The 72,089-nt window shown below is 39.4% G+C and overlaps 1 protein-coding gene across 1 annotated transcript; it reads right to left on the reverse strand.

The window, feature by feature from the left end:
* Positions 1–8,836: 8,836 nt before the first annotated feature.
* On the reverse strand, positions 8,837–35,066 carry TES (testin LIM domain protein). The gene is made up of 7 exons (XM_026033231.1): positions 34,933–35,066; positions 23,876–23,961; positions 16,247–16,499; positions 14,896–15,231; positions 12,031–12,246; positions 11,395–11,553; positions 8,837–10,183 (listed from the first exon to the last, which is right to left on the reverse strand). Exons 1-7 carry the CDS (start codon positions 34,957–34,959, stop codon positions 9,992–9,994), a joined length of 1,269 nt encoding a protein of 422 aa, XP_025889016.1. The 5' UTR covers positions 34,960–35,066; the 3' UTR covers positions 8,837–9,991.
* Between the last annotated feature and the right edge of the window lie 37,023 nt (positions 35,067–72,089).

Consider the following 72,089-nt stretch of genomic DNA (forward strand, 5'->3'; position numbering starts at 1 on the left):
TCCTCTATGCTTTTTCCTCACTCACCACAGTGTCAAGTGTACAAATAAAAGGCAACATGGGGTGAAGGACAGTGAAGAAAGTTATCATAATAACATGCATCATGATGCTGARTAAGACTGCATCCCTACATAGTTTTCAGTAGAGGTTTGCATTCCCTAGCAAGATCTATTTTAATACATGAGAAAATGTCAGATACATGTAGGGCTTCTAGAAAACGGACTCTTTGGCCTTTTGTTCTTAATGAAAAAATTCTTCCCTCATGACACGTRCTGATATAAGCCCAAAAGAAACAAGTCCCTCCTAAACCTGAGAACTGGGAAGTTAAACTGGCTGCAGACTTGTATGGCAGAATACATCTACAGTCAGCCAAGTCTGATCTCTATGTCCCCTTAGATTTTCTGATAGTTGCTTTAAAGGGATCTGTATTAACAATACCAGAGATGATGGCATTGGTTTGGTACAAAAAGACCATGATTGTACAAATATGCAATACATTAATATTTCTTGTCCTCTTACTGTGAATTGGAGATTCCTGTGACGACAGTTTTCTAGATTTCACTACTCAGGTCTACTGGTACTTCATTTATGGAAGACAGCTCAAGCTCTACAAATGTAAAGGGAAGGAYATCCAACTAGCGGCTATGAGCTTCCTCAACGGCTTCTAGTTCCTGTCCTCACGCAGGAGTCTCTAGGGGACCTTCCCTCGGGACATCCTCTTGATGTTACCTCAAGTTACAGGACTGAGACTCATCTTCTTTGACACATTATAAATGTTGTCAGACTCCTTTAAGATGGGGCTCTTAAACTCCACATCTTATTCTGCACATACATCATGGCCTAGTCTGTCTATTTTTTTTTGTGAATTTGGAAGACAAAGAACTTGTTGCCTTGTTCTTTCTCTGACCACCACCAAGAMGAGTTTGGCTTCATCCTTCCTATATTCTCCCCTCAGGTATTTATACATATTGATCAGATCCCCTCTAAATCTTCTCCAGGCTAAACAGGCCCTAACTTGCTTATTCTTTCCTTATACGAGAGTGGCTTCAGTCTCTTAATCATCTTTGTCGCACTCCGCTGGACCCTTTCCAGAAGCTCCATGTCCCTGTTATACTAGGGGGCCCAGAACTGCCCCCAATACTCCAGGTGCAGCCTCACCAGAGCTGAGGAGAGGGGCAGGATCCGCTCCCTCCACCTGCTGGCAACACTCCTCCTGATACTCTTCTAAACTGCTTTTCTATCATAATCAAAGTGGGCAAAAATGCTATGCTTTTGTTTTTTTTCCCTCTACCTCTTCCACCATAAACAGTCTTACATAAAAAATGATAATTCTCCAAAGCACTCATGATAGGGAGTGCTCCCATTAGGGAGACTTGCTAAATGGAAATATATYGGTATTTTAGGGTATCAGATTTGGGGCAGGTTTGGATGCGGCACAGTCGCATCCTCCCCTGGAACACATGCTCCTTGCAAGTCTGCTAAGACTCATGTTGTATAAGCGCATGTAAGGAAAATTACACCAGTTTACATTAGGGAAAGAACTGGATTTGGGACAGCGAGTTTAACAAGCGTCAGGACAGCGCTTCTTTCCCTGGTGCTCCCCAGGTTCCACCCCACTTCTCTAAATTGCTGAACTATTTACAAATGTTTAAGAGAACCTCTGAGTTATTGGAAGAATGTTTACAGTGCCGTGCGTTTCGGACACGGCGAGATCCATGCACTGAGGGCCCAGCCCGCGGGCCGCGCGTTAGTGAAGCAGGCSCCGCTTCCACTCTCCGCTACCATACAAGGCAGCCCTGCATTCCTCCTCGCAACCTTTTATTACCTCCTAAGCTTTACAGTTCACTGCCAGATTTCTTGAACTTCATGGAATGATTACAGGCTTTATAAATGTAAACCTCTGATTCTGTTTGGCAGCTTTGTATAAGAATGCCAAAATGAAGGAAATAAAAAATATTTCAGAAAAGACAAAGACCTTTCTGATGGTAGCAGCTGGAGTTATACAATTTATGATTTGAGTAAACTTCACTTGTTAGAGAGAAGTAAGCCTGAAAATATCACTGTGATGCTGTTGTTATGCCCGTTTTACTTAGGACATTAGCTGGAGGATAGAATGCTCTAGGAATTTAGACAATGTCACACGGCATTCAGCGGAGGACTGGAATTAGACGCCAGATATTTCTGCTTTCCAGTGATAGCCTGCAGTCTACTCAACGGTGCTGACTCCTTATGTCTTTAGACAGAAAGAAAGCTGTACATAAAAAGAATTCTAAAAAGCTTATGTTAGTATCGTTATAGTAATATGATTGAATTTGAGATGGCCACATTTCTATTTGTTAGGTCTAAATAAGAAAATTTAAAATGAATATTTAATTTTGGAGGGCATTTCCCTAACTTATTAGAAGAAAAATGAAGTAATGGAATAGATGCAAGCCCACAAAAAGCTTATACATGTCATGCAGAGAATTTTCTAAATGAAAAGTGTTTGAATTCCTGGAATGAAGAGAGAGGCTGTTTGCATGCTGCCCACAATGTTCTGGCTTGCTATTTTGAAAGGTCATTAAAATGTTTTCAAAGAGCTGATGAACTGCTTGCTGATTTCATTCTTACTGATTATGCCTGATTTCTGTCTTATAATCCTACACACACTTTCAAAATTATTTTGTAAAAAAATGCCTCTCAGCTTTTTTTTTTTCTTTTTTTCTTTTTNTTTTTTTTTTTTTTTTTTCTGTTGGAATATTTATATCCAGAATCTGAAATGTGGGAAGGGATAGTGCCTTCCAATAGGACACAAAATAACCTGCATACAGGACAGGGAGTCAGTCCACCAAAACACACCAACAGGAATTGATGAATATGACAAACACTCAACATTTCCTGCCTCTTCGAGACTTACTCGTATCAGGGAGAAATGGCTGCAAACTCAGAGAGAAGGCATTTTTAGAAAGACTCTTCCTGCTGAGTTGTTTGTGGGTATGTTCTCCATGTGGAAATGTATAATGTTGTGTGTGTGTGTGTATGAGRGAGAGAGASAGAGCGAGGCAGAGAGTCTCTGCCTCCTGTAACCCCAGCCAGGCTTGGCAGAAGGATAGAGGTCTAACACATAACGATGCTCCTACAAGTTTWGTGAAACTTGTGAAACAAGTTTCATCTGTTAATGCTTCTGCTGAGGCTCAGCCTCTAGAAGATGAGAGAAAATTCTCAAGGGCACGATATAATGAATATATATATAAAATGAGTTCCCTAAGCATGGGAAATGCTTTAGTCAGAGTTTATGTCTTATTAAACAGCAGAAAAACCTYAGGCGAGAGTTTTCTTCTGTATGAATTCTCTGCTGTCTAATAAAATGCAGACATAGATAAAAGTTGTAAATGCACTTATAAGCATGCTTTCCCACATAGATTCTCTGAAGTCTAATAAGGGATAAACTCCTGCCACAGCTTAATATAATACATTTAGAATGCAAATTAGTCATAAAAGTGTAGTAAGCTAAACTTCACTGGTTCAAGTACTTGGGGAACTGTTTGTTTTCAGTCCCAGGATCCAGTTGGTCTTTTTACTGTGAGTTTTGGGTTAATTAGAGAGGCCTCAAAGGAGCATTACTGAAGGGAGAAACACCTGGTAGGTACCTTTTAGTGATATGTGAAAGCAAAAACCGCAGCAGGTCATGAGATGCAATGAATTAAATTGACCCCATTTTTGGAACAGACGTGTTTGTGACTATAACTTGGCTGGAAAAGGCCCTGAGAAACTTGATCTGGCTTTGRAGTTTGCCCTACTTTGAGCAGGACACAGGACTTAGATGACCTCCAGAGACTCCTTGAACTTAAATCCTATGATTTTATGAGCCCTCAGCCCCAGAATTCACAGTTGAAAKAAATATGATTGTTTTGCTATGACTGTGTTGCTATAAATTATCACCAGGGCAGCATATTTGCTACAAGGCTGGGATGCGTTTAGTTTGGGGGAAATGCAAATAGATATTAGTGTTCTACTTTCTTATGAATATAGAAAAAATACTTAGAATTTTCATATGCCTTCTATCATCATAGCTATATTTTACTGGTGATTTGGTTCTTCCTTATAGTTGGAAATCTCATAAAATTAAACCAGGCAACATAATTCTGTATAGATCATTATCACACAACATTTTATATTTTTTTTCAGTTCCAGATTATGCTGTTTGCCACCCTACACTGGCTTACATACCCCTCCTGATCTTATTTCCTCTTTAAAATCTTCAGAACACCTCTTTTCTCTTCCAGTCCAAACCTCCCCCTTTTGTCCTGGGTTTTGCCTTTTCTATTCACACATCTCTGTGTAACACAGACGGCATCTGCTGGATGACTGAAGAATGTCAGGGCTTTTTGTGGCTGCAGTAATTATTTTAATTTCTTAGAAAAAAAAAATCAAGACTTGCTACATATAAATAAATTATCTAGTGCAACTTATAAATAGCTAATATTTTGTTATGATGCAACATTTTTTAATGAATTGAAGTTAATAAATATATGGAGTTTAACTTAGTTGCTTCTAACCTGACAGCAAAAGTTTTCTATAACAATGCTAGGCTTGAAGCCAAAAGCGAACAATGCTTGGCTTAATCCGTAGTAGATACATCCTCTTATTTGGGTCATTTTTCACTTGTTGTGGAGGAGGACAAGGGGAAACTCTGATCCCTCACATTTTTTTGTGATTGCTCAGAGAAGGCAGCGTTGCCGCTGGGCCATTGGTTGCAGGTACTGCTGAGGTGCTCTGCAGAATGTAAAGTGAAAAACACTTGGCTCTTTTTTTCTTTCCTTTTTTCTTGTCTTTTTTTTTTTTTTTTTTTTTTAAATGATTTAAATAGTGAAGATAGCGGGGCAATCTACAATCTGAGTCTAGTCCTGGCTCAAATTGATTTGGACTTCTAGTTTCTAAAGGCTGATTTATTCATCATTTGCTAATAGAAAAGACGACATTGAAAAAAAATGAACATGTTATTTTCTCTGCTTTGACTAATGCTCCCCCTCACCTCTTTTCCTGGATTGCTGATGATCTTTAGATGATTTGTTTTCTGTCTACTGTCGACTTATAGGACCTCTTTGGTAATATATTTAATTTTATTTAGTATCATTCCTAAGACTTAACTGCTAAATTTAATTTACTTGTCTACTGATGGAGTAAAGACAGAATCTGAAGGCCCAGTGCTACAGCCCTAAAAAGCCTTTGCATTTTGAAGTGTTAATATATGGAATACCATATATGAAAGCGGTTGATTGACTTATGGTATTTGCATATACAAAAAACCCTCAGCTTTCCTATCATTAGTAGGCAACTGTTCATGATGTGGCTCAAAATTATACCACTGAACCTAGCTCTGTGTCTTCCTATTCTCTAATAAAACTGATAATGACCGAGTGACATGATTTTAAGAGCATAAGAGAAGTTAAGCTAACATTCAAATGCATACAGATACACAGACATCCTGCACCCTTGCAGGGGCAGGTGTGCTAACTGCCTGCACTGCGGCATCTCCATAACTTAATGTTTGGGATGTTCTCCCCAAACACACACAACACTGAGTCTGAGAAAGTTGGGAGGTTAACATCTGGCAGTCCTACAGAAGGTSAACATCCTTTCCCATGTTTTGTGGAGAAAACTGTAAGGGAACTTACACTCATGCTCAAGTATTGCGAACTTGCAGGAGACAGGCTCACATGCAGCCAACCTGGGTGCCTGTCAGCACTGGGATAAAATAGCAGTCCTGCAGTGTGAAATGGTGTGCTGGTCGAGCAGAACATTTTGTGCTGGCCTCTTGCATCCTTTCCATGTACAAGAGCCTTCAAATGCCTAAGTCGAACTGGCATCACCTCTGAAGCTACTTTCATGGTTGTGTAGGTGATCTCTATGTGGGCTTTCCACTGCAAGGCCTCAAGGTACAGAGCTCTGCTGTGGCAGAAAAGCAGGCCCAGGACATGAATATTCTTGCACAGACAACATCCTCAAGTTCTATTTGTTTTTGAAATCCTTTATAGGTCTTGATATATAGATATATAGATATATAGATATATAGATATATAGCTCTTGATATCATTTTCAAGAGTTAACCACCACAACAGTGACAATCCCCTACTAAGTACTTCAGGACAAGGAATACCTTCATAGTAGGTGTACATTGCTCCATCACAAAGCAGGTTCATCTCTTGTTTTCTTCCATTTGGAAAAATATGTACATGTGTCATACATGAATTCTCAAAGCCATTTGGCTGTGCTAGAATATGCAAGGGCACATATGGATTTAAGGATTAAGTATGGCTATTTGGTCTAATCCACGGGGGGAATGTAACTATCCATAGATACATGAAACCTATTAATTTTATATGCCTATACCTACACACAAACACACTTATTGCAACATACAGYATATAAGTGCTGTCTCTAAGAAGTGTTAAATCTCTCATCTAATGTAGGATTACTGTAGAATGAAWTCTATTTTAGCATCTTCAGTACGACAAAACATTTCTGCATTTTTTTTCACTTTCTTTTAAAGCTCTTCTGCATTGTTTTATTCATTGTGACTTTACAAATGTAAAAATGCCCATGCTCTTCCTAAGCCTCAACAGCACTAGTTAAACTCTGCTCAACTCACACCATAATGCTGTATTCCCATTTACATATTCATTGGTGGTTGGTATACTTAAAAAAAAAAAAAAGCACAGTAGTAACTTGAGAAGGACTTTTTCATCTAGCAGCTCATGACTGTTTTCGAGGAATTTCAAACTGCTGTCCCAAAACAATGATGACATGGCATCCATGGTAGAATAAAATCTTTGGTGAAATATATACAGATGCTGTAAGACTGATAGATAATATGGAAAAACACTGAGAAGAAAGAAAGGGTAAGCAACCATGTTCAGAGAAGAGGGGAAAAGAGCTCGCTGAACAATTTGCTGATTGCTGATCAGTGATGGCTCATGCACGCTTACGCCCTGCCCTACCTCTGTGTAATTCCTGGTGTTAGCCTGTTGCTGCACTGTATCATCCTACTTGTCCACAGGCAGTCGTCAGCAGCACACCTCRGCCCCAAAAACCTGAAACTTAACAGACTTCGCACTCTACTTGGTCTCAATACTCACATAACAGAATAAGACAAGCAAGAAGTTACATCCTGCATGTCAAGGTGGGCCTTTCCTTCTCACATGTATTGATTACAACGCTCGACAGTCAAACCCATCTTTGGTTGTGAATTTTTCTCTTTATTTATAGTACAATCACTCCAAAATGGTTGGGTTATCTGGCAAGATAAACAGAGCTGGCTTAGTGCCTCTTCAGGTTGGCTCTTCCAGTCTGCTAACTTTCTAAAAAAGGATATGAGCCGTTACAACCAAGTGCTTATAAAGTTTTCTTATCAAAGAGGAGTCACTCAGGAGCAGAACTTTACTTTCGTATTTGAGGTTCAGAATTTCATCTGCAGAGTGAGAACTAGTATTACTGAAGCATGCAAAAACCTTCTCCAATCTTAGGCTGCTATGATAAATATATGCAGAGGGTTCTCTATGATTTAAAAATTGTTATGACATTGTTTTTACTATGGTAGGGACAGAATGAAAACCTCCGCAGTACTTGTTTTGAAGCTCCAAGATGTTGACATTTTCCTTCAGCTAACATTGTAAGCATTACCTTGACAGGAACATAAATAGTTCTCGTAATGAGTACAGGAAGGAATTAAGGTCTCCTAATTATTCTCTAATTTATTGTGTAGTCACACAGCATTACCTTTGCCTCCCCTCTATCCTCTGCACCTTACACTTCAGGGCATGGCCCCGTCCTATTACTGCTGAGATATAGACTAAACTTTGTCTGTTCAGAGGCAGAATCTTTCTGCATGCAGAAAGGAGTAGGTTTCTTAGGAACAGAACTAGCAAAACTCCCAGAGGACTAATACAACACTGCTACTCCTCCTAAGTGAAGACTACAGAGTGATCTTTATTAAACAAGTTTGCACTGAATAAGCTGCAGAAGCAGATACAGGGCTATTATGAGGGGAAGGAATTACATCTAGAGCAGKGGTGCTTGTTATGGGGCGGGTGGCAGGGAGGGGAAATTGCACAACAGCTTTCCCCAGAAAGCTGCAGTTTTGAAATGGGRCAAGGACAGACTCACTCAGGACAAGCAACCCAAACACTGTGAAGTCATCCTCACAGATGACTAGGGGCCTTGCTTCCTTTCCCCCGGAGGGCAGCAATCTCGCCCCATGTCCAAGTATGGACTAAGGAACACTGGAAAAAATGGAAAGACCTCCACACAACATGGTAAGAGTCCAGCCCCATTGGCAGGAGCTGAACATGGACTGACATGTGCACTTTGAGACACCCAAGGAGGGCAGAGAAAAGGCTGTACAGGCTTCCAGAAGAGTGACCTGAATTTAGATCTGTTATACAATATTTAAGTGTCTCCTATCAGGATGTATGTTTTTAGTCTATTACCTCACCCATGTAATTCCATAACTTTCTATCTTATGTCATAAAACAGAATTTTATGTGAACAAAAGTAATTTTGCACTAAAATTGTCAATTGTATCCTTGATTTGAACAAGACCCATCACGTCACGCCCATAAACACAAAGAACCTGACACAATACGGCAAGTGCTAAGGTGCAAGAGAGCATGTGAGCATTCCCAAACTTGTGTTTGTCCTTGTGATTCCCTCTATGTTGTGCTTTCCCACCAGTGAAGAGAACTCATGAGGAACAGAATCAGGTATCAAGTGAGCAACGCTGACTTTTATTTTCAAGTGTTACAACACAGGCATTATAAAGCTTAAAAAGAGCTGAACACAACTTGCATAGTTTATTTCCTCTTTTTTCCTTTCCCTTCTGAGGTCTAAGACTCTCCATTTGTTGTTTAGCACTGAGATTGGTATGAAGTTTCACTGTAGARCTGTAATCCTTAAAGGGAACCAGAAGAAACAGTTCATTTGGTTTCACTAGYAAGCTAGAAAGCTAATACAGAGCCATCAATCCTTTTCACTCAGAAAGGGGAAGTCTTACAGGAAAGACTTTTTTAGCTTTGGTTACTTCTTGCAGAATGACATTCTCAGAAACACATAAGCTATTCTGTGCCACATCCCTCTGACAGAAAGGCACAATTTATGAGAAGAACATTCATAAAAAACCAAAAACCTGTCCTAAAAGAATAAAAATTAAATCCAGAGGCAAGTCAGTATTTCTTAATTTGGGCAAGACCTCCTCCGATAGTCCTCCTCCCCACCCCAACAAAAAAAGTAGCTTTAACCTTTATAAAATGAAAACAATATAGGAAAGAAGTTCCTATAGAAAGTTGCAAGAAAGAGTAATAAGCTAAGATTGTTTTTCTAGGTACTTCATAAGCTAGATATTAGAGCAATCACAATCCATCAGCAGCCTATGTGTCAACAATAAGCAAGCAAGAGCAAGCATTTAAAAAAAAAAAACAAAAAACACCACTTTCAGCTTTCTTCTCCCTGCCTGCTTGAGGTCTAATGAACAAAAATGCACGTGGCCACGTAGCAGTGAAGTTGGTCATTTTGTTTAAAGTGCTTGATGAAAGCAAGGAGATTATTAGAAGTGATAAGTTAATCTGTTAAAGTGTAAGAGATACATTTATCATTTTAACACACAAGAAAAAGGGAGCATATTTCACATTTTCTTATTCCATTAAGAATGCAAGACAGCACTTCAGGGTGAAGGCCTTCTTAGCTGTAAATAGTTCATAAAACAGTTTTCCTACATTTCTATGACAGGAAAACATTTTACACACAGACCCAGGAACAAAATCCCAAAGAAGAAAGTATTATTATAGCTAAGGAAGACTATGCAGTATGGTTCCTACTTATTAAAAAAAAGTCTTTGGAAAAAAATGCTGTTTAATACTTTCAAAATCTTCAAATGCCCCAGTACTATATACTTTACAGTAGAAAAGCAAAAGACTTTGGAACATGGCAATGCTTGGTTTTGGGTAGGTCTTCTTTTTCTTAAGACATCATCTTTTTCTTACATTCCACGGAACAAAAGACCATTCCTTCTATTGGCATAAACTTCTGGCCGATGAGGCACTTGCTGCAGCAGGAGCAGAGGAAGCACTCCTGCGTGGCGTGCCAGTTGAAGTTGTTGTAGGTCACACGCTGAACCTCGGGATCGATAGCATTATGGCAGCCTTGGCAAATCTGGTAAGTTGAAAGAATGAAGAGTATCAGTAAAGCACTGATAGCCTCACCACAATTAGAAAAAAAAAAAAAGCTCAAATTCTTGATTTTGAGAGAAGAGAAAGGTGTTAAGAAGCAGTGTTCTATTTAAAACTTTAACTTTGATTTTTTTTTTCCTTTTCTAAAGCAAAGTTTTCAAGCAAAATGAAAGCTAGGAGATGAAAATAATATAACACAGAAGTTAGCTGCTGCTGGAACCAGATTTCAAGTCCATTAAGGTGTGATGACTTTCTAGTGTCCAAAACTGCATACGAACTTGCCATGCTAAATAAAAGCATGGATAAGASACATTTGGAATGACAAATAAAAAAATATCTTTTGGTTCATCGGCAGGTGTAAAGCCATGGCACAGAATTGAAGTTTTTTCTAGAAAATTTAATGCAATTCACCTCATCCAGACTTTGCTGTCAAAAGATCAACTAGATCAAAACAGCTAATGAAAAGTCTTCAAAGATAATTCTTCATACCTACATGAGAATAGCATTAACTGTCTCTAGCTAACTAGAGATAACAGTTTCTCTCCATTAACTGTATAAACAGTCTAGATGCACATCAGACTGAACTCACAATAAATAACAGTTTACTTGGTAGTAGAAGACTTTCTGAATTATAGAGTTCCTAACATAAGTAGAAATTAAGAATGCTCTTAATCTCATGCTCTCCCAAAACTTACTTTATAAAATTATTAAGCTTCTAACCATGAGCTGTTTTGYTACAGCTCATGGTTAGAAATACACACAAAATAATGAAGTGCCTAGACTGCAGCTGCCACTGCTGGCTTTTAAAATACCAAATAATGAGTTTGAATCTCACTGGTCACAATTAGCTATAATTGACATTTAGCTGTGCTATTCATCATTATATCTCACTCAGTCTGCGAGACAATCCTGCTCATCACTAGAAAAATTAGATCTATTTTCAGACAATGCCTCCAACTGACACACTCACAAAGTGCGTTACAGCACTTTTTAATCAAGTTATGAAGTGATAAAGCATCTGGCTGCTTACAAGCTTTTTAGGGGGAGGGAGAAGAGGAATGACTGATTTTGCCTAAATTTCCATTCGATTTATATTTCTTGGATACTCTCACACACAGAAAAAAAGTAGAAGCTTCATGATCCATACATATACTCCCTTCTTTCACAGCACCAATGTGCCTGCAAAGCCCTTACCGCAGCGTGGTTCTTCACATAGCATGGTTTACAGACAGGCTTGTCATTCACCATTACATAGATTTCCCCAGCCAAAACACAGTCGCAGTCAAAACAGCAGAAGTGCTTCAGATGCCAGTTTTGACCTTCTGCTTGAGTATATTCATTGCTGAATATTAGCTAGGAGGAAAATGCAATAAACATCAGTTCGTGAGTTTGAATACTATTTCCTTCAACAAATATGTTTAAAGATCCCAGACAGACCCCACTTCAATTTCAATTTATTTCAGCAACACAAATGAGTGTTCATTTCACTTCTGTCTTCAAAACCTTCCAATTCATTTACTGAAAACAGCAAAGGGCAAGGACATGAGGCAGTGTTTTCTGTATTCTGCATAAGGTGTGATGTGGTAAGGCACTCCACCTAGTGTCCCTTCAGGGGGGGACAGTCTGTGCTTTACACACACATCCTTGCGTGGCGCACAAAGACCCCCAATTCCAAAACAGAACTCCCAGATTTTCCTGAATATCAATTCTAATACCCTGTAACTGCAGACTGCTCAGTCTGGTGCAGGGACATCATTCCCCAAACTGAAATACCTATTCAGCTTTCAGAATGGCAAACCTGTGCCCTAAAACAGAGGCATCTTGTCCTACCTCATCACACCCAGCACAGCGAGGCTTTTCACTGTCACAGTAGTGTCTCCCACAGTACAGGTCACCATTCTTCCAGAAGTAGATCATGTCTACGAGAAGTTCACTGCAAGTGCAGCAGACAAAGCAAGCTGGGTGCCACAGTTTGTCATAGCCGGCCCGCTCCGCGTAGACAGCGGGGTCGCCTTCTTTCATGTTCAGCTTGCAGCGATAGCAACACTGGAAAGAATTTATTACAAAATTAAGTRATTCTACAAAGAATTATATTTACTGTAATTAAGCATGATCTATGCATTTCAAAAATTCCCTTTTCCTAGACTGAAATTAAAGCACTGCTTTGCTTCTATGGTCAGATAATATGACATTATGCCACAGGACAAACTTAACTAGGCAATTCAAGATGATGCACATACTGACACAGCAGTAGCTAAATGGATTATTGCATTTTGCCMTATTTGCATTATTGAAACTATAGGCTAGTTACTATAAAAGATTCCTGGAGATCATTAAAATGCATATTTTGTCTATAAGTCTTGCATGCTTAAGAACAAGGCACTTCCATCAAAACTAACCAACTAGACTAAGACTGGAATACGTGACAAGAGAACAGCTGTGCCCTTGTAGGTCATGAGAAGATCAAGCCTTATCACCATCATCAACAAGGAAAAATTTATTACTGTTAATAATTCAAACTCACTCTGTTTAAAGCTGCATTCTAGGGCTGCTCAGTCACTTATGGCTATTATCCAATGGGCTGTGACTGACCATCTTGGGATGAGGAGAGCAGTCGTGGAAAAAGGACTAAATATTTTATGAATACACTATATTACAATAGTCCCCCCAAATTCATAGATGGTCTGCTCTATATCCTGTGAGAAAGAGCATTTTGTCATCAAGTCAAAGAATACAGGTGGCTTATGTAACTGAAATATAATTTCACCTATGGTTTAATCATCCATTTTCCATTTACTGCAGTTCAGGCATTTTGTGGACTAGGCTGAGCATTCCAGAATAGTTKTCTCCACGATCCACTCTAAAAGTTCACCCCAAATCAACAATTTTAATACATTATTTAAAAAAGTAGTCTTAGCTGTAAAGCTCACTGGTCATATTCTCACACTTGCTTCAGACTGACAGCTCCAAAATACATAAAGATACATCAAAAGGGTTGAGAAAACAGTCCATAAAACAAATAAAACTGGACGCATAAAGACTTTTTTTTTTATTAAAACTTTGACTTCTTCCTACTCCAGAACGCATACTCCCATGGCAGCTGGTGGGAAATTTTAGTAGCACTTCCCAGATCAGCACATGATGGTGCCTTTAAGTATTACTTTTAGCATCCTCAGTCTTAGAAGGCTAAAAAGGACAAAGACAATGATGTTGATGTGGTCTACTTTAAAGCACTGAGATGCAAGAAATGCCAAAGAACAGATGCTTTCAGTGAGGAAGATAAGTAATAAGAAATAATCTGTAAGACAAAGATGCAGAACTAATGGATAGGAAAAAAAAGTTAACAAGGAAAATGACTGTCCTGCCAGGGGCCTGGCAGCTCCTGAGTCTGTGGTTCTGAACTGCTTAAAAGAAAAAGGCAGAGATATTCTCAGCTATAGCCAGCAGCATCTTCAGTCCCATCGCAGAAATCACAAATAATCCTTTAAAAGAATATGCCTAACTTCTGTTTACATAATAGGGGTATGTAGAAACATAAAATGGAGTGTGAGCTTTTGAGTTGCTTGTTTTTAAACTTCTTTTGGATCGCAGAGCACAAAGGATCTGGCCTAAACTACAGCAGCCATGTTAAGCCAGGTACACGAGTTAACCAATTGCAGCAAGTGGGGACAGTCAGAGCTAAGTTTTAAGTGTTCACTTCATATGCCAGAAATAACACAGTTAAAAAAAAACACAAAAAACCCCACACGCTCAAAAACATTTACTTCAACTATAACAGCAAAAAMCAGTATCTTTACCTACAACTTGAATCTTACTTCTCTCCCCTCCATAGAGCATCCTAGAGACGAATCATTTTTGTTATTTTGGTACTCAGAGCACAAAAGAGTAACACTGATGAAAATCAAACTACAGAAGCTTTTGCCAATTTCAGTTTGCCCAGAAAACAATTGAAGAGTGAAGGGTGGCTTAAGGAATTGCTGATAAGAAACTATTTTAGTTTTATATTTCACTTTATGAATCCTAAATTGCAGCACAATAACAGGTAGCTGAGACATACACAGCTAAAGTTTGCAGGATATGGCCTTAATAAAGCAGTTCTCTCCTAAGTGTAGTTTTAGCAATATCAGTGTAAAAAAAGGTAATTTTCCATTACTCGTTTTGTTGAACTATTTCAAGCCAGAAATCACATGCCACAGAAAGAAAACTCATCTGAGCAGCTGGCCAGTCAATACAGCAGTTCTGCAACTCTGCAGTGTTGCTTGCTGCGGGTGGGAAGGGCAGGTCTGACTTTACTATTTCTTAATTTCAATGTAAAGACAACTTTGCAGTTGTGTAATCCTGGTGCTTTTTTGAGGAGGAAACCACACAGGCTACCAAAGTTAAACTAAAATCTTCAAGTCTTAAACTGGTCCTTAAGATTACACAAGTTTTTTTCATTATTATTATTAGGCAAAAGCCACCCTATTATATTGCAACTCCTATCTAACATTCCATTCAACAGGTGATAATCTAGAAGGATAATCTAGGAAACTGTTTGTTGCAATTTAGTAATTACCCCAAGTTTCTAGGCAGACAYGCACATTTCCAGTTGCCCCTCCCTTCTTTCTCTCCTCATATTCTTAGCATTTCCAGTTAACAAATAATATTAATCGGATTAAAATGACCAAATTACCACCTTTCCTTTCTTATACTCACATACTGAGATGCCTTCTGATCTCCAGGCTTGCCCTCCATTGCTCCTACCGCAGCCGAGGTGCCTCTGTCACCATTATTCACGTTATTCTTGTCAGCAGCTTTCGTCTCCACCTCACCAGGAAGCTTGACATCTCCTACGCCGAGCGCCTCGCTCTTGTACTTCTTCACAAACTGCTCCATCTGCTTCACTTCACTGGGCGAGAGCTCRTGGCATTTTGAAGGATCCTGATCGTGAGCGGGCAGCTGCTTTGCCAACTGTTTCTTCCTGTACTGCGCTCCTTCTGAGCCAGCAACRGGCTGTTTCTCCTTTGGAAGCATCTGCATATACTGCCTAGCCTAAACCAAGGGGAATTAGACATCAGATGCCATTTCAGCTACAGACCCATCCTTTTTAAAACAAAAAAGTGACTGAAATGGGCCCTACTGTTGTTAGCGACAGTCAAATTTGTCAAAAACAAGGTTCTTTCCATAAACACTAAGCTCTCAAAACACAGTAAATGGAGGGAAAAATGAAGCAGATGCATTAATCTGCTTCTTCCCAGCACGAGGGACAGGCTTTCCTTTAAGCCTTTTGCACCATATAGAATACTTATTCATTTCAAGAAATAATAATTTAGAACAATAATTAACATTTACATAACACCTTGTCTCCTCTGTTTAAAAACCACCCACTGATCACCAGGAAAGCTTTAAGAAGCAGAAACTGAAATATCTTGCCTRGAGCACATAGCCCATTGCAGCAATAATCCTGGCCAAATAAAGAAAACTTTGTTTTAATACAGCAAGGACAAGTTCAGGAGGCAGAAACTGTAGCTGAATGTTAAGTCACCGAAAATTTAGATATGGAATGTTTAATTCATTCACTGAAAAATGGTATTTTTAGAGACATGGGTCTGAGCTAAACCTTGCAGCATGGATCACAAAACCCAGCAGTACAGCAAGTTAGCAATTAAAGCCTGAAAAGTGAAACAAAATCCGCAGAAGGCTATTGGCCGTCTCATCTACAAACACAGTTGGAAGAAAGTTTTTCTTTTGGATGTCAACCAAGGATGTTCTTACCATATACAGTAAAAGCTATACGCAAGACTGTGTTTCCCCTTGATTTTAAGCAATGACTTTCTTTTAAACCTACAGTCCATCCATTTTTTCTTTTTTAATTCTAAAAAGGCAGCATTATAAGCTGTATCCCAGAAGGTTTTCAAACAAAATCTTATTTTCTGGTTAATAAAGATAACAATATTCAAAGTTATCCATAGAGAAGAGCTACAAGAAGCAAGTTTATCCTTTGATTTACCCTGCTTCTCCTTTTCCCAACGACTCCTGCCTTAAAGAAGAAAGAGTTTTGACTTACAAGTGTCTGATTCTGAACAGGAGGAGCCCACTCGTACGTGACAGTATTGATGGATATATTCTTCTTGGCTGGCACTGGATTAGTCAGGATCATGACATTCCGCTTGTACATGGGGATGCCATCGTTCTTCAGCTTTGCAATGAGGGTGGTGTATTTTGTATCTTCAAAGAGCTTTCCCACTTTCCGATCTTCCTCATTACTTGTGAGAACATCATGCTCCTCCTGTCCACATTTGCAGTTACGGCATATTTTTCTGAAAAACAGAGAAACAGGAGCAAATTTACAGCCTCAGCTGCAAACTACATCTCACACGAACCTCATGCACAGTAACCACCTCTGCAGGAAACCCAACCCTTGTTTGCAGTGTTTTGGCAAATAAGTAGATGTTCAATTTTTTCAAAGACCTTTTGAGGATACTCTTTATTACTTCTGTTAAAGTTTTTGTTCAGAGAGATAATGGTTATAAAGAAATTCATCTCTTACATTAGCACTTTTTAATAAGGCATCATCCTTTGTACTGAGGCTTCAGAGAGACCTTGCAGATACCTGTCTGTTATCACCCACCTATTGGGTTAATATGGTTAGAGTCATCTCTCAGTTAGATCTAGGTGCACCCACATGATGATCAGTGATCATTCAGGATTTGGCTTGTAAGGTTCTTTGCAACACACAATTTCACAGTCTATATTTTCCACGCACTCCACTATACAAGGTATTTATCACTTGCTTATCACAGGGCTGTATTTTGAGTAATATTTTCAGATTTCCTAGAAAGGCAAACAAGTGCATGGCCATATGCAAAGTGTAACTGCACCAAGACATGTCCTGAAGTTTGGCATTAAGAGAAGATGAAAGGAGTGCAATTAGTTTGTAGACACAGCCTTTCAAACAACCAAGCCAGAGGTGCTCTAGYACACGCTGTACGGGGAACTTCCACAGATGACAACCTTAAAAAATAGGGGAAGCTCCACTTATTCACATATAATTGGAATTATTCTTTAGTATACAACACAACACACTTGAACTCCTGGAATTAAAGGGTTTTAGGTAATAATGCATTAGTTTAAGCCTAATTCACATATAATAAGCAGAACCGTGAATGAGGCAAGTTAATTTACTATGTATTAAAGGATTTCCTAGAGCTTTCACTCAAGCCATAATATATGAAATCAGGAACATTTTAAGATTTTTTTTTTTTTAAACAAAGAAAATTGATCCAGTTCCTGGATCTTTGTTGAGCTTGAACAAGAAATATTTTATCTCATTAAGTATTCTGTAWGTAATGAAGAACATAATATGGATCTCTTTAAAATGCTTTCAACCCTACCCACCAGAATTCATTTAACTCTCATATCTACACCTGGCTTTCCAAAATCTTAAAGACAAGGTATATAACTTAAGCATGTAAGAAGTACAAGCCCCGACACACCACAGGAACACACCATGACTGACACAAGCCCATTATAGGATAGAGAAGGGAAGAAGAGAGGGGCCCTACATAGAGCTGGTCACATAAGAGGCCTAAGAACGTGACCAGCCCCAAAGGTACACACTGCACATGACCAGAGGTACCCTGTTTCACAAAGCTTACTAACATTTTAGTTGAACAGCTGTGGCCCTGGTTCAACAACCATAATTTCTTATGAGGTAAATCAAATTATGAAGTCCATCTGTATCAAATCAGTTAACAGCTACTAGAGGCCAATCTCTAGAAAGAACCAGCAAAAAAATACCAAGAACCTATTCCCCCTGCAACAAAAAACTYCACAAAAAGTCATAATCAGGGTTTTGTATATGTATATATTAGAGAAAAGGCTTTTTTTTTTTTTAAAAAAGGATTCACACTTGCTGTTTGGAAGCTTGTATGATTTCCAATTTACTCCCACAACAGAAAAACAAGATGCACAAATTTACAAATTTCAAAATTAATATTTAACTGTGAACCTGTTACTGAGGAAAAGCGCTAAGYCCTTTGCAACCTTCCAGCTTATTAAAATGTTTGGGCATGGACAAGTATAGCCCATTAAGCCTAAATAAGTTTGGCATACATATACAGTATCTATATATTACAGACACTGCATCTCTCGAGCACTTTACAGTACAGAATTCATTATAACAAGCAACATCATTTTTCACCAGTTCCAGAGATAACACTCCTGCTCTTTAAGAAGAAAGCAACTTATGCTCAGTTTGCTCATCTTTTAAGGTATAATCATATGCACTTTATTTTCAACTCTTAATTATGTCTTCACAACCTAAAGCTAATTGGCAGTATTGGACCTCCCCTTTTGTGGGTTCTATTAACACATCCTTCATTACTACACCAATTACTAACAGGCACTTAGATGCCCCGCAGTGTGCCTGAACCTTGACTTCAAGCACATATTTCATTCAAGCAATTTTTTCTTTTTAACCAAGTATTTTCCTCATTTTAATGCAAATTTTTAGCAATAATCAGCCCCAATTTTAGCCTTGCCTCCCGACAGGCTGCACCCTAATACCCGAGGTGACAGAACAGAGGTTCTTGGGCAAACTGCACAGACGGTGCAAGCRAAGCTCAGTCCTGCTGTGCACAGCTACCATGTTTGCAAACAAACCTCAATGAAAATGCTCAGAAGATTTTGAGAACCAGCTTCCATTCCCAAATAGGGAAGTATCCTGACTCAACTGCTTTTATCCTCAATGCTACTTTAAAGGCATCGCATATCTCAGGAATTTCAGTATTTCTRAAAGTTTTAGGGTTTATTTTTGTCCCGGTAAATTGATGAGGAAATACTTGCAAACAAATGAAGGAATACAACTCGTCCTCAGATCCTTCCTGGGTCCTATGGTGAAACTGTCATAAAACTCCTGTGGTTTATATTAAAAAGAATGAGATCATCATTGAGTCTAGCCCAATTGCCTTCTCCCTCCCATCCCTAACTTGCTTATATTAAGAAACTGACTGCACACATTTCAGTCTAATGTTTTCCTCCTTGCCTGAATTAGAGGCCAGGTACTGCCTTTTACTTAGGGCTGCTCTAATGATTTATAGAGCAGATGGGTTATGCAGGATGCTGCCTACGTGCAGTCTGCAAGACGCCACTACAGGGGCTACAAAGCTAGTAGTGTGAGGTGATCCTGTCATTAGGGCTTCTTGATAATCCAGATCTCCAAACGTAGGAGAGAACAATCCAGAAAGTAYGTGGAGGAAGCCATGGCCCGGATAATCTCAGCAGGCTTTAGTAAATTCACAGGGGAATCCCTGAGGCTGCTGCTGTTTTTCCCATTGCCCCAATCTCCACTGGATCTCAGCTGCGYTATATGCTTTGCAAAGAGCCAGAAAAGGTTTTCACTCCTTAGTTATAATCCCTTTTCATGAATAATTCCCAGGTCTAAAAGATAACCAGCTGGCATTTACACACAGTACTTTTAATCTGGAGTACTGTTCTCAGTTTACACAGGCCTTCCTCTAAGGTGCCACATTGTGAGTCCTGTTCACTAGGAACAGTCTCTCCAGGAGGAAGGACAGRCCAAGTGCCTCTCTTCAGGCTACATTAGCTCATAGTTACTTTACTAGGATACAGTCATCTTAATTTAACTCACCAGACTGAGATGCAGTAACAGGGAAAGCAAAGGAAAAGGCTGTCCCTTCTCCCCAGGCCTGCTTTCTCTAGAGCACCTTCACCAAAATCATTACTGAAGAAGCAATTAGAAATTACTGTTCATGTGTTTGCAGCTCTCAGCATTTGAGCAAAGGATATGAATATTCCTCCAGTCAAATCTTAGCAGGTTGGAAAGATTGGCCTGTTCAAAAAGGACAGAAGTGAAGGAAGCTTCAACCTTTGTGCAACTACAAAGTGCACATTACTGTTAAAATCAGTCTTGGTGGGTTGTGTCCTTTTTCAGGTCCTGGGCAGGCAAAAAAGGGAAGGAGGAAAGGACAAAGATTCTGTCTTCTCAGGCCTGTGAAGTTTCCATGTTGTGACTTCCTATAGAACTCAAGGATCAAAGATTTCCAGTTTCTTCTCCAAAACCAAATYTCACCTAATCCCTATTTTTTAGATTTTACTCTATAGAAGAAGAATAATAATTCAGTCCATCAGCCCTTCTACACTGTTCTTGCAATTCTCTACAGTGACAGAAAGCATTTTGAAGCATGAAGGAGCCCTCAACAAAATCAAGGCAAGACATAAGCCTCATACCCTCTGAAAAACATTAAACAAAAATTCACCCTTTCCATGATGTCTTTTGTTACAACAGCTTGATATTAATGAAGCTATTGCAAAGCAGCAAGTGCACTGAAGGAGCCTCAGCAGCCACAGTCTTGGAGAACATGAGAGCCAGCTAAGCTGCCTGTGCCTTCCAGGGACTGCGTCTGCACGCAGGAGTCAGATGCCGACATGGGCATTTCCCAAGATCAGGATTCTGGTCTCCAGAAGCTTTAAGAGCTTGGCAAGGCATGCAGGAGACRGTCAGCACTTTCCAGTATATTTTGAGATAAATGAGAATGTTCCCTCCTGCTGGCGGGAGCTCGTCTCCAGGCCTACACCTCCATCTAGCAGGATATTTGCTCCCAAAGAACAAAAACCCCTACAGCAAGCAGCACTGTCAGCAATCCCTGCTCCTTTAGCAGAGGCAGTGCTGCAAGCTGAGGGAATTTCAATACCTGAATCAAGACCCTGCTAAACTTGGAAGCTTTATTCCAAGGAAAATTTTAAAAGCAAAACACTTATTAGTATTCTGAGATAAAAAAAAAAAAAAGGTGATTCTGTGATCATTTGGTTATTGTTGTGGTGCTTGGTGTAGCGATTTGCATTTACTTTATAACAGGAGGATTTCATGATTTTAGAACCAAGGAACAAGTTTCAATTGGGCTTTGTTCATCCCCACTTCTGTGCTAGCCTATTTTAACAATTTTGTATCTATATAACTGTCCCATACATAGGGCCAAGAAATATAGCACCTTCAAAGCCTTCAAACCACTAGCTCTCCTGCATACTACACCCCAGATGATGGGGGGTATTTTCTGAACACTAAGATTTTCTGGATAGAGAATAGGATATAGTTGCACTGTGTTAAACTCTGCCATCACATGGACATACTTGCACTCATCCCTGAGCTTTCCAGTATGAGTGCTCAGAATTTAGGCTCTTTGATGCAGAAATAAAAAGAGAAATAACACTACTCCACTCTGATAAATGCTGGAGTTTTCGCTCTTGGGTATCCTGGAGGGAATGGGAATTATGGCACCTGCCTCGCTGYGCCCAGGAGAGGGCAGTGTTACCCTGCACAGGCTGTGGCTGAGAGTAACGCCCAGGCATGCTGCACTAGGAAGGGGACCAACTGCTCCCCAGTTAAACCCCACAGCTTTAACTGCGCCCCTAGCCACAGTCCCCAGTTCAACATCTCCGTCTTACGGGTGGGAAAGTGCATAACTATCCACAGGAGCTCAGGTTTAGCTACCAACTTCAATGGTAATATTCTTGTGCACTTCTGCTAGTTGGATTTCTACTTAAAAGAGAGTTTCAGCTTTTTAGGGTAAGTGAAGAGAGGTTCTGATTGCTAAGTATGCAGATACTCCAGATCCATCTTTCTGTCCAAGGGAAGGCTCCTATCATGAAAAGCATAYGTTAATATTTTTCCTTTGCAAATTGTTTATGTAGAGCTGATTTAATTGGCTTCAGATTTGCATGTGCTTGCAAAACGGCCATTTTCCAACAGAGCACAGAGAAGCCCCGTGGGTTCTTTTTTCAGAGGTGGAGTCCATGCTGCTCTGATCCCAGAAAGAAGCATCTTGGACATGTTGTAGCCTCCCTGTTGCACGGGTTATACCACAGCATTTCAGTTTCCAAATTTAAACTTCAGTATCAACTATCCAGTTGGTATGATAGAAAGACTGTTTTCCTATTTTTTTTTCCTTACTTGCTCTTTAAACCCTCTGCTCTCCACAGACACTCACTTTGCAGGAGCACAAGTGCCCTGAAGAGCTGCATATTCAGGATCTACCACAAAGGAYCCTGATCTCAGGAACTCAGGGCAACAATCAAAAACAAACCAAAAAAAAMCAACTAAACCTCTCAAGAGGCTGACATTGAATGAGATTCATCTTTTTAACCTAGTAAATATGCCAGTAAACATATCAGCAATATATAACTATATTGCTTCTTATTCCAGTTTCTTTTCTGCTGAAGAATAAACTAGGAATTACCAAATCCCTGGATAATAGAGCTAAAATAAGAGAAACAGAAAGAAAGAGGGAAAAAAAAAACCACAACCAGCACAATATTTTTCACTTGCTATTTCCTCATCTCTCAAGTAGAAACAGACATGACTTCCCATCTGTAGATATTTCTGTATTTTAAAAATTCTGTTTTATCAAACTRCTTACATGTGTACAAGTTAACTTTGTTATATTTTTCTTGTACAACATCCATAAACCTCGAGTGACTATTTGCTTAAAAAGTCTTTCCATAAACTACCCCCATCTTTTATACCAATAAATAGTTAGGATCATCTTAAGATATTACCATTACTGAAACCACCTGGTCCGCTATTTATATTTTGTTTCTGTAGTTACATATTACAGGCACTTAACTGAAAAGCTATAACCTCAGCCTTACATAAACAAGCCTTTGCCGTCTGTTTTGACATGTTATTTTCTAAACTCATTCTCACTCCCAGCCAAGTACTTGGGTATAGATCTAATAGATCTATAGGTCTTAGGCCTAATCTGCATATAATGCCACTCTGGTAACATTGGAAAGACTACAGTAAAACAAATGTCTACAAAAGAAAACCCTGCTGTGGATACAGTAATGAGCAGAGCCATGGAGCACTGGGGAAATTTAATTACKCTCACCAGTTAGCATATGCTAACACTGCTGACATTTATTTGTAGACTAGTTGCTTTGAAATTGGTGCTATTTTTGCATCAAAAACCAGAATAATTTCAAAGCATTTGCAGGATAATTAGTGAACCGAGATAGCTAAAGTGAACTGAAAGCTGGTGTGTGTTAAGGATTTAGTAAAGTGATAAGTTTTAATGGTATGAAAAGTTCTTGCAGAGGTAATGGCATAGATCACAGTGTAACTTATTCACTGCAGAGATCATCAGCTCTTACAACATCCAAGGTCAAATACTATTTTATAAGCTTCCTTAAAATATGACACTTCCCTCCCTACCACCACCACTCCCAATATCCTTTGCAGATGCATGCAAAGTTTCAACTTCTTTTGAATGCAGATAAGGTAATTTTAAATAAATTCCTAGATCAAAGGCTAGGTATTTGGCCAGAAGCTAAAACAACATTTTGTTGCTGAGATAAAGCATATTCTTCATTGTCATCTCTCTCACTGTAAGCATACAGATTCTCTTCAATCATACTTCAACTGTTTGTTGAACTGATGTAAATGTTCAACAGAAGTACTACCATCAATTTCAATGCAGATGAAGAATATACTCATAAATAGCTACCTACTTAAATAGCTACCTACTTAAATGCTGTGGTGCAATGCTGCAAAGAAACCCTGGACTTGAATCTGAGCACACCTTTCTGAAGTGTATGCCAATGCTTTTTTATTGCACCGTTCAGACATGTGCCACAACATGTGATACTGAGCCACAGCTCAAGATATCCAGTCACTTACCTCCAGAAATGAAGCTCAAATCCTTCACATTTATCCTTGCATTTCAAGCARGGAGCACCAAATCCTTGCTCATGGCCCAGTCCCATCTGTTTAAGAACAAACAAAAGCTACTGTAAATTTCAAGAAATAAGTTACACGAATGATCTTACTGATTCCCCTTTACAGCAGACAGCTCAAGCAGAGCTTAACAGTTTGACTAAGCTGACATTAGGGTAGTGTTTTTGGGTTTGTCTAGCCCTCTGTTGTAACTGCAGGAGCTTGTTCACACAAGCCCATTTGCAGGGTTGAGATGGCAGGAAAATCACCCTTAGGCAAAACCAAACATCTCTTGGCAACTTGTTTCCCCAAAGGAGAAACAAGAGAATCTGCCCCAGAGGAAGAGGATTCTTGACACCCCTTAGCCTAGGTCTGTGCCTGCAAAACCACAGCTCGCAGGGCCAAGATCAAGGCAAGAGACACTGAAGGCAGTTGCCAAGACAAAGCAGTTGGYAACACACGACTTTATAAAATATAGATTGATAAAGAAATGGATTCCACCATTTACACACACTAATTTGAGTAACTGATAGGAATACAGAACAGATCTCAGTGATAAATCTGGTATTTCTGGGTGCATCTGAAACTATTCTACCAGTGATTGACAACAGAAGACATCTTTCAAATCTTTGTTCAGGTCAGAAAAATACCTGGTGGTGCAGAGTAAAGGCCGAGTATTCACACAATATACAAACACATCAGCAAACTGAAACAGGTAAAACACACTGAAAGTTAAAGGTGAAAACAGGCACCAGCCACCACCACTTAAGCACCTGTATAACATACTAAATTTAAGTTGCCTCTGGCTCTGTAAGCGTTTGGGGAAGCCTCGGTCCTGAAGCAGACCGAGGGCTGTGGGCCCTGCTGGGGGCTCGGGCTCCCAGCCCACAGCACAACCCGCCCAGCGGCGCGCGGCGGCCCCGCCTGGCAGCACTAGGGTCCTCACAGCGCGGGCTCCCCTCTCCTCGGCATCCACCACGAGGGGAAACTGAGCTAAACGCTGAAAAGTTCTAGTCMTAACCTAATTTTTAATATTAGAGTCAGCAGAACATAGTTAGATGTGATAATATTGTCAAAGAGCCTTCRGGTTAAAACTAYGTCTGAAAAGTCACAGAATGGYTGAGCTTGGAAGGGACCTCTAGAGATCATCTAGTTCAACCCCCTGCTCCAGCAGGGACACCCARAGCAYGGGGCACAGGGAGGCATCCAGGTGGGTTTGGAAGACCTCCAGAGAAGGAGACTCCACAACCTCCCTGGGCAGCCTGTTCCAGGGCTCCGTCACCCTCACAGTGAAGAAGTTTTTCCTCATAAGGAGATGGAACTTCCTGTGTCATGGTCATGGTGTTCCTGTTGTAAACACAAGGATACAAACACTTCATCTTCCAGTTCACTTCTTCCCAAAAAGTAGCAGTTTATTCGCAAATGACTTGGTCAGGGCAGGCAGCACATAGTGCGCTGCAGGGAAGACTATGCTTTCCATTATTTTATAATTCCAAGGATAACTGCCTCCACAGACATTAGACATCCCTAAGGAATTGAGAAGCTTTCCTGCAGATAATAGGCTATTTAGAAAGAAAAGAACCTTTGCAAACCATGTAGTTGTATGCTTACAACTCCAGGGCAGAGCACTAAATTATTTCTTCTTCCTTTCTTATTTGAAATAGTAAAAACATTCCTGCTCTGATCACAGTGACACTTTTATTAGCTGAAGGAGTCCAAATATTTGCATGCTAGCGGGGCTAACCAGAAGCCAGCACACTAGACATGCAAAAGATGAAAGCAAGGAACTATCTGCAAAATCATAGTCTATGTTTTTGTTTATGTAAAGCTAATCATAGCTTGCTTCCAGGGAAGGGGGATGTCTGCAGGGGTCCTCTCATCCACACACCTATCACATCGGTGCTGTACATCAGGAAAAACCACCAYGGGTTCCCGTCAAGTCACACACAAGCAGAGTGAAGGGCTGTCCAAACTGCCTTCTGAAGAGGAGGAAGCTAAAACCACACACAGAAAAATCTGCCTGTCTTTTTCCTTCTTCTTTCTTCATGACAGGTTGTTTTAAATTCTCCTCCCAAAACACTGTTGAACTTAATGTGCTTGTACTGCCCRCACAAATGCGAAAACAACATTGACCCAAATAGTTTTCTCCATACTCCAGCTACAAACTGATAATGTTTGGGGGAGGGAAGAAGGGAACAGTAACTATTATTTTAATTAAATACTTTCAAGTTATAATTTTATTACACTGTTATCAGAAGGCTTGGAAGCCTACGATCTCTTGTGCATGGACAACAACGTGCACAGCACACAAATAACCTTAACACTTTTTTCTAAAGAATCATCTAAAATGCAAATTTTCACAGTATATATTTTTTTTCAGGACTCCTAATATTTACAGGATTTTTTAAGGCTAAAAGTATTTGTCCAAAGTTAACATCCCTTTCCATACGAGAAGTCTGCTTACCTTATGGAAGAGGCTTAGTCTAGAAGAAACAGGCACGTTCAGAAGCAAGCTAGACCCCACACCACATGTTCAAAGCCTCTGCCTTTGTTCTCACAGAGAAGCTATTTGGCCATTTTCCACAAAGATTAAAGCTAATTAAAAGAAATAATAGTATACTTTGCTTTTGAGGTTGATTCCACATGTAACAGTTGGTGTACCTCATATTCTTGCATCACACTGTAACAGGTCTCAGCAGACTGGGCATAGGAGCCTCAGAACCAACTGCCCTCTCATTGCACACTCAGGACCAGAGGGCACCTACAGCCACAACACGTTTGACCTCTGCTCTTGCCTATGTTTATTCCCCATGACTCCCAAGTGACACATAACTGGCTGAGAAGCACCGAGTGGGCTGAGTCTAGAAGGGGAATGCGTGTCTGAAAACAGGATGGAATCAATTTTCCCCATAAATGGAATTATGGGAGAAGTGGCATAGATAGGTCAGCTGTACGCTTGCCAAGGAAGGTTCCTGCACGTCAAATGTCATTAATTTTTATTTCATAGGAGAGCTATCCCCAAACCATCTGGTATTACTAACATACCCAATACAGATTTAAATAATCTGAGAATGGAAGACAATATAAATATTATTGGAATCATCTGTTGCAAGCTGCTTTCAGCATTAAATATTCCTCAAGGGCAAAGAATTTTAAATGGTTACAGCTCAGTGAACATTACTAAAAAAACTGCTCTATTTTAACTTGGACTGAAGTCTGGTGTCAAAAGTTGACTATCTTTACATTATGGAGCTACATAGCTCTCATCTTAAAAACCCACATGATCAAATTCAAGCATTCAAATTCAAGCATTTAATYGTTTCTTCAGATGGGTATGACAAATGTGACAGCTGCTATGGTATTGTTTAAGCCCAGATTACCAGAAACAGTTACTGTTAAGTTTATTGAACATTCAACAACTCTGTTCTCGACCCCTTTTAATGYAAAACCTCTGGCAATTGCTGAAGTCTTGCCTCCTTAAAAGGCCTGCACTCCTTTTCAATGATCACAGGAAAATTTAGTTTGAAGAGCCTCTCTCTGGTCTCAGCTGGCCTCTAGTCCAACTGCCCACTCCAAGTCAGTCCAACTAAATCAGATTTACCTAGGTCATCTTCCATTTGTTTTCTGGATACCCTCTGGAGACAGATTCCAAGCTACTACAAAGTTGGTCCACAAAGTGAAAATAATTCTGTGTTTACTCAGAATTTCCTATGTTGCAATTTGTGTCAATCGCCTCTATTATCACCATACACTAAATGAAGAATAGTCTGACTCTGACTTTCCTACTCCCTCCCACTAGGTAACTGGGGACAAGTAACACCAAGAATATGTCAGTGGAACTCCATGAGAAATCTTCAATAAATTGTTAGACAGTTAACATCAGTCCTCTTCCTCATCAGAAACCCAGTACTTAACACACAGCTACTCAGAGTTTCCTTCCCCTTTAAAAAAGAACTTTTTAGAAACAGAGGTAAGGAGAAGGTAGAAGAGGAAGCTGTAACAAAGAACCACAGCTTTGCTGTTYCCAGGCCTCCCTCAAGACTTATTTTGCCTCTCTGGGGCCTCACCAGAGATCAGAGGARCAGGATCAGAGCTGAGTAGAGTCTTGGTTCCCTTCTCCTCCCTCTCCTCCATGAGGGGATTCCTGTATTATCTGTCAGATGAGCTGTATTAATCTCCCATCAGGTCACAGGCAGTAAGATGCAATATYAGTACTTAGCCTCTGCAGAAACAGAAGTACCAAAGCACTCCCACCGTTTGAGACTGCTCCAAAATTTGAGAAGCTGTGGTTCTGCCTAAAAGCTTTCTTTTAAGTAGAATACTCAAAAAACCTTTTTTCCCCCCCATTTGTACTGATAATGTATAAGGAAAAAGTGATCATTAGTGTGCCACAATAACAATGAACCCTAKCACAGACTTAAAAACTCTTTTTTTTTWAAAAAAAAGACTTTTCCCCCATTGCCTTTGAGTATTCAAACAGCAGAAATGAAGAGATTCTTCATCAAGCTATTCTTGGATTTACTACAAAACCCCAGGGCTTTTTCAGTTTGGTGACTGCCTAACTATTAATCCATTTAGATGTTAGTGGGTGCACATAAAATTGTCATTTTTTCCATTCCATGCCAACAAAAAAACCTCCTCCATTAAAACTGTATAAAAGAATAAAACTAATGAAAAAAGAGTCATGTGTTATGCAGGCTTTTTGCTGAGGTGAGATCTTGCATCACTATATTCTCTTCCAGTAGATTACATCATTAAGAAAACACATAAATTTGATTAGGTTACAAGATTTAACATGGCTCTTCTGCTTTTAAAACTATTGCTTGTAATGTTGTACTGAAAGAAAGAGACGGAGATCATAAAAAGTGATTCTATCTGGACAATGTTCTCTCTCAAGACTTCTATGGACACCATGTGAAAAAAGATGCAACAACAACTGCAGCGAAGAGCAGGATCCCACAGAGCATTCTGTATCTGTTGTTTAACATCTGTCTATTAAAATTGATGGCAAGTCTGTTCTAGTATTTTTAAAAATGCACTTGGATCCGAGGAAGATTTTACTGGGATTAAGATGCAGAAGCTCTTTTAAGGAACTCCATTTGCACAGAAACAAGAATCCCAAAAAGTACTTGCATCCAAGAGAAATGTGAAAGACGTTCTGAGCAGGACAAGCACAAGCATAAATCAGGGAGCTGCAGACTGCCATAGTACACAAGTGCTAAGAATTTATTTTATTATGATGTCTTCAGTTAAATATCACACAGCTCAGAATATAAATATTTAAGGCATCGCTGCACAGTCTACCATGAAGAAACTAACAGCTTCTAAGGATTTCTAAACTAGTTAGAAAACAAAAGTGGTGTTTATTCAGAAAGCCCACTATTCTGCTATGCTTGAATGCAGCTGACACATACTATAATACTGTATAAAGCACCAATAGAGACCCATCCATCAGTGAATGCTGCAGAAGCAAACTGAGACTTAACTCTCTTTACTGCACAACCCTCCAACCCCTCCAAGACATTTATTTTGAGTAAGGGTTTCTAGGAAAAACTGATTTGCCACAAGGGTGCAAGTCACCATTGCCCATTCCACCCAGCCCTACCTGTTTTAATGGTTTAAAATAATCTGTATCACAAGGAAGGATCAGTCATGCAGAAGTTTAAGGCTGTCTTGCAGGAGCTTCACAAAGCAGAGTTCCATGAGCACCACGCATGCTGCAGAGCTGAAAGGAGTCAGGAGTACACCACAGATGACAGCTTCCCTCAACAGCCTGTTTTAAAAATGCTTCCTGGGATGCATCTGTTAGTTTGCTTAGAAGAGGGAGCAATAACTACTTTGTCAGAATACACACGCACAATGTTTGAATATCTGTGCTCTGATCCAGCTGCATCTTCCAGCACCAGATGCTCAAGAACAGGCCTGAAAATCTAATCACTCATTAGGACACAAGGAAAAAATATGTATGGGTGTGCATAAATATGTAYAGAAATAATATGCAGCTTTTTTCAGTTAGTGCTTCTAAAAAGTTTCAGTTAGACRAGCTGAAAGCAAGGCACAGGGGGAAGAGTCAGGCAGACATAACAGACCACCAGAAACACCCTCACAGCAGCAGCCAGAGCACAGTTAATGTTATGTGAAATTGCCATGACAGAAGGGTCCTTAGTCCGTGACACTGGACCAAGTCCGAGACAGAACTATCGGGCATGACAACCCTTCCCTAGCACAGCCTTGCTCATCTCCAAGACCTATACAGACCTTCATATTACGGCAAAGCTTGCAAAAATGTGAGGCATCTATGTGTGCATAAACACATATGTAAAATACATACCTTTAAAATAAATTTTGCGATATGCGTGACATGTTTTAACCCTAACCCCTCCCTGTGCTAGGGCTTGTAAAAAACTCAGGAACAACCATTAAGTGGAAAAACATGTTGAGTACCTCTGAGGAAAAAGAAATGTGGTTTTATCAACTTTCACCTATAAAACTTGGCTTGTAATTTTTATACTAACTTTTTTTGTTATTTTATCAAGCAGTAAATGTAATTTCTCTCTCTAGCAACGTCGGCACAAACAGAGCTTTTTGCCACTACCACAGAACCCTGTTGCTTAAAGCAAACTTTTCAGCTCACCAGGAAATACTTGGCTTATAATTATGCCATATCAGTGTTCATCTGATCTTTGAAATCACAGTCCAGCTAGTTTCTTGGCTTGCTGTCCAGCCTCTTCATAATATTTTATGACCAACCACCTGGGGAATCAGAGAATCAAATGAAAAAAAATGTAATTTAGTCCCACAGCCTGTGCCAAGCTAATATCCAGCAACATACACCCTACTATTTTTTTTTTTGGTCTATCATTCAGGTATTTTGGAAGACAAGTCACGTCAGTACTACATTTTCATTTGTTTTTTAGTTTTAGGTGTGTATGGAGGGGGCAGTAAGTTTACTTTATTTCTGTGTCAGATAAACTCTCACCTCCACACCTTACTCTTACCTTTCTTTGCAGGCAGAACTCACCCATGAATCTCTCTCTACATTTCCTTAATCTTATTACACACAAAGAGCAATGAAAGAGCTTTCTACTATCATAGGTCTCCATGGCAGCAACACCAAAGCAAACACTGACATCAACAGGAAGCTCAGCCCAACCGATATGAGATCATACTTTGCAAAATACACATACCATTGAATTTGCTCCTATATATATTCTTACTCAACTTTCTTTTATCACTAAAGAGCCTTACAGTTCTCTGAATTAACGATGTCTGCAGTGCTATCTGTATTTGGCTTTCCACCATGAAGAAACAAACTCAATACACAGTCATGAGCATAGGAAAACTGCACAGCCATTACTCATTAAAGAGCAGACCTTCACCTTCTCTTCCCCCCAAACTCCTATCCCTGTTTTCTACCATTACCACAATGCTGCTTTTATAAAGCCAATACTATCCCATGGAAGTTTTTAACAGAACAGCAGTACTTGCTGTCAGATCCTTGCTCTCCCTAATAAAGCACAAGACCCTACCGCAAGCAGGATTACAGAGCATGACCATGACCTAGTGATTCATGCTATAAAGTTCACTGGGGCRACAGACAGAGCAAAAACACAGATTAGCAGAACTTTTTTTTTCCCCTAACAGGATATTTAATGAAGCATTAAGCCCTCAGCTTTCCTACGGCCACCAAGTGAGGTTCAAGAACATTGTGCATATTGTATTCAGAAGAAACGGAGGTCTGTTTGCTGAACAGGCACTCTTCAYGTTAGGGCTGTTCTCAGCCTTGAGTTCAGCTGTGGAACTGCTTTGCGTCTGCAAAGCAGTCCCCACGATCCTTAAATACAGCAGTGAAATCCAATTCCTCTGCTTTTTACCTTTTTTTCCTTTAAAAAAAAATATGCACTTAATGTTATACTCCTCTCTCCTTTAAATAGTTAGCATAGCAATTAGATGTGAACTAGAGGATRCTGAGTACTTTGCAACTCTGTTTTTACACTATTTACTGAGAGAATTGKTATTTTGTGTCTCTAAAGAGCAAGGTGACCTCAGCCCCTTACACATGTTTGTGATTTTGAAAGAACATACTCAGCAGATATTCTCAGTGCTGAAAATTCACGTTGAGATGTGTGCAATTCCTGACCACTGTGGTGGTCCAGAACCCCAGACAGGAGACAAATGTGGCTCTAAGGCAGACTTGCTGAGTCGGCTACTTGCCGAGATGGCAAGACGAGTTTTGCAGCACTAAGAAATGAAACAAAGGCAGTTACATTAAAAGCCTGGGCTGAAATTAGCATTCCTTACAGCCAGGCTCTGAAGAAAGCTGTGCAATACAGGGCTGCTGCTCATCTCTCCCAAGACAACAGTAACCCCAGCTATTTACTGCTCAAAAGGAGGCTGAAGCAGCGCTGGGAGGGTGGAGCAGCCCTTCTTCCTGCCAAAGGTTGTTTCAGCCCTCAGCAATTAGTGACACTTGGGCAGTGCCACTGTTAAAGTGAGCTAGAAAATAACTATGTGGGGGAGGGAAGGAGAAAAGAAATAAAAAAGGCTTAAAAAAAATAAGCACTGATGTGAACACTGCACACAGATTTTCCTGAGCCAGTTCTGAATTGTTCTCTTCTCTTCTTAGAGAAGCATAGATATAAACCCATTATTTACAATACTGTGAATGTTTTCTCCTGCATAATAGCCCCTACAAAGCAAGCAGCGTCTTTCCAAGGAGACAGCGCATATGCACACAGCYGAGGAACAAGAGATTCAAGGACTACGGATGCTTGGAAGAAGATAATCTTAGAAACGTCACCTTGGAAAATCTTTAGTCTTCCAGAAGCAGGGAACAGCGGCCTTGCTGTGCTGCTCTATGCAGCTACACATGAGACACYACGGGCAGGGGAGGAAACCACTGGCCGGTTATCAGCTGGGTGTTTGTCCCACACCCTGTGCCCAGGGCACCCCTTTCCCTGGGGCTTTCCCAAATTGAAGGGCTGCACCCAGTGCRGCACCTTCTGCTACCCGTAAGCGCAGAGCTTTACATACTGCACCAGGTCTCCAAGAACAAGGGCACTGCAACATGYTGGGGGCAATGCTGTGGTTCTTCCTTCCCCTCTGCTCCTCACAAGCTTCTTGGAAGTGGCTAACGACAAGGGCATCCAGCTGCTCATTCCTTCCTGCCACACTGTAAATAGTTTCTAGTCATAATATTAGCATCATTATTATTAATAATAATAAAAGGCTCAGCACAAGGTAGCAAGCAGCTTCTGTGCAAGWGCAGCAAGTCAAGCCTATTTGTGCCACAGGTGTAGGACAGGCTGGGCAGCATCTCYACGTGTGCTCAAGTCGCCCACTACTGCTGAGGGATTTAAACCCAGACCTTATCTGACAGGCCCAGCACCCTTTTAAGACCAACTTCCCCTCAAAGAGTGAATAGATTATGGACTTTGATAAGCTTAACTGGTACTTACTCTATTGTAGATTTAAGTGCTTATGCATAGAACACACATGCTCACCTTATTATGGATAGCTGAACCATGCCAGATCATTATCCTGTTTCTGTCACTGATCAAGAACAGATGCCAAAAAATGAAGAAATACAGCCAGAAATACAGCCAGAAAGACTCAGAGCAGCAGAGCAGGTACAACGGAGACTTGCCAGAAGAACTTCCCAGCTTTCAAGAAGGGAAGAAGTTTGCCAAAAAAAGGCAGGAGGAGAACGGTAGAAATAAATGGGTTAAGAGAATGGGAGTTAAAGCATGGAGGGTGAAGTCATACAGTTTTCGTACAGTTAATGAGGGTTATGACTGCAACAAAAAAGCATGAAAGACTTTTTGCTTAAATACCAAAAATTAAAGGAAAAGCTTCAGTGCAGAGTATGTGGTTACACAGAAAGACCTTCCAGTTTCCCTTTCACTGACTCATCACAGGTCGACGCCTAATGCAGACTGAGGTTTACCCAAGTTAAAAAGTGACAGAAAGTGACAAGAGATGTGTACAAGAAGAGAAAAAGAAGAGTAAAGAGTTCTAAAAGCACATACTGGAAATAAATGGATAGAAAAATGGTGCAGCTTTTCATACCATGAACAMTTCTTAGCTGTATTAATACTCCTCACAAAGGGTAGAACCAAACAGAATAAGTGACACAAACTACTTGTTTCGGCACATACAACTTTCCAGTAATTACTGCACAATTTGAAGCAGATGTCCAGTGATGACAAGTTCACTCAAGCCAAGGCTCTGCTATCAGCAGATCTGTATCAGGTTTCCATCTATTCTCACTTTAGCTGGAGGAATGCCATAGCTTTCAAGAACACGCATCTCAGCTCCTGGAGCTCAAGCAACTTTCCTGGAAAAGGCACCTTGTTGCTGTCAGGTTTAAGGTTTAGAAGGGGCTTGAGGACATTCAGCAAGGTGATTCAAGCAGCTGGACTGCRGGAGGTGCGAGCAGCCCGTGTGCCCGGCTCCAGCAGCCTGTACCCTGCTGTCCTGGGATGCATGAGGGATGTGGATTCTCCAGACCACAGCTCTCATCCACCACCACAAGCGGGGACATCATCAAAAAACACAAGTGGGAGCTCGCTGCTGGCCCCGGCGGTGCCCCACAGCCTGCCAAGCTGCAGCACCGCTCCTGCGCTGGGCTCCACTTTAGCTCAGAGGCGGGTAAAGCACACAGGGACATGAAGACGCACAGGAGAAAGAAGAAAAAGAGTGGAAAAAATGCATTTAATTATACCTACCCACTAGCCAAGGTGCCATTAAGAAAAAATAATGGGTTTAGAAAAAAAAAAAAATAGAAAAGCAAGAGAGCCGCTAAGCTTCTATAACGGGGGAGGGCACGGGAGCAGCAGACGCATTTCCTGCGGCAACCTGCGGCCCCTCCTCGGCGCTGTGGCTACCTGTTAGCGCCGGGGCCGCACACCCGGGCGGGCCCTTTCCCCGGGCTTCCCCGGAGCCCCGGCAAACGCGGCTCCGCGGCGGGAACGGCGCCCGCTCCGCCCGGGCRGCGGCGGAGGCGGCGCGGCCGACGTTACCTTCTTCACTTTGCTCTCCAGGTCCATGGTGCCGCCGCCGCCGCCGGGCTCGCGCCGTTGCGGAGCGTTGCGGAGCGCTGCGGAGCGTTTCCACGCCCGCGRGCAGCGCCGCCGCTGCCGCCGCGCTCAAACTTCCGCTGCCCTGCAGCAGTGGCTGCAGCCGAACAAAGGCAGCTCGGCAGCCAATCCCCGCCCGCGGGCCGCGGGCGCGCGGCCAATGAGCGGCCGCGGCGCCGCCCCGCCCGCCCCGGCGCGTGGCGGGACGGGGCGCGGCGCGGCGCGGCGGGGCCGCCCGCGGGCGGGGCGGCGTCGCGGAGCGGGCGGCGGGAGCGGCGGTTGTGGAGCGGGGCGCCGGTTGTGGAGCGGGGCCGTGTCCCGAGCCGGGGCGCTCCGCCTGCGGCTGGCGGGGAGGGGAGCAGCGCGGGGCCGCCGCCAGCGGCACTCGGTGCCTCCCCGCGGCTGGAGCGTGGCCCCAGCCCCGCGTGCTTCCGGGCCGCCCCGTGCTTGGGGTCTGGCCGGGCAGCATGGGCGCACCTGCGCTTAATAAACTCGTTAGGATAAATATCRAGATGTCAGGAAAAATCCCTACCTGGGAAGAGCCGACAAGCGCTGGCACAGGCTGCCCGGGGAGGTGCTGGAGTCTCCATCCCTGGCCGTGTCCGGGAAGCCTGGGGATGGGGCGCTTAGGGASCCGGTTTAGCAGGCAGGGTGGAGACAGGCTGGGCTTGATGATCTTGGATGGCCTTTTCCAACCATAATGAACCTACAGTGGTCTATGATATTTGATTTAATACTTTAATATCACACATTTTCTTCTGTTTCTTCTGATCTCTGAAAGGCATGTCTGTCCAGACCTTATAGGTACCCCAGGCAGTGCTCAAGAATAATTTGTTATTCTGTCACTTATCTGAAATAGCTCATACTCCTTTCATACACATACTATTTTTTTCCTAAGTAAGCTGCAGGTTACTCGGTTTCTTCTCAGGAAACCAAATGTRTCTTTACTTCAACGTCTGATGTTTTGTTGTCATCACTTGTTCATAGATAATTGCAGCAACAAGAAAATGAGGCTAAATCTGTTTGTTCCTTCATGTCTTCTGTCATAGCAGCTTTTGGATGCCCAGCCTTTTGAAATAAAAATGAACTTTTGATGGACTTTTCTGCTCCAAGTTTTGTAACAGCATCATGGGGGACAGCACAGGCCAGCTGCTCCTGCCGATGAATCTATAGAACAGACCAAAGTAGTGAAGGAGTTCAAAACCAAACCAAAACAACAACTACAAAAAAGCAAAAGAGAGGATGAGGATTTCAATTCATAGCATTACAGGAAATGAGAGAAGCCAGACTACAGCCTCAGGAGACACTGAGGTGTTCATTATCTTTCTTTTCAGAAAAGGGCTCTTTGTTGTGCTGTGCTGTTTTTATTGTATTTATTTATGTATTTGTGTGTTTGCATGCTGTTTCTTTTGGTTAAGTTGTTTCTTTGTGCCGGTTTTGGATGTGAAAGGCAAGAGGATGCTTCAAATGTGGATACACCTGAGACCAGTATAGCCGGAATACCATTTACAAGCACAGCTTCCTCTCAGACTGAGATCAAAGGAGATCAGTCAGGATATTATGCCTATTCAGCGAATGAACTGTAAAAACGAATGAGTGTTTAATGCAGTAATGAAAAATGCCAGTAGACTTTGTCATTACAATGGCCTACTAGATATCTTTGGCTATGGTAAGCAGAGAAATGAAAGTACTGTAGTTCTTGCCATGTAACTTTCATATAGGAATGGGTATATAAGCCTCTTTACATTTTAGAAAGCTAAATAAAATAAAATCATGTATGGTTTAATCATATTTTACTTGCTTTTATTTGCTTGGCAGTAATAGCCATATATTCTTTTAATGAAGATATTTCTCCTATTAAGTTGTGACACTCCTAGCTTTATAATAATTTCATTCATTTGTAATTTTCTTGAAACTCTTGAGTTGGAGATATTATGCTTGTGATTTGTACGTCTTTCAAATTTGTAGAAAGATGTCTTACTAAAGTGACAAAGCATAATAAGCTTTTAGTAGCCTTTCTGTCTATGACCTATGAAGCCTGCAAATTAATATATGTAATCTAAAATGCAGAGACCTCCATTTTTGCAAACAGGCAGATTGTTGGTAGAATATACTTCCTCTGGGATCTAGTTCAGTAAAGCTCAGTAAAGAATCCATTTTCAGATTCTAATTCTTTTCTCTACTTTCTGCAACTTTCATTAGCCTGGACTTGCTGACTGCAGAAATAATTTTGTGTTCTGTAAATGTGAGCTTGTGCAGCGCTTCCCTTAAGGGTTCTCAAGTTCTGAATTGCCAGGACACAGAACTGGGCTTTCTCATAACTGGCTTGAAAATACCAAATACCTTTTTTTTCATTAAAAAAAGAAAAAAGAAAACTGAGAGTTTTTTGAACAAAAAGCAAGACATCTCCCAGCCTTAACTTTCTCACAATAAGATCCTTTGAGCCAACAGACAGAGGATGGGAAAAAGCTAATAATTCTACCATATCTACCATATATACTTCTGGGAGTGTGCACTATCTATCAGATTGTCTTGCTGCTTTTACAATTTTACTTGCACCCAGATACTGTAATGATGATTGCATTTGGATTAACTATACATCTCCAATCATTAGATATGTAGATAATGTAGATGATTCATAATTCCATCCTTGAATGAGGGAAAGGATGATATCATAATGACTTAGCAATGCTTAAAAACTGTTTCTGGGAAAGCTGTTGTTTAATAAACAGTTCTTTTGTTTAAAATTTAAAACAAATACATCAAACTAGGTTCCAGCTACATTCCTCTAGTTGCATAGTTTACTCTGCTTCATATGTTATGACTAATGATGCTGTGTGCTTTTAAGATTTTTCTGTAAATATAATCTTAAGTGTAATATAAATATAAGAGTCTGTCTCTCCTCAAAGTGGCTTAATACACCAATTTATTTTTTWAAAAAAATTTCAGATTAATAAAGGGATAACATTTTCCTTTTTTTTTTTCTTTGTATTCATTTGAGTAAAACATAGGAACGTAATGTAGAATGTTGAATAGCTTGGGATAGATCGAAAAAAAAACAAAGAAAACAAAACAAATCCCTAAAGTGAAACTGGAGATCCTAAATCAAAAGTTGTAAATTTTACAGTCCTCTTCTTATGTTCTTTCCAGGTAAGCATACATGCAGTTCTTCACTGTACTTCACTATACTTTGTTTTTTTTTGAAATAATTAGGATAGGAGGCAGATATTGATTCTGTTTCCCAAATAGATGGAGATATTTTCTAGCAAGTTTATGTAATTTGTGTAAGTCTGAGGGAAATTTTTCAGTGTTTCTGATGAGATAGATGCAGGCAGCTGTCCCCGTCTTGCTCAGTGCGCTTGAGCACCTGGGCTCTGTCCTGCCTTACCGAGCCGTGCGCTTCAGGAGCCCCAGCCCAGAACGTGGGGCTGGGGTACAGAGCTCKGAGGCCTTCAAGTACTTTGCTGGGTGCAGTTCAGAAATTGTGTCGGAGGTAACAGAGCTAATTCTTTAATCTATTTCTGTTTAATCTCAGCCAATAAGTCACTAGCTACAAACATGCCAACCTGAAGAAGGTTCCTGCCTTATTAAGTCCCTAACTGAAGTAAATATACTTAGACTAGAAAAAGAAAACCCTTACTAAAAATTATAAATTATCCTRTAAATAGACTATAAATACGGTATCAGAAAAATACCAAGTAAGGCCAGAGGTACATTTGTTGTTCTTCGACAAACTTATTGTACCATAAAGATTTTATTTCATTTTTGACAGGGCTGACAAGTATCCTTTGTCTCATTTAAGGATGTGTTCGAGTAGCAAAAGGCAAATAGGATATTTTTTTTCTAGGATAATTCTTCTGTTGTGATTTTTTTTTTCTTAATATAATTTTATTTTTTTTTTARTATTTTGATTTGTACCAACTGTATGGACTTTTTTATTTTCAATCTAAACAGAGAAAATGCTAGTTGTTTATGTTAGCTACTGACTGTAATTAGGTATAATGAATTTCACCCTGTTTTTGTTGTTCTAAAAATCAAACACAGCTTTTTAATATCCAGTAGCAAATACTAGTCTAGTAGCAAACTCAGTTCACTTAAGAGATGAATTTCTGCTTGCACGGCCATGTTTCTGCCAAAACATTTTTGTTGGTTTGTTTCTTTTTCTTTCATGAGAACAGGCAATTTCATTAAAATCAAACCTTTACAGGAATACAAGTACTAGGAATGGARTTTCTGATCTGAGTAAGAGAATATAGGGGAAAAAAGTCTCCATCTTGCATGGAATTAAGGCATTTGCATGAGGTGTAGAAGATGAAATCTACTCAAGAGCCTGCACTGCCTGGCTCAGATGGAAGGCTTTAACCACAGCAAGAGCTTTGGCTACCGGGTCATTAGCCAGTTCAGGAAGGGGCAAAGGGTGGTTCTTTCTGGTTTCTCACTTTGAGCGCTCCTGGCTTCATTCCAATGCAGAATGAGACAATTTTTGATCTCTCAAAAAACTATAGGATAGGAAATAATTTCCTGCCCAGCTCTGCTAACAGTATGATATTATGAGCACTTATTTGGCTTCTTTCCCAAGCAAGGGAACTCCAGTAAATGTTCTACAGTTCTCAGATTTTGCATTAGTAATAATTTACATATAGATTGTAYATAATGTCTAGAAATGGATAATATAACTACCAGCTCGATAGTTAGTGCCTCTTTGTCTGTAATGTATATTTAATAACTTCAACCTAGACTTAGAGAGATGATCTCTAACRGTATTGGAAGAAAGTAGTTACAGTGGATGAGATCGTCCATTTATGGCTACAAATGCCAAGCAACGTTAATAGGTAATTGGATTCTTTATGTGTCCATTCATAATTGCAGACTCTAAGGTTACTTGCCACCCACATCCCAGAAAAGCGAGTCACTTAAGTCTTAGAAAACAGGCACAGAGCATCAACCTTCCCACATACCAGACTCCTTTTATAGCCATAGAAAAATCTCCAGGCTTGGCTGTGCAAGCAGAAATTTTTCTCTCAAGTGGATTGAGGCTGCCACGAGGGTCAGGCATCTCCAAGCTGCCTCTTCTCCAAGTTGCCTTTTGCTCTTTGTCTGTTTGATCAAAACCACTCCTAGACTAACCCATTTGAGATTTTACCCAGTAACTTACAGTTCATCAAAGAACAAGTCTCAAGAGCAATGATGTTTTTGATGATGKAAGTGGTATATGCTAACAAAAATTAAGATTAGGACATATCTAAAGTAAATGCTAGAGTAAGTAAAGTCCCTCCTTTGCTTTGCTGCTTCTTTTTACTTCAGTCCTGTAAGATGCTCTACTGCACTCAAGCCAGTGTGTTAAAGGACTTAAATGTTATCAAATGATAATCTGACTTTGCTGCTAATGTAGCAGTTACTACCTCTGTTGAATAGAAGTTTATATCCTAATCCAGAAGATATCTGTAATGACCTTGATGGGAATGCCAGTTAAGACTCATCATCCAGGGAGAGCATTTCCTTGGCCTTGTGCCTTCACTTATTTTGAAAATGTGTCATTTATATCTTGAGCAGCTGTGGAGCTGGTTTGTTGCCGGCAATTCACTATAGCTGCTGTGTTCTGATGTTTGGTTTAAAAGCTTTTTAGCAAAAGGATTTTGCCCACTCTCTCTTAGCAATGCTAAATTGTTGGATTACTTCTGCACTTCTGATGGAAATATGTAATGAAGCAGGCAGAAAAAGTCGTAAGAAGGATGAATGGGAGGACAATTGAATACATAGCTTTACTATCAAACATCGTCTAGGGAAGTTTAGAGATGATGGGGCCTTGAAGATGGGATAGGCAGAGACAAGCATGGGGATACTTGGTTCAGGAGGCACTATAGAATCCGTGCCATGCATGCTCTGTCACCGAGAAACTGGCTGTTACATATATGTGAGTCCCGAAGGTCATCAGTGTGTTTGCAATGTGTTTGCATACCTTGAAGCGCAACGCTGTCCAGATTCTGACTTGTTCAATGTACAGTAGCAACATGCTTGCAGGATATAATTGATAAATTAGTAAATAAATAATTCACTGATCAAGCTTCTCATTATAATGGAAGACAAGAGCACTGCTGTCTCAAAGCTCTTGGAAGAAATGTGCTGCATGAACAGGAAGAAAACAGAAGCTTTTTGTTTTTGTGGTTTGTCTTCTTGATTGCTCATATGATACATTTCTTCTTTTCTGCATGTACTTATTAGGCGTGAAATACTGCAGCAGGTATTCTGACAAATGTTTTATACATGCAGTAGCTCTGTTCCTTTACTGGTAAAGACTATAAAGGATTAAGAAGGTATTAGTAAAAAAAAAAAACAGTATGAATAATATGATATATTGGGTTAGTGATTTTCATATATTTTCTTATTTTTGTGTATGTGTTCCCTTACCCTTTGCTGTTCTTTCACTTAAATCTTCCTCCCATTTCCTTATATGGCATGACTGAAGTTTTAGTTTACCTTTCTCATCCATGCTTTGCCTTCCTTTCTCAAAAAAGTATTTTAATGTACTTGATAGCATCTTATATTTATCTGTTACTAAGGGAATATATACAAAACCGAATATAGGGAAAGTCAGCAGTCTGTGTGCCCATGTACATGTCTACTTCTCTGTGTTTCTTTTTTTCTTTCCTTTGTAGCTTGTTTTCCATAAGTGATAAAATATAGTACCAATAGCCATGATTATCCAATAATTTCAATATAAGGTCTCTTTTCAGTTTCTTATAAGTTTGTCAAATAATAACCGTTTCAGCTTTCCTGCCTCACAAGCAACTAGGCTATACCTTTTCTTGTGTTTTGCTSTTTCTTTTTGTTTAATTTATTTGCATAGGAGAAGATGATGGAGGAAGGAAAAAACAAGTTATATTCTTTATAACAGCCAAGACAACTAAGATAATTCCTAGAACATGAACTGTGGAGAATATTTTATTTTGATCAGTCCAAGTTAAAAATTCCTGTCCCTCTTTCACGGAAAATTTTACCAACTAATTTTACTGAATGAGCTGCAGGCTCATTCTAGAGGCATTTTCGTTACAATCTAATAGTTATATGGAGCAAACCAGTAAGGTGGCTGTGCCGCTCTCCTCTTGAGCAGTCTTGTGGTTAGGACATTCAGCTGTGGAAGTGTGAGAGATCCTTCTCTAATCCTGTTTCTTTTCATACCAAATCACAAATACCCTATAACCTTTGAGGTAAGGAATCATTCTGTCTCATTATGTACTTAAAATATTTTGTACTGAACAGAATAGCTTTGACAAGAAACATTCTTAGATTCCCTTTTGTGCAAAATCCTTTGAGCAGAACTTACTTCTGGACAATTATCAATTCAGTCTAATGTGGAATAGTTGCTAGTGTAGCCACCCTTAAAATATTTGACTTTGACATTTTCTATAATGCCAGGCAACTGTACTATGCACTAACTGTTTAGTTTGGGAAAGTGTCCTCTTTGCTGGTTTTATAAATGGCTTTGAAATCATCTTGTGAATRTATCCCCCATTTTTGAAGTTTTTGCTTATTTGTTTGTTTTACTTAACAGCTTTATTTGTAATGCTCAGTCCAGCATCAAAAATATATTATGTTTTATATTAAATGTTATTTAATATAAAACTTTATTAAGTTAAACTATTCTTCTGAGTAAATTATTCACACAAAAGCAGTTTATACAGCTCTAAGTCTAATATTTCTTGTGTTTCCCATGAGCACTTGAGTTTTGCAGAAAGTAGTTKGGGATATCTCTTTTGATGTTTTGTAAAGAATAGGTGAATTTGATTCCAACTTTGCTATATTACAATATTTGAAAAAATATTATTCACAAAAATGGCACAACTTGGGAACTGAGTTTGAAGCTTGTCAATACTGTGTAGGTCTACTGATCAGACAGTCAGCCTAGGTTCAGTAAACTGAATTTCTAAAGTTCTTTGGGATATTATTTCTATATGACTCTGAGCAATGTACTGAAGTTTTTTAAAAAAGAGCTAATATACTGAAGAGTTTAAACCCTACTGTTTTTCCCTTTTGAAAAGTTCTATTTCTGTACCTTAGTGTTCATATACAAAATGAGGATAATAACTCTTCTTGAAACTCTGGAAAACAAAAAGTCATTCAAGAATTCAAGAATTGAAGAGCCTTCATATTCTGTGAGAGGGTGACTTCAGAAGTACTTAAAATAGATACATTGCTCTGGAGCAATCAAGTAGTGACTCAGTTCCAACATTTTACAATTTCATGATGTTAGAAAAGTCCAATAGCATGGATCTATTTATTTCTTCTTGACTAGCTTATCACTTCTTTTAAGAGGATGCCTTGTTTAAGCTAGAGAATTCCCTTTAGATTTTGATCCACTCAGATTGTTAAAAKATGTTTTACTGTTGTCACTGTGCTTTGATTCAGAACCCCAGCTACATCAAATAGCTACAACAGAATTGATTTATCTGCTGCTGCACTTATAAAGGTCTGCTCAGTACTAAAAATACTCTACTGCTTCTRGCAGAAGAATGCTGCATTTTCCTTTGAATTCAATTTGCAAACCCTGTCTTCAAAACAGGATTATCAAACACTGAATATATGCAGGATTTGTGAAACATCTTAATGCAAGTTGGCAGTCACTTATCACGCATTATTAAATAGTTTTCAAAAATCACAATGTTGTCGCTGTAATTATAAGTCTCTTTGTATTGTACTACATAAGTGGCTTGTTAATCTGAAATGAAAGTTAATATCTGGATCTTAATTACTATAATTACATTAAATGTAGTCTTATTGTGAAGGATGAGTGCTRTTGTTGCTCTACAGATTTTCACATCTTTAGATGACTGTTATACAATGCCAATGATTTTGCAATAGCCTTCAGATTTAATTCAAATTTTGAAGCCAACTGTAGTATACAATAGCATAAGTATACTTTCAACTTTCAAGTTCTAATTTAACTAAGGATGAAGGTCTGCTGGGGCTGCCGTCACAATTTTGGAATCCATTTTTTTGTGGGAAAAATAATCTGTAATTTTCTTTTTCCTTTAGGAGAAGAAGTGAATCTGATGAAATGTAAATCTCATAATTCACTGGAAACTTAGAATATCACAATTTTTAATATCAGGATACTTCTGGGATTAATGAAAGGAAAATGATGCTATCCTCAAAAAAAGTGTAGCCATTTTAGAGGATCTCACCTTCAAGGAGAGGTAAGATTTGTAAAAACCAGATGGAATTTGTCCCTTTATCATTAATACATACTGTCATTCACAGTGCTACCCATGATTTGCCACATACAAATGATAGGGGTTCCCTATCTTTTCCCTCAACGATGGAACAGGCTGCCAAGAGAGGTTGTGGAGTCTCCTCCTCTGGAGATCATCAAAACCTGTTTGGACTCATTCCTGTGCCACATGCTCTAGATGACCTTGCATGTGCAGTGGGTTGGACTAGATGATCTCTAAAAGGTCCTTTCCAACCCTTATGATTCTATGATTCTATAAAGCAATGTTTATTCTCCTGAAGAGTCCGCCTTTCTCCTTCTGCTTGGGATCATGAACTCCACTGTTTCATGGRCACTATAGCCAAGTCTTCCATCAGTTACCATGTTGCCTACCAGTCCTTTTTTGGGAGTATCAGATTTAAAAAGGTCTCATCCATCTGTACACCTATACAACCACCAGATGGTGGTAACTTCACTTCCAATGTCCTTCACATCTCCTCTAGAGCAGTAGTTCCTTACAATATGCAGTGCTATTRGTGTCTGTGTGAATGAATAGTGAGAAGTAATAGTAGAAGGCAGCACAATCCTCAGAAGCCCCTCCACAGTCTCTGGCAAGCAATGTGCCCACCATGAGAGCGACTCCATCTCTCACATAAAGACGTTTMCAGTCATTGTCATGCATCACTTCCTCTTGGTGCTAATTCACTGTTATGCACCAGTGTTTCTGTGAACTCAGATCTGAAGGTGACAAATGTGGAGAAAAGGTCTTTCTGTAGGTGACAGAAGTCACAAACTTCTAGWCTCTCCCATTGTAGAAGTCCCAACCCAAACATGAGTTTATGATCTAGCCCAATGCTGATGTTCTTTGTTCATAAGTGATTCAGAGTGTGGCCTCTGCAGAGTACCTTAGAAGACCCTGCAGCCTTCGTTCCCCCTTCACGATGGTGTAGTCACCTAACGCTACAACCCCTTTTACAACCCGCCTTGTTCAGTGCCTCCACAGAACACCMCACCCGCAGGTGAGGCTGCCATCAGCGGGGGGCACAGCCACTCCTTACAGCTTATCGCTAGGCCACGATACAGCACTTACACATTGACATCAGACCGAGACCTCTTTTGWGCCTTTCTCCAGCTGGTGCCGGTGCCTCATGGCCCATCACCACYATTGCTGCATTCTCCCACACTGCCTGGGGCAGCTTTTCTAGGGGTTACCCTAGGCAGCTAATGACTAGAGATGGAAGGATTTTAATTAATAATGAGGCTGAAAAAGCCCGAATCACCCAGAAGAGGGGGATGGAAAAGCTGTCAATGAGCAGTGCCTGTGGTGCAATGGTGGTGTTATTGCAAACAGCATCTGCTGCTGCCTCCACTACTGCTCAGTAGAGATATGTATAGTCATCACTATCGCTCAGGAAGAAAGCAGATTGTAGGATAGTCTATATATATATATATTTTATATTCTCTCTAGGGACAGATATTATTGTCTCTTATGTTAAGGAAAAACTTTATGTCATTCTCATTGAATTTTGGATGTGTAAGAGTTAAAKGTATGAGTCAGAGCAAGTCATTCCAAGCTCCCGTTATAGTCAATGAGAGAAATAGACACTACTAATGAGTAAATCATCCGACTTATTTAGACACTTGTTTTAGGATTATGTGATTCATGCTTTAGAGAGAGAAATTGCTCTTTATATTTGCTGACTTGATAATCATGACTTTCTTGTCAGAGTATCTCAAGCTGTGCTGAGATGTAACCCTGAGGCCAAGTTCAGCTCAATGGAAGCACTGGTTTACTGAGGCTGGAAGGGACCTCTGGTGAACACCTGGTCCAACTCTGTCCTTGAAGCAGGGGCAAAACAAAGGGTGCCAGAAGACCTGCGTGGTCGAACATTTTCATTGGTAGCAACCGTGGAAGGAAGTTGCAAGAAATATTGATTAGTTTGGCTACCTCAGATATTCTTAGGTATGCAAMCCTTCCTTTTCAATGAAAGCAAGATTATTTGCAGAAAATCAGAAGAAAGTAGCTCATTTGAACATAAAACCCAAGATGGATAGTCCAGCCAGATTACTTATGGGGACCAAAGTTTATTTGTAAAAGAAATTAACACCTAAGTCAGTACTATTTTGAGTTATCTGAATGTGGGTATAATAAAAGGGAAATTAAACCATAGGTTTAATTCTGCACTGATGACTTCTTTTTCTTTGCCTCTTCTTTTCTCACTCTGTGTTTCTTAGTCCTTCCTCCTCCCCATTGGAGAATATTCAATGCTGGAATCAATCAGCTAGTGAAGTCAGTACTATTTTRGCCTTTTCACAGAATCACAGAATATTTAAGGTTGGAAGGGACCTCTACAGATCATCTAGTCCAACCTTCCTGCTCAAGCAGGCACACCTACAGCACGTGACACAGGGTGGCATCCAGGCAGGTTTTGAAGACCTCCAGAGAAGGAGACTCCACAACGCCCCTGGGCAGCCTTTTCCAGGGCTCTGTCACCCTAACAGTAAAGAAGTTCCTCCTCACCTGGAGATGGAACTTCCTGTGCTCCAGCTTGTGGCCATTACCCCTCGTCCTGTCGCTGGCCACCAGTGAAAACAGCTTGTCCCCTTCCTCCCTACATTCTCCCTTCCTGAACTTATACATATTAATCATATCCCCTCTGAGCTGTCTCTTCTCCAGAGAAAACAGGCCCAGCTCACTCAGCCTCTCTCCGTACGAGAGATGTTCCATTCCCTTAATCATCCTGGTTGCCCTTCTCTGGACCCTCTCCAGAAGCTCCACGTCCCTCTTATACTGGGGAGCCCAGAACTGCACACAGTACTCCAGGTGYGGCCTCACCAGAGCTGAGTAGAGGGGCAGAATCACCTCCCTTGACCTGCTGGCAACACTCCTCCTGATGCAGGCCAGGATCCCATTGGCCTTCTTGGCCACGAGGGCACACTGCTCACTCATGGTTAACTTRGTGTCAACCARGACTCCCAGGTCCYTCTCCRTGGAGGTGCTTTCYAGCAGGTCSASCCCTAATCTGTACTGGTACCGCGGGTTATTCCTCCCCAGGTGCAGGACCCTGTACTTGTCCTTATTGAACCTCATGAGGTTCCTCTCTGCCCAACTCACCAGCCTGTCCAGGTCCCTCTGGATGGCAGCACAGCCCTCCGGAGTGTCGGCCACTCCACCTAGCTTGGTGTCATCTGCAAACTTGCTCAGGGTGCACTCCATGCCTTCGTCCAGGTCATTGATGAACAAATTGAAGAGCGCCGGGGCCAGTACTGACCCCTGGGGGACACCACTGACCACAGGTCTCCAACTGGACTCAGYCCCATTTATCACCACCCTCTGAGCTCTGCCATCTAGCCAGCCCTCGATCCACCGCACCGTGMACTCATCTAGTCCACCTCTAGTCTAGTTCATAATAGCAAGGGCCTGGAGTCGTATTGGACTTTGAAAAAGCAATGGGGTAAAATTAAATTGCATTATTGTTAAGTGAACCAGGAAATCGAACAAATAATATGAATCAGTTGTTTCAGTTATCACTGGCCTCCAAGGCTTCCCAGCTGATCCATCTAAGTGCTGTAAATTCACAAGGGACAGTTTGCACCAGCCTCCAACCTGTCTCTTCCTTCTGATTGCCACAGACTTATTTTCAGCAGAGTGCTGTGCCTTCCAGTTTCCCCATCCACTTCAGTCTGAGCTGATTGAACCTTGTGTCTGTTGTCAGGGGTTGCCCTGTGCCATCTAGCTCCCAGGTGTGGGTCTCTCGTCCCCTTCTCTTCCTGCAGTGACCTGGCTCAGTTTGCCAAGCCAGCAAGGCAAGGGATAATATTTTTAATTATTTTTAATTATTTAATTATTTATTCCAGCAAACTCTCTGGCAGTGTTGGCACCAAGGAAGGGTTGGAAGCAAATGACCAGAAAGAATCGTGACAGCTTTTGCTTAGGCACAAGCTGTCAGAGTTGATTCCTCAGGTAGTAATTTGAGGTGTGCTTCAATCAGCATTGACTCCCCCAAAGCTGTCCCATTCTCCCTTAACTGTGCCCTGAGCCCACTTCTGCATGCAAGTTGCTGTCARTAGACCATATCAGCTTGGTTTGTTGTGTGGCTTTAAAAATCATTTCCTTGGCACAACTGAGTGTCTCAAAAAGCAAAATGAATAAAAGGGAGAGGCCAATAACTTACAGCAATAAGAAATCCAGCACTTGCAGTGCTCTGCTCCATTCCAAAAGCAAGCCAACCATTTTAGTAAAAATTACAGGCAAATAAGAACTCTGAAATGAAAGGCTCTGTTTTCCTAAGAGTTTTGCCTGTGTTTATAAACTTGCAATTGTTGCAGCTCATGCTGGGAAAAGGAGGTGGTACGAGGGAACTACTGAAATAAGAAATAGCAGCCTGAATGGCCCACATTTTCCATTGCTCAAGATAGGAATTTAAGAGCTATGCCTAAGTCTAGAGGAACCAAACAGGCTGCTGTGACTCAAGCTCAGAGGTGCTAGCACCAAAGGTTACAAGCGGGCTGATATAACCACTTCTCTAGGTGCTGCCTGTTTTCTGCCACACTGACAGGAAGAAGTGGTTTGGATTAAGAACTCTCATACTAGTATTACATGTTTTCAGGCATAAGCCTGAGCAAATCCAGTGGGTTAATTAAACTGGCTTCAAGGCCTTTTTATGTTAATAACTTTATGGCATCAGAGAATTATTCCTCTTGTTGATTCAAATATCTTTGGAGAAGTACTGAATGAAGGTTTCTTTCCAATGCCATGATTTTACTCAACGTACAAATATTTGTGCATTGAATATATACAACATTTCAGAATTAGACCACTGTATTTTTTATGGTTTCATTAAACCATCTCTGAAATATGTGTGTGTCAGAACAGGAATGTCTTCCAGCCTTCTACAGAATTGTTTCTTGTTATACACAGAAGACATATTATTACTTATTTTGCTTTGCCCTGAGAGTCAAAGTTAGTTTAGCTTTTGAATAAAGTCCAAAGAAGAAAGTATAGTGCTAGCTAAAGGTCACGGTTCTTTGAATAAAAACTCAGTTTATAAATGTTCTTGGGGAAAACAGCTTAATTTTCTGACAAATYTAGCTCAGAGTTGGTATCATATTAATTTATTGAATGGATGTTAGTCTTATTTTAATATTTTTTCCTTCCTTTCCTTTATGGTTTCCTTCTTTTGATTTTAAGTAATGTATAGTCATTAATATTGGTGCATTATTCATGACAAGGTAATACATGATCCATATGGAGTCAGGAGAGTATAAAAACAGATGGTTCTCAGTAATACATGAAATKCAGGCAGAAAAGAGTGTTATTTTTGAAGGTCAGAGGAATATCCTGACGCTGGATATTTTTATATCAGCGTATCACACACTGAGCTCTTTTTTGTCTCTGCTGACAGAGTGGATATTGCAACAATCAGTGATGGTTTATGGAAACAGAAAGCTAGAGAAAACAGTGTCTCCTGAACTGTATAAGAACAAAATTAGGAGAGGCCTAGAAATAGGAAACACCTGTGAAAAAGCCAGGAAACAACAGATTGGATCTTTCTGTCTCCCTCCTAGACAAGGAAAATGTGACATTGGTTGAAGTCATGGATGTAAATCCTGTAGATCATAAGATAATTTCTTCATTTCTAATTCCATGATCTGCTGTGTCTTCTCACCATGGATCTTCCCAAGTCACTGACTCACTCTGAGATAATTAATTTTATGGTGGACTTGCTGAAGACTCTGTCAAAGAAGAAATGCAAATCATGATTCTTGCTATGTTTTACAAGCTGAAAAGCTTAATTTGTAAAGTTTCAGGCTGGCATTGATGGACTAGCCACCATAAAAAATCATATTTATTTACAAACTGAAGATACAAGCTGGGAGAGTCAGCAAGAGCCTGTAAATATGGAGCCCATTGCTGTGGTTGGCTGTGCATATTATGTCCCAAGGAGAAAAGGCTGCTACTTCCACCTAATTGTGATGTTTTGTTTTTGTTAGTGTAACTTATGTTTAATGAGTCCCATGGTTTATTACTTGCACAGGTTGAGAAGGTGTGATGTGTGCTAATTTTAGGGACTGTTTGTGCCTTAAAATTTCAGGGATCAAATACTTTGCAGAAGCTTGAATCTATCTATACATGTACCATGGATGAGGAATGCAGATACAGAATGTCTGGGTCTGCACATAAATTTGACTTTGCCTTAACATCCTTGACAGATGTACAATGCCACTTACTCTGCACATATTTTCAGTGCAGAAAAATGAAATCTATCTGGGGAAATGTAGCATATGTTAATTTGGTTTCCAGCATCAGGCAGATTTATAAAATGGGGCAGGACACAGAGATTAGGCTCTTGCAGACCTGTCAGCTCCGCAGATATTACTGCAGCCTTAGAGTGGAAGAAGCAAGGTGACTATTCCATACGCAGTGCAGCTTGCCCATTTCTGACCAAAAAGCTCCTGCATGCACAGGTGGAGAGATCTCCTAGCCATAAATACGATTTAAAAGTAACATATTGTAAGTACTGTTTGCAAATACATGATTTTTGAGTATTAAATTATTAAAGTGGCACTCTGCTCAGAACAGAAGAGTATTTTTTCACAGTGAACTGTTGCATAAGCCCCATTGTTAGTTTTTCTCATTCGGGAGCCAGAGATCAGCTGATTTATGAAGAAAATAACCAGCCAGTCACTCTGTTGTGTGGCACATTTTGTCTTTTTTTCAAAGTTTCCTCCATGCACACACTCCCCAGGATTTATACGGCCTTTAGTTCGATTCTATTAAAGGAGAAATAGCGCTTTTTAAATTAGAGGAATCCACCTGCTACCCGGGTACCACATTTCTGACCGATGCTGAATTGCAGCGTGTGTGTGGAGGGAGCTGGAGACAGATTCACAGATTCACAGATTCACAGATTCACAGAATATTTAAGGTTGGAAGGGACCTCTACAGATCATCTAGTCCAACCTTCCTGCTCAAGCAGGCACACCTACAGCATGTGRCACAGGGTGGCATCCAGGCRGGTTTTGAAGACCTCCAGAGTAGGAGACTCCACAACSTCCCTGGGCAGCCTGTTCCASKGCTCTGTCACCCAAACAGTAAAGAAGTTSCTCCTCACCTGGAGACAGAACTTCTTATGCTTCAGCTTGTGGCCATTACCCCTCGTCCTATCRCTGGCCACCAGTGARAACAGCYTGTCCCCTTCCTCCCTGCATTCTCCCTTCCTGAACTTATACATATTAATCATATCCCCTCTGAGCCGTCTCTTCTCCAGAGAAAACAGGCCCARCTCACTCAGCCTCTCTTYGTACAAGAGATGTGAGACCGTGAAACCGTCTCAACTCCTGCTAAAAACGGGGTTTGCTGCCACCTGATGGCTTTCTGATATATTTTTCTCCTAATTCAGCAATGTTAGGAATCGTTCTTAAAACCCTTTGTCTTATATAGAGGATGTCATCAGAGATTCAGCTTCACCTAACCCTAAAGTGTTTACTTTTTTTTTTCTTGCAATTTTATTCTCAAACTGAAATTCCCACCTCATTTAGCTTACTTACTTGGGGCTATTTTTACAAACCCTGTCAGCAGATATTAACACCCCATATAATAATTTATTATTTGCAGGACATATATATATATATATATACACACACACATCATAATCTCTTTATTAATTATTCTGTGGCAGTTCATTTATGATTTTACTGCTTTTAAAACCCTTTAAACAATCTGGATGACACACATTTAACTCTGCATGCCATACTGATTGTAAGGCTTCCTKGTAGAAGACTGAAAGACTTTAGTTTTATATTTAATGAAGACCTACTGTCTGAGATCATACTCAGGAATGACCCATATACACRGGGAATGTCCTATTCTCTGGTCATGGGTGAAGACCAAAGGTTTTAAAACCTTTTTAAAACACTTTTATTAAATAATGATACATTTACATACCTAAGAGGCTTTTTAACATGCCAGCAGCTGGTTCACTTTACTGGAATAGTAAACCAATTGAGATAATTGGTTTTGATCAAACTAAATTTGAGATAAACTCAAAATAATGGACTTCCTAAATACAAGAGAAGAAAGAACAAGTACAAGGAGAATTTGTATCCATGTATTTCTTTATTTATGCTTCCTTTCCAAAACTAACCCGTATCATTAAAGATAATATCCTCTGAGATAGCTCTGAGGAGGAGCAGATCTGAATAGCACTAAGATTTGCAGTTTACAGAAGTTTCTGACAGTAAAGAAAGAAAAGAAAGAAAAAAAAAGTAGAAATCTGAGAAGTCTTAGAATGAAAAGAAGAAAACATAATCCCTGTAAAGTGAAACAACTTGTGATACCAGAAAAACTGGAAAGGAGGGCAGAACTACTCATCTACCACAATTCACTCTTTTGTTCTGCCTGGAAATTTCATGGAAGTTGTAATTGGGAACTTACTGCATTTAAAAGTCATTTTCATTTCTGGTAAAAAAAAAAGTCTTTAGTGAGTCAGCCCTTTTTAGCAGAATATTTCAGTTGAAAAAATCTCCATTGGATTTGCTCATAAACAGCTGATATTTTTGATAAAAGAACTTTAAAAAGTATATTAAAGAAAAGGCAAAAACCCCAAAATGTGCTTTGTGGTAATAATGCTGCCATGTACCTGTTCCCCTGTTCCCTCTGGTGGCTGACTGAGGGACAGGGAGTGCTCCTCATGCTGCTTCCTTGGAGCTACACAAACCACAGTGATTTGCTGTGAAATTGTGCTGTCTCCCTGTTGAACACAGAAGTCCAATGCTGGTATTTCCTGATATCCTCAGGGTATACCAAGGAGTTTTTTCTCCAGATTCTTAATCACAGTAAACTGAGCCCCTTCATGACAGTTGAGTTAASGATCAGTATTTGCTGTCACCAGTGCATATATTTCAATGGCTTGCATTGCAAGAATGAGCTTTTGGGGCTTTAAAAATGTATTTATCATWCGAGAAGTCTACCTCACACTCCAAAATCTAAAAGAGACTTTAAAAGAATAATCATTGCTCATGTTCTAACATGAGATGCAATTATTCACCACAAGGAAAAAAAAAAGTTATTTATTATTTCCCATAAAGCATTTCCTTGTTAGTATGGGACCAGAGGCAGAATTTCCTGAAGATAAAGTGATTAATTCTTTTTGTAAGATTTGGTTTCTTCTACTAGACTTGGACAATTTGTGCATTTAGATAACAGATGATTGAGGGAAAGCTCGAGGAGGGAGTTTCATGGTCTACAAAGAGACCTGTATGAGACATATTAGTTAACTGTGCAAGTGTTAGACATCAGACAGGGAATTGCACTGCTGCAATTCTAGATTCCCAACTTTGATGGAGAAAAAAGGGACAACTAGTCTTCCCAAGGAAAGAATGGTGTACTACCAGAAATACCCAGCTGTCRCTTAGATTGTAGTACTGCCTCTCTTTACTCCCTCAGTGGGAAATCATTAGGAAAAGTTGGTCCCATTCTGCCTTTCTGGTCCCGTTCTGCCTTTCTCTCCTGAGGAGAGAGCCTCTGACAGCACCTTACCTGCCATGTCTGTGCTGAGTTTTGATGTTCTTAGAGCTTTTGGGGACAGCAGGAGGGGAGGACTGTAGGCCACCAATATTTTAGTCATCTCCTTGCCTTGGTATTTTTTCCCCCTGTCTTACTATTCATTGCCATTTTCATGCATTTACTTTAGCTCTTTAAAAATAAACTGATCTTTTTCTCTACTGGTCTGCAATGAAATCACAATGTCAAAAATTACCACCTGTGTTGGTTCTCTGAACTGAGATCTTTGCTATATCCCTGATGTTCTATTTCTTTTTAAGTTTAAGAGCTGCTATTTTCTAGGTCAATAATTCATCGAGGGTCATGGGGACATGCACTTTCACTAAATGATAGGTAGAGAGCTCAGGTACCCCATCGGGATGTACATGCCACTGTACTGTAACAGTTTGCAAAAACTTTCCTTAATCCGAAGTGTTTTGCCAGTCATCTMCACATACTGATAAAACACACAGAAATTTACTAGTGTCTTGTGATTTCAATTTGATATTGATATAATCCTGTCAGATGACACAATGACTTAGCAGTTAAGCTCCAGAGTCTGCTGCAACAGCACCTTCTGGGAGTTTCTAACTAGGTTATTATCAGTTTAAAAATTAGTCATATCGAATAAAGAGGAAGTCACAGTAAGTTGAATAGGGAAACATAGAAAAACTTCCTGTTGCAAAGTAGAGAATGATTAAAATACCAGGAATATTTCCTTTTTTTCCTACTTCAGCTTGACTGATGTGATAATCAAAATGTTTCGGAGAAGGAGAAGGAGACAAAATGATGAGAGCCTTTGGCTCTAAGGAATGCTGTACAAACATCAGCAGCGTCCTATTCAGTATAAAACTGGAGGCTACATGGGCTGGTTCATCTCTAAAGGCCTAGGAGATTTTGCTCTTGGTATTGAATGAAGGATTGGAACCAAATAACAGATATTTTTGTTTTTTATGAAGATGAAGGAATTTGTAAGGCACTATTAATAAGGAGATACCTGTTTCTTCCATTTGCTGTTATTGTTCTTCAGCTTCCCATGCCAGCTCCTGTGTTACAACGATTTGCACTTAAATTTGCAGGTTAAACTATGAAAGGAGATTTTGTTCAGGAGGTCTATTTTAAAATCCTGGCACAACGGTATGCAAACAGAATAGTGAACTGTGGAGTGACATTTGTATGTGTGGGTGGGGAATGAGGTGTCTGCTCTGGGAACTTCAGGTGAAGCAATATAATGAAACCGTGGGAGTGCAGAGAAGGGTTGCGTGGGTAGGAATTAACTCAAACGACATCCTGAGGGTCAATAACCCACGTACGGTCAGATTTTATTGTGTTTAACGGTAGGACGGGAATGAGTCCTTCAACGTGCTCTCTACAGAGGGGGAAGAAGTTGAAACTCAGGTGGTTTGAGTGTTCACGTGGGGTACTGAAAGTGGCTGCTTGACAGCCCGGCTGAAGGGCTGTGCCTTTGGCSTGCCTGACTGCACTGCTGAACCTTGGCAAGATACCAGTGTGTTCACTGGTCAGCTACGTGTTGTTAACACACACACCCTCAAAAGCAAGCAAACCAAAAACTGGAAAATGTATTACTGTAAAGAATTTAGATTTTGCAGAGACTAGCTAATCTTTGTTGCATACACTTGACATTTGGATTTAGAGGCTGCTAGAAAGAGTTTCAGCATGAAAACATGAATATCAATCCTTAAGCAAACAGTTAAGAGTATTTCCTGAATGGTCATAATGCTTCAGTGAGCATACAGGAATTGTATTTTTTATATATATATATTATATGATAATATAATATATATCTTATATATATAAAATATAACATATAATATATATTATAATATTGTATTATTTTATAATAATACTATATATTATATATTATAATATTAATATTAATATATGATATATAATATACATAAAATATATACAAATATAATTATGTAATATATATTATAATTATATGTATTATATAATATATATATATATAATATATTTTATATGTATTCCTGATGCAGAATCATCAGGAATTATAAAGCCATATATTACTGATATAATTCTACATGGCATGTTCTTATGTAAAGTAAGAAATTTTCTAAYGTCAGACATATTTCACAGGTATAAATGAGCTCTACACAAGATAATTGGTGTTTCTAAGAAACCCATACACTTCAGAAAGTTGTAGAAATGCATGCCAAATTGAGATGTAACTTAAAATCCTAAAAAAAAAATACAAATCCGGGGAGATTGCCGGGGAAAAATCTTATGGAAAGGAAGAACATGCCCCAAACAAATCCATATGCATGGTAACTTGGAGTAYGGCCTTGAACTCAGACTAATGGATTCTAAAGGTCTATTAAGGGCACAGTACTTTTTYTTTTTCTCCATTCAGTGATGGCATTTTTTTTTTTTTGTACGGTAAAAGAGGGCATGAGATTTGGCATACAGTGTGTCTCCTGAAAGCTGCTGGATCTGGCAGAGAATAATACAACTAAGTTGGAAAAAATATATTTCTACATCAAATGGAATTGAAAAGAAACTGGATTCAGAACTGGTTTTGGGGATAGAGAAAATGTTTTAYATTCACAGTGGTAACAAGATATCACATTTAATTGTGTGAATCTAACTATTGCAATATTACTTAAGAATTCCCACAATTTTACTGCAAAATCTACAAAATATGACAGTGTGTGAAATGTAAAACAACCTTTGTTTTAGTTTATTGGAACATTTAAAATGTATAAGGAGATAATTTAAGATATTACATGGTTATGTTTGTCTATGCAGTTGACATTAAAAGAATATAATCATCAGTTGTATTCTTTTTGTGTTCAACTTATGGTATTGTGTAGTACTGCTAAACATTGAACATATGCATTTTGATTTTCATCATATGCAATACTAGTCTTTGTTAAAAATAGCCTGTTTTTCAGGACCTCGTTAACAGATTTAAAATATAAGAATGAAATCTTAGAAAGCCATTTTTTTTAAAGTAATATTATGAAATTTCAGAGGCTGATGGTAATCAAAAGTTATGCTTTTACATTGGTCACAGCTTAGCATTTCTGTTTAGTAATTAGGAAATGAGTTTTCTGAGAAAAAGAGGAAGTGACTTTGTTTTATATAGCATGACCTGGTCTATAGAGAGACRCAGTTGCTCGTTTAGAACTGAAGGAGAGCATACTCAGTGTCTGAAAAGCCAATGCRGAAAACATATACAACAAATCATGTGCCAGCAGCATTACTGAAGGTAACACTTTTCAGAATATTTCTCTTTGGAAAGTAGGAGCAGAAGAAGGCAGTTAGTACTAACTGAAATATACTGCTTATTAAAAAAGAAACATCTTCACTGTAACAAGGTGTGAGAACTAAAGTATTTTTCTTAACTATGCATTTGTATTACAGTGATGCTCAGAGGTATTCTGAATGGGTTGGGGTCATTGTGTGAGCATACAGGAAAAGATATTTTATTGCCATATAATGCAATGAAGCACAGTTTAAAGACTTAATTAAACAAGAAAACTAGTGTGCTAAGGGGCAAAATAACACTAATACGGATGTTTATCTCTACTGTGAAGGTGCTGTGAAGGTAGGTATTACGTGTAGCTTACTGCATGTGATGTACCGCGTGAGCAGGCTTTACTATTGGACTGCAGTGGTATTTCGTGATATTGGTTCTCAGATGTTTAGACACAGTTCGGATGTTGCTGGCTGAATAGTGTTCTTTGATGTGTGCTGTTAAAAATAACTGTCAGAGTAATGTGTGTAAATGTAGTACTCATAAGTTGTTGGTGGTGTCTGGTACTCTGGMGTGAGTCATCTTCTCCTTGGCGCTCCAATTGAACAAGTATCACTGCGCCAAAAGAGGGGAGATGGAGAGCGGTGTTGGGAGGGACCGGTCATGCTTTTCCTGCATTGCAGTATTCTGTCTAGTGATCTGGGCCACAGCACCCCATGGGTGACCGCTTKGTCCTGTTCAAGTCAAGCCTATGTGTCCTTCACGGGGTCAGGTATCTGCAGGCGAGCTGTTCTGAAGAAAAGCTTTCCYGTGTGTGGAACTCAGTGGAAACGGGGTGAAGGAGAGAGAATAGCATCTTCATCATTTTTCTCCCATGTTTTTGTTATACTTTTGATGAAAGATGGAGCACTGGGTCTTGAGTAGATTTTAGAAGGATATAGAATTTGGTGATGAACTTGTTGATTTTGCATTAAATTAGGCTCCTGCACACTGACTTGCTCTCACTTCAAACTACAAGAAGTAGGTATAATGGACTTGTAGATGTGGACTTGTATCGTTGTTGCTGATTTTTGTCAGGACCATTAGAATAGTGATGAATCCACATCTTTATTTGYTAATTGGAATAGCTAGCCTGGCTGCAGAGCAAGTAATCTCTCTGGCTCTCAGGATCTTCTCAAGCCAAGAAAAGGGGAGCTAGACCAAAGAGAAAGAAAAACATAAGAGTGTGTTCTCTAAAATATCTCACATTGAGGATGTAACCAAGTCCTGATTTTACATCCCCTTTTTTTGGTCAATCTATTTTTAAAGCCCATTATTAACAAAAGGAAAGAAAGAAAGAAAGAAAGAAAGAAAGAAAGAAAGAAAGAAAGAAAGAAAGAAAGAAAGAAAGAAAGAAAGAAAGAAAGAAAGAAAGANAAAGAAAGAAAGAAAGAAAGAAAGAAAGAAAGAAAGAAAGAAAGAAAGAAAGAAAGAAAGAAAGAAAGAAAGAAAGAAAGAAAGAAAGAAAGAAAAGGAAAATCAGAAAAAGTCTGGCTGTTTGACTGTTTCAGATTGAGATAAGAAGCCTTTTCATACACTATTGCCCTTAAAGTGTCTGTAGATCTGGATGTCTGGATGCAGAAAATAGGTATGTTAAGTAAATTATCCCAAATGCTACAATCTCTCTCATAAATCTGAGACATTTTTTCTTTCCTAATAGCTTCCTTCACATTTTCCATAGCATTAGCACATCTTGTACAACTAATAATCATAACTAATGGAAAGCATTTTCTTCTCAAATCTTCTGCACGTCATTTCCATTTCACAACATTCCTAGGATTTAAAGTAACCCATTTTATTATTTTGCTCCACTAAAATGTATCAGTTCATGCCTCTTTTGGTCTAYTTATTCTTGAAAATAAATTTCTCTCAAAATAAGCCCTCAGACATGGATGGATGATTTTAATTATGTTTATATTTAATCACATTTAAGAAAATAGTAAAAGAATAAGAAATGTACAGTATTAGACTATATTTATTGATATTGTATGAGTCCTACCATTTCGATAAGTGGAGTTACTCAAGAAGTAAAATACATGGGTAAAGGCACCAGAATCCAGTCCTGAATATATGGAAAATACCCATGTTTGGCAATTGCTCAATTGTTGGTAATGACTCTGTGTATATAGGAAATGGGTGCTTAGTTATTTTATTGTATTTTTTTAACAGCACAGGATGACAATGCTGAAATCTCCCACATCTATATTTGGTAGATACTTCCTTCTTTGAAATGTCACTACGTATTTTTAGATATCTAAAAAAAACCAAAAAACACAAAAAACAGGGATCTATATTCTTTCAAAATATTGCACAACATGTGATGTTTAAACAGGAGACCATGCATGTCTTTTTTCAGCGGATCTTAAAGTCATTTATACTTCTTCAYCAGCTCCTTCTCTGAAATTAGTCTTGGAGTCTAGGCTTGAGGATCTGGCCAATGTAAAGGAAAAGATTTTGTTGCATCTTAGGGCTTGGCCTTCCCATCGATGACAGGCCCCTAAACCTCTGTGCCAGGGCTCCAGAGGCATGACCTGYGTGGAGGTGGCTCTTTCTGTGCCTGCTCTGCTTGTGTGCAGTTGAATACCTACCACACCCAGGACCACCAGAACTTGCACTTTGTGTACCTGGAATAGGCATATGCAGATATAGCCAGAATAAAGGTAAACACGCATAATATACATCTACAAATCTGTATCTGTACATTGCAAAATGCCTAGTTCCCTATGACTTTAAAACTATCCTTATGTGGAAGGTATAATGAGTCCACTTTTTCCTCTTTCCTACTGATCATCTCTGATCAAGAGATTTATTTTTCTCATGGCCTAGAGGGAAGGAACCTGAGGCTGCATGTACATGAAAAAAAMCCCATATCCTCTTAGTAGAATTATGGTAGGAAAGGATGCTGAACAGCTAATCTGAAAATACTCTYTCTTTAAGAATCCCATCTAGTTTCATGTATTTAATCCCATCTAGTTTCGTGTATTTAAGTTCCAAGTTTTTCCTTGCACATTTTTATCAGTATCTTTTTCCATATGATTTTCTCTGTGTCATGTCCCAATGACTCACTATAGTTTTGGGATCTTTGTGACCCTTTTTCCTCTACGTTCTGCTGTCTAACACAGAAAGTTTRCTCTACTTAATCAAGAATATATATATATATAATATAAATATATATTATATATTATATATATAATATAAAAAAAATCAGCCTCTTAATAATACTAATGTTCTTAGATGTTAAGGTGATAAAAAAGCAGGATGAATAATTGGAAAATACAAGAAGTAAAAATAGCTATACGGGAAAAATGTAGGTTTCTTAAATGTAAACATGTAAACTGATACCTTATTTAATAAAGCAGTGACAGGATAAACTATGAAAATATGAACACACAAAAACAAGAGAACATTTTTCTCCTCACTACATTTATCTTAAAGAAACATCTTAATGTTTCTACTTTGCTTTGGTTTTGTTTTATACTCAATTTGCATAGATATGAATCATTTTCTTACATGAGCATTAAGTCTGTCACTTGCATGTCAGTCTTATTTCTGATGGAAAAGCCTTCCAAGTTTATCTTTACTCTTTTTATTTTGTCTACTGCTAATTTCCCCAAATTCTCTGAGGCTCCTGCCACTACATCCTGAGAATGGTGCATATTTCATATACCAAATGCAGAAATTGATGAAGATTTTTTAGTACTGTGAATGATCTACCTCAGGTTAGATTAAGTGATCAGATGTCATTATCTGGACCTATCTTAGTACCTAAAAAATTACCCATGTCAGTTTAGATTTATTACCAGATTTTAAGCACAATATCTGTGTTTACATTAACCTGTATTTTTTTCGGTCTGTCGCCTTACCATCATTCTGTCATTTTAGTGGTCACTATTTTGTTCTTGCCTAAATACTCTCACAATTTTTTTTGAAGTTAAAATGACCATAGTTAAATGTGTTAATTTGGAAATGCCTAATTGCTCTCTTTAGCTTGACTGGGTGGTTTTTTTTTAAGAAAAAAACTTCTTCCAGACTTATTCTTGATACCACCCTAAACTGGTTTCTAGATACTCTTTTCTTCTGAATAACCCCACTGAAAATGAGAGAACTCCACTACTAGCTTTTCAAAGTGACTCAATTATTTCCCCTCTTAATTACATCTGTTTTGTTGCTATGACCTTTTCTTTCTCCTTAATTTTCTCACCTGTTTATGTCACAAAATCAGATACGACAGTTATGACAAAGATTGATTTTTGTCACTTCTCCAGTGTCCTGCTGCTAACTCATTGAAGGTAGATAGCTGCAGACATCATAGCAGGTCTCCTTCCCTTTTTGGTTTTCCCGTTTTCAGATTTAAGAGAAAAGGTAGAGGCTATACTATGAATCAAAAGAAAATAAGAAATCCACAAATGGAAGGGGGGATCCTATGTGAGAATCGCTGAGCTGGCTTAATGCTTGCTGAAATTGATCTCATGAGGTCAGGAACCTCATGAGGTACTACAAGGACAAGTGCAGAGTCCTGCACCTGAGGAGGAATAACCCCAGATATCAGTACAGATCAGGGGCTGACCTGCTGGAGAGCAGCTCCATGGAGAGGAATCAGGGAGTCCTGGTGGACAAGTTAACCATTAGCCAGAAATGTGCACTTGTGGCCAAGAACGTCAAGGGGATCCTGGTCTGCACCAAGAAGATGTTGTCAGCAGGTTGAGGGAGGGGATCCTGCCCCTCTCCTCAGCTCTGGTGAGGCCAAACTTGGAGTATTGAGGGCAGTTCTGGGCTCCCCAGGACAAGAGGGATGTGAAACTCAGAGACAGGGTCCAGCATAGAGTGACAAAGATGATTAAGGGACTGGGGCATCTATCGCATGAGGAAAGACTAAGTGAGCTGGGCCTGTTTAACCTGGAAAAGGGAAGACTGAGAGGGGATCTGATCAATATGTATAAATACCTGAGGGGAGAATGTAAAGAGGATGGGGTTGAAGTCTTCTCAGTGGTGGCCAGTGACAGGATAAGGGGTAAAGGGTATAAATTTAAACACAGGAAGTTCCATCTCCATATGAGGAAGAACATCTTTCCTATGAGGATGACAGAGTCCTGGAACAGGCTGCCCAGAGAGATCATGAAATCTCCTTCTCTAGAGGYCTTCTAAAGCTGCTTAGATGTGGCCCTGTGCCACGTGCTCTAGGTGTCCCTGCTTGAGCAGGGGACTAGATGATCTCTAGAGGTCCCTTCCAACCTTAACCATTCTGAGATTCTGTGATATGGTACTATGTTTGCATAATTTCATTTTTAGTGTTGTGCTGGCAAATTGTGAAACTAAAATGAAAGGTCTTTTCCAAGACATTTGAGGTATAAAATCTCAGGGGTAAAAAGTTGTGTATATTTTTGTTTATGTGTGGGCACTTAACATCATGTGAGAGTGACTCAAACCTGCTTCACATTTATAAAATACCATCAAAGTTACCGGTAATATGTGCCAGCCCTTTTCGGTAAGCTCAGCTTACCAGCTCTACATTGTGGCAAGCGTAGTTTACAAAAGAATGCCATTGTTTTGAGTCTGCTATCCCTGATATTAAGGACAAATGAGATTTTATTTTAAGCCACTATATTAAAAATATGATGCTCTGGATCTAAAAAAGAAAAAAAAATCTGATTCTGAGAAAACTTTCTAAAAAAAATTATTACAAGACTAATTTTCATGCTAATGTAGACAGAAGTGATTTCTGACATAGCAAATAACTTCTACCACTAAAGCTTTTAAAAGCCACTTTTAGCAAAAACCCATTAGGAATGATAAGGGTATATCTGAGGAAAAGAGGAAGTGATTTCCTGATCCAATGATGATTTCCTGATTCTGCTCCAAAATGTTTTTTTCAGTTGTATATTTTTTTCTATTTTTGTGTGAGAGGTTCCAATGTTTTATTTGATATATGCTGAAGAGCTGGAAAACAAATTGGTTAGCAGAACATGGGGAAAAAAATAAAAATGACTCTGCACATTCAAGACAAACAGAAAAAAACAGAGGAAGGTATAAAGAAAACAAAATTCAAAGTATTTTTATATAGACTAAAAGTAGATTTATAAACTGTGGGGTTTCTTTTTTTTTCTTTTTTTCTTTTTTCTTTTTTCTTTTTTCTTTTTTTCTTTTTTCTTTTTTCTTTTTTCTTTTTTCTTTTTTCTTTTTTCTTTTTTCTTTTTTCTTCTTTCTTCTTTCTTCTTTCTTCTTTCTTCTTTCTTCTTTCTTCTTTCTTCTTTCTTCTTCTTTTCTTCTAACCTCTCATCCTGCTTAAGATCTAAGAGAAGAAAATTTGGCAGCAAATCATGCAGCATGTACTTGTTGATGCTTGCTTGGAAAAAAAATGAGTAAAAACAGTTGCTGAGGAAGACATGTATTGCAAGTGAGATACATCAGTACTTGCTAGAGAGCACTCATCACAGTCATGTACATTATTCCTACACTTTAGTAGCTCATGGCTGACATTATAGATGACCATTAAATTCATTTCAATTTGGGTTCTAAGAATTAAAATGTGGAGCTTTTCTTCTTCTTCTCTCTCTCTTTCTGTTTTTCTTCCCTTTCTTTCCCAGATTGTTTACTTTTCTACAGTATTTTTGTGGTTCAAGTGTGGTGACAACAGTCAAAACTAGTGGTATCCCATCAGTGAAATGGCAATAGCAATTTCCCTTAAGCACTATGTTTTGACACTCCTCCATTTCTCAGATTTATTTAGGATTCATTGCTTTTTTCCCTGAAGATTCTTTTTCTCAAGTACAGCTTGTTATGGTAGAAGTACTACTATCTTTCATTCATAAAGACAAACAGGCCTATCTCGTTGCATCAGTATTCACACTTTGTATGAGCCCCTTAGAAGATTTCCATTTCTAATGGTTTTAATTAGCATTTATGGAAAACTGTGGTTTCTTGTGATAAAAAGTGTCAGATTAAATTTGTTAAGTGGATAATAATAAAATGTGGGTTGATTTGTTTCACTGGAGTTTAAAAGGCTTTTGCTCAACGGGGCCTCCATGTTAATTCATTAAGCATGCTTTGGACCTTATGGAGATTTTTTTTCTGATTTAATTACCACAGATCAAACTCCCAGGAGATTTCACATCCTCCACACATGTGTGTGATAGAGACAGTAATTTAAAACCTATTTATAGGTCTTTGTGTTCATTTACTTAAAGCAGAATTAAAAAAAAAAAAAAAAAAAGGAACCGCCCTCCCCCAAACCTCTGTAGAATCATTCTCATACAGCAGAGGCCAGTTAAGTTCTTCAATGTAGGGGCCAAACACATTTTAAAGTGATGGAAGGGCTGTTAGTGGACTTCAAACATCTGTTTTGTTTTTCTTGGCTGCCACAGTGGCCTCCAGGGCCTGCTGCCAGAGTCGGTACCTTTTGCGACTGATGTTTTAATTACTAATGATAAGCAGGTGCTGCAGTAGAGTGCAGATCCCTAGAGACCATGACCCCTCACACGATGTTCATCAGGAGCTATTGGGCCAAACTGTCCATCACCTACTCTCAGTCTCAAAACTCATAGTTGAAACATGGCCTAGTTCTAAGACATGGGATGAGAAACTAGTGGTTAGGGCAATCTCCTGGGAAGCTGTGGGTTTGGGGTTTCAACCTTACCAGGCTGAGAAGGTCACAGAAACTTGGTTTCTCTTTTTTRGGGGGACTGTAACCATTTTTAAATAGAAGAAATCACTGCTAGGTCCTTCTTCACATTTCTATGAATGTGATTAGTATGATTGCTCCATTGAACTGAGTGTTTTCTATTAGATGCATTTTGAGGATGCCACACTGATCAGTTCCTTTCATAATTTTCCTTATGTGATGGAGAATGTTTTGGGTGAATTGAGGTCTTCAGTGCAACGTGTATCCAAGTAGGACCTGAATTCCAATCAAACATAAAATATTTTTTCTTTTAATTTTTTCTGGAATAAAGGATGAGAATGGGATGGGGGCAAGGGAGGACAGAGATGACTTGGCAATCCAACAAACATAATAAATATTCCAGATTAATATTCTGTAAATGATTTAAGAATCATGGAATGCGATCTCAAAAAGTCATGCAGTTTCTTCCTGTTGCTTACTGGCAATTCTGTTTTTATCATATGTCCCACCAGATTTGTGCACTAAATAAAGTAGGACTTTGAAAAAGCAGAAAAGAACAGTTTATGTTTCGGAGTTGAAGAATATAGGCTGACAYAGTAAAGTCAGTGGTTCCTGGAGAGTGATTCACCTGGCCAGCCACATCAAGATGGGCTCAGTTGCTCATTGTTTACTGCCTAAATCTACACCAACTAAAATGGAAGATTAGATATCTAATACACTGTCTATACCCAMCCCTAACACCCAAATTAAGGTCTCAATCTTGAGCTGAGCCTCAACTAGAAAGATTCTCCTTGGTATACATGGTTTTCAAAAATTTAATACTTGAAGTATGGGCATCAAAATGCAGCAGTATATTTTCATATACATGTTCTGGTGTAAAAGTAGGCTTTTTTTTCTCCTTTAATATTTCTCCTGTAAGAGATTATCCAGTAGTTGAGCTGAATTTTTGAGTACTAGAAGATGTAATGAGTATTTTGCTATTCTCTTCTCCTTGTGATTCTCTGAGAGGCACTGATGTTAGATAATAATGAGCAGGCAAGTCTGTGTTTTGGTAATGAAACATGGGATTGCTGTTAGACTGTGTTTGTGTTCTTTGATAGTTAGGAAAAATGGAGTTTTCTCTCCTTTGCTGTTTTTGTCAACAGCTAATAGAAAAGTGTGTGGGCTTACATTTGAAGGACTGTTGCTCCCTCAGAAAAAAATGTCAGCACCATTCTTTCCAACTTTGATTTTGAACGTCTTCCAGGCTAGTTTTCTATTATTTTTATTSTGTTTAATTTTGCTGTACTTGCAAGATGTTAACACTATCCTTTTTTTTTTCTTTGTACTTCTTAAGGCGTGTGATTATGATCCCAAGGAATTTACTTTTTCTCTTCCCACTACTGTTTCTTTCAAAAAAGCATTTATTTTGTCTTGGAGGACTGCTTTTAGAGACACTCACGGGATTACTGGTGATTCCTCTTCCCTGCCAAATACCAAATTTGTTGGTATTTTTAAAATTTCCATCAATAAAGCCAAAGAATTGTACGAAGTAAGTGTCTTTTAAAGCTGCACGATTAGCTGTGATGATTCAATATATGATCTGAGGCCTGTGTTTAGTATAGCCAGTGGATAACCCTCTGAATGACTTGGCAGGTTTCTCTTTGATTAGACGTTTATAGTCAGAAGAAACTCTTAACAAGGTAATTAGCATGGATCTTAAAAATCACACTTTTAAGGTAAAATTTCATTATTAAAATCTAAAATGATTCATAAAGGCATATTTTATACAGAAATTAAAACCCAGAAAGCTTCGGGTTCCCCAACACTGATGCATATACTTAAGAGTAGGGGTAATAAATAGTAATTTTATTTTAGGCAACTGAATCTGAACTGTATTTCTATGCTAGGAACACAGTYTATTCTGGAAGAAGTACTATGTTTGATACGGAAAAGAGTGATGGTTCAACCTATGTATCAGACTATCGTAATAATTTTCTTTAAACGCTTTATTAAAATCCTAGTTGCATCACTTGCTTTTTTTCTTTCAAGTACATAGAGTATTGTCTATGTGTATATATATATATGTATATAATAATTAAATTCCATCTAACCTTAGTGTTCTAATACTCTTTAATTCCTTATATCAGGAGACTGTACTGTTTCCAAACTGAAGTAGAACAGAACTTTGCAAACTTGACTAATTTTAGTGCATTTAGAAGGCTTTGTTATAATATATGTTTGAGTATAGTTGGGAATTTAAAAGAATTTCTATATGAGTCTTTAGACTTGATCTATGTGTGTGTAAATCTTTGTGTGCATAACTTTAAACTCATTACAGTGTTCAAAAGATATTTAGATTGTGCATGGACGGTTGAATTACACTTTATTTGAGAGTGTGACAGTGTTTTCTTGCTTTCTAATTCTTACTTTTTGAGCAGTGAGCTGGTGAAGGTTTTTGAGTGTAACATATCTCCTTTTTCCAAAAGTCCTATAATTTGGAGAAGTACAGAGGCCCACCAGGCARCCTTTTCCAAGATAGAAAGCTGTGTAATGTTTCCAGTCCTTATTTGGCTCACTGGATCAACTGCTTCGCAAGCCATATAAATCATGAGTGAGGCACCTTGTAGGGCTCCTGCATTTTCAGGATCTATCTACTTTTCATCAAAGAAATGTTAAGGGTTCAGTCTAAATTTGTTGTCTAGGCTTCCTCTAGAGAGAGGGAGAAGTAAAAAGGCAGAAAAACACCTTCCAAGGTGATTCATTTCATCCTCTGAAGTTGCGAAGCAGAGATTAAATGAATTATTTTCTGTTTTTCCATTAAGGAGCCTAGATGGCGAGCTTAGACCACACATGAACTTTCAGCAAGATGAATGTACTCTGGAAAAAAACGAGAATGAAAAACAAGGCAGAACTCAACCCTGGATAATGAATGAGCTTATATAGTCAATGAACTTTCCCTGCTTTAGAGTATCAGGACACCCAAGGTATAAAGAAAATAAATGTTTTCCTAATAGGTACAGGAAAGAGTGGGGAAGTCAGAGATGGTGAGGGAAATATTTATGAGTGCAGCACATGGCAAAAAAAATAGCTGATTTTTTTACCTTGCCCATCAGATGAACCTTGCAGGGTATCAAAGGGGAGTTCCACTGCAGAAGAACCTCAGAAGGCCTCAGACAGTCTGCAGACAGGAAAAAGTTGAAGAAAACAGATGATCTGATACATTTGGGGATATTTCCCCCACTTGAAGCCTGCAGAAGGGGAACCCCCTGAAAGCTTTAGTCAGCCCATCATGTGAACTTCAGGGAGGAAATGTTCTCCTTTTGCATTGTCAAATACCCCTGATGCACAAGTTACATTTTGAACACTTTGAACTTTATTTCTGCCACCAAAAATTCAGAGACTTTTGGATTGTATCAATTCAGATACTCTGTCTCACTTTGGGGGGAAAAAAATTCCACCTAATAGTACGCCTCCTAATCTCTCTGTTTTGACCTCATTAAAGGTCTTTTGTAAATTTTAGAGCGGAGATGTAAGTAAATCTCTACAAGTTAGTCAGGGAAATCTTAACTATGTGTAGCTTGTCTTGCTCTGTGATAGCTTATTAGATGTGATAATGTGTGATAAGCATACAGAACAGGTAGACAAAATAGATGCTGAAAGCTCGTTTTTTCTTACTGATGTACACAGGATTAATGCAGCTGAGGAAAGTCTCTGCCTTACGGTGAGGGATGCTCGGACAGGGGACAAATTAGGGACTAGAAGGTGACACAGGAAGTTTGTAGTAACATTGTGCTGTAAGTGCTTGTAACTTCGGGCCTATAGATTCAGGCCTTGATAGTCCCAAACTCCATCTGGCAGGTTTTGCAAATGAAGAAAATGAAGAACTTCCATTGGGCCTAGCTCTTGGGCCTTGCTGAGGCATAAAGGTACCGGAAAGCGGCTGCATGTGGTAGATGAAGATTTTCCCTGCTATGGGGAAGTCCCTTCATGGCTTAAATGTTACCGAGCAGAAAGCAAACAACAGAAAGTTTTGAAAATATTTGACTCAATTCTCTTCTGCCTTTGATTGCTCTGTTTCTGCTTTCCTGAACGTGGTAGTACTCGTTGTCTCACTCTTTTTTCAGGCAGCCTGAAAGTTCTGAAGTTCTGCAGAGAAAACTATTCTGAGAAGAACAAATTTTAAATTATACATTTTCTTTTTTATTTTTTTTCTTTTTTTTTTTCCCCAAAACAAATCCCAAACAAAACCTTCAGGATTCATTTGTCATAAAAAAACAGTAGAAATCTCATAGCAGCCCTCTTAGCTCACTTTTAAGACTGCTGTTTTTCCACTATAGAATTCTTGAGAGCCTGTTATAAAACAAAAACAAAACATCTCCAACTTTCTTCTGGTAGTCAATAGCATTTCACTTGATTTCTGCAAACAAATACCTAAATATCTGGAGAAAATATGTGGCAAAAAGAGCACCTGCTTTTGTTTCGCTGCCCTTTACACCCATTTTTTGTCATTAGTAGCTGAGTTTTGCTCCTCAATATATGAGTGTGTGTGTATATATATATATATATATATATGAGCTCTGGTGATGTGCTGGGAACCTTCTGCAATTTGCAGCCCACGGTCAGCAGATATCACTGCAGCAGAGAGGTATGTGAGTGCCCCAATGGAAGGCCACTCAGAGGACTTTCCATTTTTTTTTTTTTTCTCTCTAGGAATTGCTTCTTTACTCAGCACTAACTTTTTATCTGATGCTCTGGGGTCAGAAACGTGCTGCTCAAGGGTTTCTTGTTGCAGACCCATAGGTACCTCTTAGGAAGCCTTGCTGCATTCCCAAAAGCAGYATATGCACAGCCCTCTGCCAGACTGCTCTACTGTGGCTGATCATGTGCRAAAATGGAAAGCTCTGCAGAACTGATTGCATTTTTGGAATAGTCAAGGTGTTGCAGGATTAGTTCTAGCTCGGCTTACCTGCTGTAAGTGTCTAACACGACAGCTTTGTTTCCAGCCTCTCTGCTTTACTGCAGAGGCCTTTTTSGGAAGATAGAAAAGGCTTAAAATGATATTTGCAATCATTCCAGATTTTGCTCTCATCTTACTTTAAAKATCCATTAAAGTTCAAATTAAACAAGACTCCTGCTGCTAACCCAGTCAACTGTGAATGGGGCTGTGCAACTGTTACACATCCTTTGAAAGCAATACAGTAAAAAAGGAAAAAAAAATGCTAAGGCTTTTTTTGATATATAAGGATTTTTACTGCAAAGATTTTAGTTTGTTTTAAGGCTTTGATTGCTTAAATATTTTCAGAGAAGAAAGCATACATGATCCTTAATTGCTCCCAAAATTGGGAAGCTGTTATATCTTAAACAGAGAATTAAATTATTGTGCTCTTCTTGAGGATCTGTGTCTTACTAATCTTCCAGATAAAATGGACTCTGAAGTGAAAGTCGTTAATCACGATATCTTATTAACACACACTTCAAAAGAAGTATATGCCCTTTCAGATTAAAAAGATACTATCGGTGAAGGTAAAGCTAAATATGACATGCTGAGGACATCTAGTGGACAAAAAGTAAAATAGTAAAAGTGCCACAACACGGCTGTTTCCTGCTTTGCTACAGTAAAATCAGAATCAGGACTCACATTGCTTGAATAAGAGTTCATTCTGCTTGAACACTAAACTGCATGTTTCTGGACAAGAGAAAATATTTTTGGGGTATTCCAAGGAAAGCCACTATGCCTTTATAATCACCTTTAAGCACTACAGTTAGTTTCATTTAATTTTGGAAGTGAGAGTGTACTTCAGAGAGTTTTATGTCCAGATCTGCATATTTTTTTTACCTGACCATTAATGAGTTGTTCAAATCTGGGGGTCTCCAGGTAGACTACACCCTTYTGTAGTACCTCTTGCCAGGATTGCCTGATAGGTATTAATAACAATTGTCCCACAACGTAATAGATGATTCAGGAGTTACTTGGTTGTCACTATTATGTTTACAAACATATTTTCAAGTGTATACAAGAACACACTTACTGAGTTAACATTCTGACCCTGTAGTTGTCTTCTAATGTATCACACYTCATCTAAACACACAAGCCATATTCCACACACAAACACCCCCACCCAGGTGTATTCATGGAGACCTGTACTATGCCAGGTCCCTGCTGATAGGAATTTGTTTGGATGACCTATCTGACATTGACTTCAGGAGAGAGCACCACAAAAGAGAGAGGAGCACATAGTCCCAAGCAAGGCTGGGAACCAGAGAACGTGGGCTAGCAGATGTTAGCACACAGTGTGGGGCTACACGGAGGCCCCAGAGGGAAGTGGGACACCACGGGTACATGTGGCTCATACTCCTCTTCATAAAAACTGGTTTAATTCTCAAGCCTAAAAGGAGAGTTTCAAGCAGGGACTTTAGGTAGTTCCTCCATAAAAAAAGCTGAGAACTGGAGCTCTTGTAAGAACTGCCTTACAAAAGGAGTTGGGTTCTTTGGACACAGCCTGGGAGAGCCAGGAAGCAGGAAGCAGCTCCTCGGATGCAGGCTTAAAGCTATTCTAATGCAGCATGTTCTTCTCAGTGCTTCAAGGGATCTTCAGAGAAGGGAAATAGTGCCATGGTCTTTATTTTAGCATAGGGTTTTTGAAGTTGTTCTTAAGAACAGCAAATTCTACTGTTACTGTTAAAGGGGGATACTAAAATAAAGCTACACAAGCCCCAAGTCTACCCTGTCAGGAGTTATTATAAAAAGTAGGAATCAGTAAGTGTGACACAGCAATTAGGTTATAGAAGACTTATTCATCAAAAATCACAAAATTTGCTCCCTTAATTTCCCAAAATTGTGGTGCTTCTCTCCATATAAATACCATGATAATCCCATATCCCATAATTGGGTTGCATTAGCCAAAGTTTTCATAGCTCCTGACTACTGCTTTCCAAAGATACATGAGAAGGTGAAATGTGGGACTACTGTGTACTACTGAAAGATTGGTGAATAAAGAGACCAAATATACAATTAAAATTTTCAGGTATTGGAATCCACATGCCCGTGATAAGCTTTTACTTTATGTCCTGTTCATTTACAGGGAATGTCCCYAGAACTCCTCCCTTACACATTCTGCATTTTTATAAAGAGAGAAAGTAAAAGCCACTTCTGAGAAAGAGTCARTAGTGGAAGACTCAGAGTTATTTAAGATAAACCTTATAGAGCTCTTGAGCTTTAACTATGAAAATGTGAACAGAAATTAAGAAAAATACAAGATTCACAAAGATAATTCTGCATATACCACCATCATACTGTGTTGAAGTCCAGCACATATTTACTTCAGTGAGAGCCAGTCCATTAAGGTCTTGAAGTAGCTTAATGTGGTAAGAGATACTTTTCTTATGTTTTGTTTTGGGGGTTTTTCTTTTTCTTTCTCTCTCTCTTTTTTTTTTTTTTTTCCCAGACATTACACATACAGACAGCTCACAC

The sequence above is a fragment of the Nothoprocta perdicaria genome, unplaced genomic scaffold (assembly GCF_003342845.1).
Source record: "Nothoprocta perdicaria isolate Ctin4 unplaced genomic scaffold, notPer1 scaffold_125, whole genome shotgun sequence".
NCBI classification, from domain to species: Eukaryota; Metazoa; Chordata; class Aves; order Tinamiformes; family Tinamidae; genus Nothoprocta; species Nothoprocta perdicaria.